Genomic DNA, 72,089 nt, shown 5'->3' on the forward strand with positions numbered 1-72,089 from the left:
TCAAGTTCTCTCAATCGTAGTATTCCATGTGATGTACACCTAATATGCCAAAAATGTGGCTGAACGATTTGAACTGAATAAAAATAGCAGACGAAAATTTGTTTACAAAATAAAAATACTTCGGTTGCCAATGAAAACCGGTAAAAAACAAGCAATATGTTTTCGGCTGTTATCATGGAAGGGACATGAACGTGAAGCTAACGTCTGTTTATAACTAAAACCGGGCACCTTATACGAGGTTTGCAAAATAACATGGCAGTCATTAGAAGTCACTTTATTTTATTGTTAGGACGTATTCAGCCGTTAAATGTATAATTTCCAATCGTTTTGCGATAGTATTTTCTAGATTGGAAGCAGCATTTACATTTTATTCAAAGTTCAAAGCTGCGTTGGGATTCCGTTGACAGTGGTAACAATGTCGGCGCCGGTGATCTCTTACCAGTGCGCAACGTAGCCAAAATAAAAGGCATGATCATTTGGGCACTGCTATTACAAGACTTTGGCTGTTGCCATGGTAGCGGTGGGTCAGGATTGTTTTTCCAATTAGTGATGGTACGACCTGCCTGTCAAGTATGAACCGTGACAAAATCAGCCAAGCCAAAAAAAAATCACAGAAGAGTTAAAAAGCCATTCCTGCTGAACAGTTACTCTAACTTCGGGGTCAACTTTCTCATTAATGAAAAAAGATATCAAAAATTCAAATAGTAACTTTTTGCCCACACTCCAGCCGAGTACAATGAGCTATGTCTGAGGTGTTGTATCACAGGGAGTTGGACAAACTTGTGTATTTTAATAAATTATTGAATAATAAAATGTTATATAACTTTTCTTTTATCCCCCTCCCCTTCCTGGTATCTATTTCAAGTATTATTGTCAGGTTCAAATCGTTCACCAGCATTTTTGGCATGTTAGATGTACATCACATAGAATACTAGGATTGGGAGAACTTAATGTTTGTTGACCACCTGGAATCTGAGTTTTATAAATCTTGAAGGGCTCTCGGAAGATCCACCCGCTGCCTGGACCCGCAGTAAAATCTCCGATTAATATGGAGCCGCAACCATCAACATCGATATACCATGAGGTTTCTGCTGGCGACGTTGCGGCGTTACTCAGTTCCAAATAAAGATTACCAACGCCAAATTAGCAAAATTTAACCGGTAACCAAGACTCAGTCTATCCACGACAAGCAAGCAACATCACAAACGAGGTTGTAGTGTGCAGCTCACGAGTCAGCGACGACCGATTTCAACGAAAGTCATTCCGTCAGTGGAGTACCGCAGTTGCACGGCATGTTTGCCAATGCACAGATCTGTGGAGGAACTTTTAACTTCAACATCAACCGTGTATCGTAGTCGCCCAGTTTAAGTTCTGGTTCTGTCGTGGTCCCAACTAAAGGGCGACAGTCGTCGTGTCGCGTCCTGTTCGATATGGGACTCACAGCGACGTATACAATGCGTGTAAAATACATTGTTTATTTACATGAAATTCGAACACGCGCTGTGCTACGACCACCGCGCTTAAACATCCACGAGTTATTTATTCGGACAATGACTTAAATTAGACGTCTGATTATTTTATTTTCACACGTACAGCGACACGCGTTCTACACTGACAAGCGTTGCTAGGTCGCAGCACTGTCTTGGAGCATATTAATGGGCAATTGGGTTCCCCTATCTAAATTTCTATCCCGGTTTGTTGCACGTTCTTTTTTTAATATGAAATAATCAAATATGGGACATGTGTATAATAACAGAACCCCACACCCTCCCCGTGGCTTCGCTCGTGAAAGTACGGCAGCAGGATACACCGCATCACTCGTGAAAATAACTTCCATACGCAATGAAAGCCACGGGGAGGGTATCTGTCATAATACTTCATTATCACTGAAAACATTTTTCCCCTGAAATAAATTCCAGTGAATATGCCATTTCCCTAATACTATATTGAGACACAGCGCAGTGAAAATTAGATTCACATGTAATGCTTGAAAACATGTCAGCAAAAATAAATTAAGTGAAATTCTACGTGACTTCATAATAGTTGGAAATGAACACATTACACCCGACCCTACCACTCCATATACAATGTAAACTACACCCCAAAACATCCTTTCACCCACAGTTACTACTGTGTTTCACCAGTGTATTCTATTTGACGTCAGGAGAAATTAAAATAAACAAATTAATTATAATTTCAGCCTCTAGTTTACCACTGATTAAATAAACTACCTCGTCTTTATGTCAACTTGCAGTTATTCGTTGCCTACATCAGTGACTTCAAAATATATGTTTCAATCCCAGGAATTTCACTCGCTGTTAATTGCATGGGAGTGGCAGTCTTTAATGAATTTCTATTGTCATGTCAATTTCTTGCGATTACTCGAACATTAAGCTGTAACCACATACCGCCTAGGTGCTGTAATTAAATCCTGGTGTAAGCACCATATGAACTATGAACAATGCATGTGAAGCCAGCTGTGGGGTATATTCAATCCTATAGATTTCTCATTGTTTGGTAACTATTTGCTGCAAATGCAACAAAAATCAATATAAAAAATATTACCCACACAGTATTCTACAGGTTACTTGTTTAACATAGTGCCTGACCCCAGCATAGATATATATATATATACAGCATAGATATACAGTATATCAACCTAATTTGTTTATATTGACTTCAATATTAACTTATTTGCATAATATTTCAAATCCTTTTTAGCTCGCTATATTTATGCGAGAATGACACATCGCAAATAGTGAAATTATACTGGTATCGTGGTGACCATGACCCCATGGATTATAAGAATCGAGTTTAGGCTCATTCTTAATAAATCTAGCTCAAAACTAAGAAACAAAATAAGTTCACAGTTTGTCAACAACCCCATCCTCCCAGAGTGCATTATGATCAACATAACATAAAATATATATGATTGACTCATTGGGTTGAGCATACAAGCGGAAAGCCTTCTGGCCCTAACCTGATCGCTGACCACAAATTTAACACTGCAAAGAAGAACAGCAAGTAGAACCAGACTGAAATCCAGAAGACGTACCTACACACCAATTAGAAGACCTTCAATTGAGGTCGTTTGTTCGGCATGTACGAATTGGTATGTAGAAATTGAAATGAAGACACTTAAGACAATATTAATACGCTGGAATGAATCTAATAATAATAATAATAATAATAAATGGTTTATTTCTTTAGTCTTAAACCACCTAAGGCTTGCTAATTGACCTTTCGAACTCCCGCCCCAAACTTATACATTCCCCATTTTAGAATGTATTGACCCAGAAAATATATGGTACTGTGTAAATAAATATGAAAGGTTTTGAGGGCATATTTCGTGCTACAAGATGGACACGTGGGAGCAGTGTGTCTTGCGACTCTATGCGTTTTGAGCTTACAAAATCTGTCCTATCTTCGAGGGCTGCATGACACAATTGCTGAAATAATCTTCTTATTTGCATGAACTAATATTTATGAGCAATAAAACTACTTTTTTCAGGCACCAATGTCAATGGTATATTGAGTAATGATTACATACGTAATATGTACATGCTTATAATATAATACACACATCAATCATACTCATATTGAGTATTGAAGTTCAATTCTGAGCAATTTAGGCTATCTATATTTATGTGTTTTGTTCACCATTCAAACTTAAATGAGACATGTTTCTGGTACATTTAATTCCATGTTCAACACATAAAGTAGTCTGATTGTGTTATAATGCACGTCGATTTTGACAACACAGATAGCATCCTGTTTACATATGCAGGTCTTGATTCCATTATAAAGTTCAAGGCAAAATCAGATTTTTACAAAAATCATAACATGTGTGGTATAACATTTTTAATCAGAATGAACAAAAATCTGATCTTAAATTATAGTGCAGGTGGATTTATTTCTCAATGCATGAAATATAAAAATGGATTTTTTCTGGATTTAGTATGTCCATGGAGATAAAAAGAGAAGGAGTCACAGCCAAAATAATCCTCCTAAACTTCTTTTGTTTTAGTCAAGTTTAATCCTATAATTCCCTTTGTCTTATCATCCTTTCACCCCAGGATCGTCGCCGACGCGTCATTTACTCTCAAGCGTTGCTGCGTACAGTACACACTCCAAGGTCTTGTTTTAGGGTGTCGCAGTAAATGTCAAAGGGCATAAAGCATGCGCAGATCTTTTATACGTAGAGGAATCGTGTTTGTGAGAACGGGAAAATTGGAATTTTTTAGTCCAAAATAAAGATCGTTTAATGTTCCTTGCAATGGTGCATGACATGGACCGCACCGCGTTGTACCAGTGACTGAATTTTGAGGTTCGAAATGACACTTTTTGAAGTTTATATCCCGTGTATATCCTACTTCCTATGACAGTGCGTCAATTTTCTTTATACACCATGTACAAGAAAATCGCTGCATTTTTTTGTTTTCGTGCAATCATTTCGTTCACAGCACATGCAAAAAATTCTTCGTCTGTAATATGCTCTTCGATTTCGTTTACGTCTTCTGAATTTAAGGATATAGCAGTTTCAGCATCGTAGTCAAACTCGTGGGCGTTATCGATCGTCGCCATATTTGTTTAAAAGAATTGTCACGAAAACCGCCGAGTGCTGCCGAAGACGTCCGTAGTATGCTAATACATGGTAATCCTCACTGCGCTAAGAGGAAACTGTCCTCCTTGATCCGTTCGGCAAATAAACTCCCTGATCTATGTACAAACAGCGGCGACCATCCTGGTACCTCTGATCTAAGCTTGGCTGTGACTCCTTCTCTTTTTACCTCCATGGTATGTCTCTCATGAAATAAAAGCATAACATGTTGTTGACGCATTGTGACTAAGCTTTTACAACCTAAGATTCACTGCGTGTTCACATTGCTGTGTTTTCAACCACATATATGCATTATGGCAGATTTCTTGCAAATCGGTTTCACATCTTATAAATAATTGTATTACTGGCCCTGCATTATTAGATCAGCAATCTGCATTACTGAGCCCAACAAACCGCATTAATATACCCAGGAATCTAGCAGTGCAATGTCGAACCCACTAATATCCACGATTTAGTCCTGCAGCCAGTTTCAACCATTCTTTTTAACATTACTCGGCCCACTTGCCCGCATCCACCGGTATACTTGCACCAGTAATTTGGTCTGCTGCTGGTGTGCAAAGAAAAGCTGCCACTTCTGCAATCTGAAATGAATTAAAATACAAACAAGGTTGAACAAATCTTACAATTAAACTAGTAAAAAAATTTTTTTTTTACTCAATGTGTGAATTATTAAAAAAACAACGCGATATTCTCGATGTTGATGTATTCATACATGTACATTAATTATGATAAAAATATGTCAGCAGTTGTAGTACAACGTGTAATAAATAACATACCTGCTCAACAGTTACAAACTGGCCGGATGGATTTCTTGTTTTCAAAAAAATTGCCTGCGAAAGAGAGAGCAGTTGGCAATATAAATATGTGCATATAATAATAACCCATGTACAGCTGTACACTGTAATTTGAAAAAAATAAACATGACACATTCTAGTTTGAAATAAATCATGTACAGTTCATACAAACTGGTTCCTGTCAGCTATATTGATCTGCTTCAATATAGAATATATTGTATTGTACAGTAGTTGTAGCAGCACACTCATGGTCAAATCCTACCTTACGCTAAACACCAAAACTTACGACCCCCTAACCTGGGTGAGTGTGTCACATACTCAATAGGAATCCCAATTTCACTGGCCAAGATTCATTCACTATAGCTGAATTTGCTTTGTTCCACCGGGCCTTATTTGCGCCAAAAAGTCACATTGAATTGTCATTTGCTAGGGAAGATCGCGTCACATAGTCCCAAAAATGCGAAGGTATTAGGACGAGCATTAGCACATTCATTGGGAGAGACAACATTGACATTCACTTCCCGGAACTGTCGCCTTATCTGTATATGTAATGCAACAACACAAGCATTTTAATCACATTTTAGTGATTATTTTTGAAAATCGCAAACCTAGTGATTACAAAATCATGGGGTGGCATACAATTCGCGTCATTCGTTGTGAGAAAAAAAGTTTCTGTCAAAACAATTGCGGTAATTCATGGATTTGAAAGTCAAATAGATGACTGGGCGGGCACCATAGAAGTTTCAGAGCAGGAAAAATACACTTCATCTTTTATCATGACAACTGTTTGAAAGGCTTTCACTACTTAATTTAGCTTTCAAAACTTAGTAATTGCAGCATTCCAACATTCCATATCCGGTCAATAGGAACAGTGACAGGTGAAAGAAAAACATGGCAGGATTTGTGCGAAATCATTGGGTGTAAGAAGGAAACCAAAAATCCTTTATTAAATATATTTTATATCTTTATCATTTATTGAACAATAACTTAATTAGTGTTGAGGTAATGCTAAATAATCACGTGGTAAAGCCTTTAAAGTGCGATAAATTACACGTTGTATAGCACGAATAGCGATGATTTTTGGGCTCTTCCACGCATAGGAAAAACTATTGTGGCGGACATTGTTATAGTGAGCCAGTAATATATCTTTTGCACACATATGTATGTGTAATTAATATGCTGTAAGTACAACGCGACCCTTTGTTAAAAGATTTGTACTTACTTCACTTTCCTCTAAAGATATCCCCTCTATTTCAGCTTTTATTTTCATATTCTTTGTAGTCACTGAAATTTCAAATTAAAAAAATATTTTACATGTCACATATTTCACTTACAAACTTATTCGATAATGACAGATAACCTCAAACCAAACTTGTTGGCTTGTAAAAATGTTTACAGCCTTAACTGGCCAAAAAAAACATTAGCAGTTAAAACGCTAACGAAATGATATAACATTGAACAATGTTTGTATTGTTTCATCTTTAGATAACTCTGCACTGCAATGCATCATAGGCAGACCAGATGAAACTTTAATGTTTCATTTTATTTTTGTGAACAACACATTGATTTGAGTGCTGTGATGTATAGTACTTCTGTGCACTATATTAGCTATTGTTTTGTGTTTATTTTGTCTAACATTTGGTTCTGTCTGTCCGGCCAACAAAGAAGGGCTGACCAGTTTATAATGTTCATTTGAAATGACCTCTGCTCTTACAGCACCAGCTACCATAGAATGGATCCAATCTTTTTAAGTTCAATTTATTGAATTTAACAAGACACCACATACATAATTCCACAATGTTGCTTCAATTCATTTGTTATTATTATTTTTAAATATTATGTAAATCAGCAAACCATGACTTTACGTTTACTATCTATTGATAGTACGCTTATTTACTAATTTATCATTACAATCAAGACGTGTCAATGATTTGGTCAAGAATTTCAATTTTTTTCAGTGTTAAACTTGTTTTTTGATACTTTGTCTTGCCTTCCCTGTGTGAGCTATAAATCCCTATGACTCTTTGTTCTGTTTTATGTTATTTATATATAATATTTGAATAGTAGTATTAATTGGTTTAGTACTATTGTTCGTTAGCCATTGCCAATCATTTACACTTCCCACCACATTCCCCAAGACACTGACACTGTCTGCATGAAGGCTTGAGCTGAAATGAAAGTGCAATGCACTTATAACAACAATTAGTTTTAATAATCATTGACTCGTACACAATGGATCTCGAAGGTTCCTTTAAGATTTACTCACAAGATGTTTTAACCAAGGCAGGACATATAGAGTTACAGGTTACACCAGTACCAAAACAATCATTTGCCACTGTCTACGGAGAAATGTGAAACTGTAGTTTAAAAAAAATAAATCAATTAATGTTGTTAATTCAGATGCACTAGGCAAAGTCACGGTAATATAACTGATAAAAAAGTAATAAGCAATGCAAGTATCAGTACTTTATGAATAACCGTGTCTTTTCCCAGATTATATTTAAAAATAAATCGACTACTGGGATTTAAAAGTCACCAAGCATTACAAATGCACAGTTCCCATTATATGTCAAATGACAAAGTCCATCATTAAATGTAGCAGAAGTAGTCTTCAGTCAGCTATTTTTGTTCGAATCTTAAAGAAATATGATGTGCACCAATTACATTACCCGAATAGTAACGACAATCGACATCCATGTGCAAGGTATCAATTGTGTCAAATTTGAATGCGAGCAGCCAAAGCCCAAAAATGGCCCTGAAAGTACGCACTAACACACAAACACATGGACGAACGGACGGATGAGTTCCAAATTAATAGTTTCTGTTTTGCCAATATTGTTCAAAACCGGGAATAATGATAAAAAAACGAAAACGACGCGAACAATATGAATTATTTTATGAATAAGTTTGCCACAAATATGGGGTGCACACCTCAGTAATAATTAACACAGTTTTCAGTTGTAGAAGAAAATAATCTTGCATAGGCATGAAAACATTACTTTGTATGTATGGTAATAATAATATGTACATCTCTATAGTTAGCATCTTATGCATTTTTGCCGGGGCGTATACTCACTTTTGTTAATCCGTCGAGACCGTGTTTTGAACAGTTATATGCTACAAAGGTCTTCATCACTTTCTTGCTAAATATAGATGATATATTTATAATACGACCCCACCCTGGTAAACAAACACCGAATACAATAACGTAGCAACACAGGAAAAAAAATTAAATTAGTCTGTAATTAAGAGATGTTTTAACAGTTACAAAACGTGTTACTGTATAAACCTACATATCATTTAAAAGTTTAGATATGGGCGAATACGGTACTGCATATGTCGTAGCATTGTTTGCCCGATGCATTACGTGACGGCCAGAAACGCATAGATTGGCAAAACCGAGTTGTATTATTATGATACAACGATACAATATAACATTACTATTTGAACGCCACCAAAAGCAACTTTTTTGCACTTTTTACAAATAGACATGAACATGTACTTTTTTTCTCATATTATCTTTCAAAAATCATTAACAAATATAATACCAAACCACATACGTTAACAAGTATAATAATAGACTATGTGATGAATGCACCTTTCTTTTTCATGGCACCAACAGTCAGACGTACCAAGTCAAACGGTGCTGTTAAATTGAGCTGGATTATTTCATCCCACTTATCAACTGGAAAGCTCTCTAGTGGAGCATGTACACCGCAGCCTGCAGTAAAATAGATTAATAGTGGTTATATTTCTCAAAATGATTATCACTCAATAGTTACTGAGAAAATGACACATACACTTCGGCTAACTCAAATATCCAATTATAGTTGTTTACTATTTTCATGGGTGAGTCAAAACGATAACACAAATACATAACAAACAAATTTGATGTAATTATCACTGTTGCTATGATTACCAATATATCAATATATGTGGAAAGAAAAAACAAACAGGAATTGTAATGCACATGGTATGAATGCAGCCTTTCAGGCGTATTCATATCATTGATTGGTTGAAGAGTGGAATTTGTTGCAACACCAACCTGCGTTGTTAACGAGAATATCAACTCCATCTGGATATAAAGCCTCGATTTTCTTTTCACACAGATTCTCAATTTCAGATCGCTGAAGTAAATCGGCAGTTAGATAATGACATTTCACGTGGAACTCTCTGGAAACGGAAACAAGATACATATTTATCTTCAATACATTAAATATGGTATCATTAATTAAAGCGGGGGATTCATCGCCTGCGCATGCGTCAGATTAGTAGCGCACTTTAGGAGCGCATGCATATATCTATGGTGAAAATGAGAGGTATTTCAATGTGGGGCCCAGGTGCGCTTCCCGTGAATACACGTGCGTCTGCACACCAAATGTTTTCACTTGCCTAAACCATACCTGTCCTTGGTCCTAACCTAATTAACGCCAAAACGTGAGTAATATTTTTACATCCCCTGAACTTGGTTATTTGAGGGGATAAATGTTTTGCCAATGTATTAAAAGGCATTTGCCATTGATTTAGGTGTAAAAAATGTATCTACAGATACTTGATACTTATTTATTAGTTTACAATATTGCAACATAGTTAATTGAAGGACCAAATGTATCCACATATATTTGAGTGTTATTATAAATGAATACCAGTATTGTGAGAGTTAGTTCTCATATTTACTCATTTCGTATTCAGTGATTAATTATGTGAACAAATATTTGATATATATTCTGGAGTAAATATAATGACTGCCTTCAGTTAGCATAATCAATCATTCAAGTCCCTGCCAATTACTTTCCCTATGGTTATAGTTAGATGTGTGTTAAACTGAACAAGAGTGAATCAGGCTACCCCCGGATTTTTTATTTTTTATTCAGTCCAGCGACAATTTTACCGTACTAAAATAACAAGTATTAAACAAGGTTCTCGTTGTCTGGGAAGGTAGCCGAGTAGTACAATTAATCGGTAGTAACACTTTTACTAGCTGTAATCAGTCGTTAAAATGTTGGCACTGCCAATTACTATCACTATTATCAGATGTTGACGTATATCTAACTATACAAGAGAGGGTAGAGTTTAATTCGCAAAGGCAGCGTGATGGGAATTACAACTAACAGACATCAATATTGAAACACAAGTGAATATTCAATGCAACATTAACATCAGAAGAACAACTTATATTAGATTGACAGGCAGATATTTGACACAATTTTGTTTTACCTCGAAAACAGTCCGGTACGTGGCGACGTTGGGCGCTGAATATGGCTGGTTTTCTTTTTTAAACTTAATTAAAATGCAATCCCTTATACAAATACAATTTAAAAATATTATTTATTAAAATAAAATGTAATCCTATTATTCATTTATTTAGTTAGTTTTGCATATGACTTATTATTATTTCTATACATGCTCTGTTTACTTTGTTATGCTTCGATATGTTTCAGATCATTTGATTCACGTGTTTCATGACAGCTCTCATTGGGCCTCTAACTACTTCAATGTCCCTGTGAGTTGAATGGGAAATTGATTTGGTTCCGGTGAGTGTTCTAGCGTGATTCGAACAATCGGCGTTTATAATCGGCGGTTTTTCTTTTCTCATATTTGCCACGCCGTAATATGCGACCGTTTCATTGTGATTTTGTGAGTCTTGAATGATGTCTTATTTGCGTGTAAAGCCATGACCTAGTTTCAACCATACATGTTCAACCATACAACGAAGTTGTTGGCGTTGACCCAATTGACTATATGATCGTTACGCTCAACATTCTAGGATTTATTACCGTTATTATCATTATATTGTCACGCGAGTTGTTCCTCCATATTGGTAATGTCTTAAATATCTTTAAATTACGAAATTACCATACCTTTGCAACAGTTCACTGAGAGGTTCAATGTCCGCCTCAGCTCGCCTCCCATGTAGAATAATATCATATCCCTTTCTAGCCAGAATCCTTGCAATCGTATAACCAATACTGTCGCAGGATGTGGATCCAGTGATCAAAGCAACTTTCCCGATGCCCCCTGCATCAGCCATTGTAACGGCTATGAACCTTGACCTGGAGCCACTAGACCGCTGAGGGCAGCATTCGGACTACCACTTTTTTATCTTTTCGGTTAGGTATCTGCTTCCTGTACATTCGTGTAGGATGTCAATAAAAGTCATGACCCCGTCAAGTTCATTGCCACAATCTAACACGGTGCTTGGTAGAGTGTAGTTTAGCAATTATATGCTTACATGACATATTTTTCAGGTTCTAATTCTAGTTCTAATTGAACATGGGAGGTTTAAATAAGTACATATATAAAACACAATTTGTACATTCTCATAATATGATACACACTATCTTAGTAACCGCCTACAATCGGTTACTATTGGTAACAGCTCATTCTCGTTTATGCAATTGCGATATGGGGTTCCACAGGGATCGATTTTTGGCCTAAGATTATTTTTAATTTACATAAACGAAATAAATAAATCTACAAATGCATTTGGTTTTCGGCTGTTTGCCTACGATACCAATTTATTTTAATTCATCACAAATAATGCTATTAACCTCTCCAACATTACCAATGACCTACAGAGAGTATGCGAATGGTGCGGTGCAAACAAGCCCACTATTATTATTCAAAAAAACAATTACAAGATACTAAAAACCTCACTGTAAACATTGAGTATCAACGGACGGACTTCTATTGAGAGCGTTTCGTCGTCTAAATATTTAGGGATATCAATTGATCAAAATATAAATTGGAAAATTCAAATTGAAAACATTGTAAAAATCATTGCCCCTAAAGCTGGAATAATTTCTCGCATACGCCATTATGTTCATAGACCCATACTTTGACTATTATACAATTCATTAATTTCACCCTATCTGACATATTGTCTAGAAATGAGGAAATGTACACATCACAAATCTGAGCCCGATTCTCACAAAAAATAAATTGCTCGATTAATAACTTTCTCAGATTTCCAAGCTCATACCGCACCTACAATGTCAATATTGTAATTTTAAAGTTTGTGAAATGAATCAGATATTTCACATAATGTTTCTAATGGTTTGCATTTGTAAATACTTTAAAATTCCTTCACCACGAATGCATGTATGACATCGTAGATATACGATATACATCCTTTAAACTGTTTTCAGTTTGATGGAAATATCAGGGGGGATCTTCTCCTCTGGGGTCCTCCACACGTGTAAGGGGGAAATCTCGTCTCGGCTCTATATCTCGTCCCCTTGAGGTACGGGATCGGGAAAGTCAATTAAGCTTTACAGTCAAATAAGACACACACAACGAAATACGTTTCAGCTCTCGTCTTAGTCGGTCATTCGAGCACTCTATAAGCCACAGCGCCCTGGGGAAAAGTCCCCAAGACTATCGCAAGGCTGACCCAAGACTCGCCCAAGACTGCGTCAAGACTCGCCCCATGACTCTCCAGGACTGGACTGCATCTGTCCTGGTGTACGCGCCAAGACCAACTAAAACAACTCTTTATTCATTTTCAAAACCTTAACCAATTACAAAGCAGTATTAAGACTCTAAGGCATGGCCTTCACACATTCAGCCAATCACACTCAGTACTGAACACGTCATATCTTTTGATTAATCGTTCACTACATTAGTAATTGCGAATACTAACTGTCAGAAATAGTAGTCCGAATAGCGACGGTTATCTCGTAATTAGTTCCAAATCACTGAACCAAGTTCCGTCCGGAACGTCGTATGGGCCTAAACGATGACAGACATAACACAGCCATTCGCTAATAATCAGCTAATTAAGTCAATTAACAGATAAGCAAAAACAATTTCATCATAGAAATAACAATTCCATACACCTTATGCAGAACTTAAACCAAAATTGGTTTATGGTCGTGGTGCAATGTGTTAACATAAAAGCTGAACAAACAAATGTTTGTCTGATGCATTTTATAATATGTATATGCCGCCACGTATAGTAGAATGAGTGTAATATAATGCGCGTCATTTTTCAAGTGTGTCAACACCAACTGTTAATGACTTTATTTTAATCAGTTCACTATATTCCCACGGACGACACTTTCGAGTCACCCTACTTACAAATGCAAATTCTGGTTGCATTGGCCTCGGTAAAATATTTTCAATCAGCATATATACATGGGGGTACATGTTGTTTGTATCTACACTAATGCATGCAGCCATGTGGCGTAATCCAATGTGTAGTATTCTCATGGTTTCTCATTCACTTAGAACGAATTACAACATTACGTGTCAGTACTATTGATTTTACTGTGTATGTTGTGTTGAACCACATATAAACATGTGTGTTGGAATAGTTTGGATCACATAGATGCATTATGACAAATTTCTTACAAATCACAGTTTATTTCAATTATCATTAGGCCCAGCACTCAGCATTATGATACCAAGCACTCCCCAATTTATTGGGCCAAACACTTAGCATTATTAGATACAGTATTTGGCTTAAATTGTCAGACTTTTCATCAATTAGCCCAATGGCCAGCATCTACCGGTATACTTGCACCAGTCATTTGGTCTGCTGCTGGTGTGCAGAGAAAAGCTGCAAGTTCTGCAATCTGGAATAAATAGAATTACAAGAATGTTGAACAAATCAACCACCGACATTTATATTGTAGACAAGTTCAAATGAAAAATTTGCACAAAACTTGTTACACTAATGACAACATGCGATCCATTTTAAAAAAAGAATGTGATATCCTCTTAGTTGCTATACAAGTAGATTAGGTAAAATTAATGCATTTGTGAGAAATGTTGCGATTAAAATATAGTAGGTACATACCTGTTCAACAGTGACATACTGACCAGAGGGATTTATTGCTTTTAAAAACTTTGCCTGCAACAATGACAATAAAAGAAGTTGGCATTATACATATATCAAAGCGAATATGGGAGATATAGACACAATTTGCTTGAAACATGATATGTTCATAGGACTATCGTCAGCTGTACTACTCTGTTGTAGTATGTCCATCACACAGGCACATTGCAACTGAAGACAACATTATACTTTTCATAAAGCACCTGCGTAGGATGGAAACATGTTCAAATTGTTTTAGTTCTTTTAATCTGTTTGGCTATTATTATAAGACTTGTAAACAATATAACCATATAATAGCAGAATGAAATATACCATGAAACCTCAAGAATGTCGACCACATTTAAAAATGGCATTGAAAACTCTCGGCTGGTCGAGTAAAAATCAGTGATTACAAAAACATTGGGCTGCACACAGTGTGCATCATTTGTTGTCAGAACAGCCCCTAGATTACGACCATTTCGGTCACCATGGTGATTATATTTAATGAATGCAAAACAGTATTTAGGTCGCGGTCGCTACACAATGTAATACTAAGTGACTGACTAATAAGTGTAATGTGACCTCCTATTGATACAAATTACAAAATTCAATTGCACTTACCCGAGTTTCCTCGAAAGACATTCCATTTAATTTAGCTCTTGTTTGCAATCCCTTATTACTCACTAAAAATTAAAAAAAAAATCATATATCACATATTCTTCCTGACGGATACTCCAAACTCCAACTTGGTTTAGTATGTCTATTAAATAAATGCTTTAATGTCTCATCTAGCAAAATTGAATTAATAGACTCGACTGCTGTTGAAAGTAATAGGCCAACCAATCAATCAATTTATCTTTATCAATATTCCGTTTTCAAAACAGTATACATTACAAACTATTTTCTCTTGAGATAAAAGAAGAAATGTAAACACTTTGAGCAACAGCTACAACAATAAATCATCATTAAAAATTATGTAGCTATTTGATTAATATATAATGTTAGTTATATTTCACTTATTTCGCTGATGAATAACAATTTCACTGCATACTGCCCTCCATTTATTTTGTTTTTAACTTGTCACTGAATGCAAATCCCAGGACAGCTTCTCCTTAACAAATCTTTTTTGAAGTGACATTTGGTATTTGCTAAACTTTTACAAGGTTGGTGTTGTTGGCTTGGTACATTTAGACGTGATTGCATTTAGCTTGACTGGTATCCTTTCTATTTTTGTAATTGATGTGGGTGTATTCATACATTCTTGACACTTGGGTGTCATTTCAATATGTACGTGTCTAGTAATCAAGCTCTCATATTTTTTTGATCAGAAGAACACAGTTAATGTGCTGCGTTTTCTTATACTAGGCAAGTCATAGATGGATTCATTTCTGTGTTAAATGCTTTGCTGCCACGGAGTAGTTCCCGTTAGTCTGTATTTTTTCCGACTTAATTTGGGTTATAGGAGTTAAAGAAGTTTTGTTTTAATTTATAAGCCACTCTCATATTGGGTTGATTGAAGCTGTATCAGCTGTTAATGTTGATATAGCATTGACCCACATTTGTAATACACGATACAGACAAACATTTCCTGATTATTCATTAAAGCAACGGAATGTGATATATAAATACTCACTAGATGTGTCAACCATGGCAGGACATATGGAGTTGCAGGTTACACCAGTACCAAAACAATCATTTGCAACTGTCTGTGATGAAATAAATCAGGTAAATCAGTTTAAAAGAAAATCAATAGTAATCAGGTGGTTAGTATGTATGTGATTTTACTTTGGTAATAAAACTGACGAAAAAAAAAACTGAACGAAGAGCAAAAAGACAGCTCCAGAGTATGCATAGCACCAACAATATATATATATATATATATATTATGTTACGAACAGTTGATAGACATGGCTATGAAAGAGAACATAGAGGTGCAGTAATTATTAGAAGATTTAAAGAAAATTAATCTAGCACATTCATGTAAACAAGCCAGGCAATGATAGTAACTTTTTCAATCATACAAAACAGGCTCACTACACAGGGACTTGTACATAAACCTGGGAGTATACTTACCTTTGTCAAACCATCAAGACCATGTTTTGAACAGTTATACGCTACACAGGTCTTCATCACTGTCTTACTGTATATTGAAGAAATATTTATAATACGACCCCACCCTGGTAAACAAATATTAAACAAAATAAACAATCGAACACGATGTGATTTCTTAATTATTATTTAATAAATTATTGTGTATTACATACAATTATAATTTATGATTTATTCGCTGAATGGTCAACATTTACAACAGTATGTTGATTCTGTATGAAAACGCATGCCCTACAATTATTTAATTGTTAGTTGACAGAATTCTAAAAAAATGTGTGTTAGAGGCTCAAAATAAAACCTGGGCGTAATAAATTGTTTTATTTTTAATGAAAATAATAGATAAACGGAGTCTACACCAATGCTCTACACACTAACATTTCACAAAAATAAAGTGAAGAAAATTTTATGTATTATAATTTAGGTCAAAATTAAAAAAGAATTTATAAAAAATTATAATTGATTATGTTATAAAATTACCTTTCTTTTTCATTGCACCCACCATCAACCGAACTAAATCAAAAGGCGCCGTTAGATTGAGTTGAATTATGGTATCCCACTTATCAACTGGATAATTCTCTAGTGAAGCATGTGTATTGCAGCCTACAAAGAAATAGATCAATAATAAATAATGTTTACTTTAATTACATTTTTGTCGGTGATTCTTAAGTCAATGGTTGCGTGAAAGTGATACAAATATCAAACAATTGAATTTAATGTAATTATTATCAATATCATGCGCATAATCAGTAAATGTAAAAAAGATAATATATAGCAATTATTACAAGGTGTATTCATATCATTGATTGGTTGAGATGTAAAATTTGTTACAAAACTAACCTGCGTTGTTAACGAGAACATCAACCCCATCTGGATATAAAGCCTCAATTTTCTTTTTACACAGATTCTCAATTTCAGATCGCTGAAGCAAATCAGCAGTTAGATAATGACATTTGACCTTGAACTCTCTAGACAAAAAAACAAGTTACATTTTGTTTATAATACTGCATATAATCTATAATGGCTGTACAAAGTGTGTTGCAGTTTGCTACATGCAGCCAATGTTTGCGTTTTTTCTGGACGGAATTTATCAAGAAGTAAGCTGCTTTTGTTTCAATTATTGATTGGTTGGAGTAGAGATATAAATATTAGTGATTCTATCGCAGTGATCAGTGACTTATTATTTTTGTCAGGGCACCAGTTGTCGGAAAATGTGTTATGTCTTTGACGGCATAGATATGAAGAACAGATGCCTAACCATATGTAGTCTTCACGACTTAAGTATTTTGCACATCCTACTGCCCTACAATTTCTGTTTGCACAAATATTGACATGTAACAGTATATAGATGCTTAGTTTTAACGATTAAATCAGTAGCTGCTGTGTGTTCTAACTAGACAAATCTCGTCTTAGACTCCCCTACTCCATGACCCAAATTTTTCCCTACATTTGTTGGTGCCGAGACCAGGATCTTGAACTGAAACAGAAAGTAAACCAAGACATCATCGATATGACAGAAAGTGACGGCCAAAAAGCAAGCAAGAAACGTAAGGGCAACAGAGGACAGATGACAAAACAGATTCACAAAGCCGAAGAACTCATGCAAAAAGACGAATTCCTGACATCCGATAAAGATTTGATGACTGCAACAATACAAGATATAAGGCAACGTCTGAAGATCATTCAAGAATGAGATGACAAAATACTGGATGAAGCCGGAAACGATGAAGTATACGCCAAAATATTCGAAGCAGCAGATGACTACGGAATCAACATAAACTAAACTTTGGTGCGTTTTCAAAGCTTTCTAAAAAAAATTAACAAACACTGGTAACAGACACACCCACATCACCTGATACTTCGATGACATCAAGAAGAACAAGAACGGTCAACCTACCCAAGTTACAGTTACCAACATTCTGAAATGGACCACGTTCATTGACGCCTTTAGGTCGTCCGTAGATAATGACTCTAGTCTGGAAAACATCAAAAAATTCCAGTACTTGATGACATAACTAAGCGGTGAAGCAGCAAGAACTGTCGAAGGTCTGCAGTTAACCAATGCAAACTACTCAGAAGACACTCTTAGAACAAAGGTATGGTCAACCACATAAGATTATTTCTAGCTACATGAAGGCATTATGATAATTCTTTATCAAGTATGACCAATTTTTACGACTATCTAGAAACCTATATTCGTGGATTGAGATCTCTTGGTAAAAAGGAGGATTCCCATGGCGATCTACTAGTTCCGATTGTTTTCGAGAAGTCGCCTGCAAATACAAGAACTCAGATTTCACGCGAACATGGTAATAAGGCCTGGTCGATAACAGAATTGAAGAAAGCCATACACAGGGAAATCCAAGCTAGACAAGCGGGTAATCCGATAGAACAATTCAATGAGCAACACGCCACTGAAAGATATTCACCCTCTACAACATCTTTTCATGTTGAATACAAGTCAAACAGATCTAACGATTTCAAGCCTAGACCCATCAAATGTGCATACTGCAAAGCCGCCTACTCAGCACATGCTTGTGAAATCATAATTGGACCTGATAAACGTATGGCTATAGTGAAAAAAGACAGATTGTGCTTTAACTGCTTAGGCCACCATAAAGTACATGAGTGCAAGTCTAAATATCGCTGTAAACTCTGTCACGGGAAACATCATTCTACGCTCTACTACAATGCTAAGAAGACACCCGTAAAATCACAAACTTCTGGTATTGAAGACACATACGTCAAACTGACACCAACTACCAGTCCTGTATTACTTAAAACTGTCTCTCCAGTTCAAGTAAGGGGACTTCTGTCAACTTCTAGCAAGTTGATTTCTTCAATAAATCCCCGTGACAATTGGTCAGAAATGATTTCATCATAAGTGTGCAACAGCTCCAATGAAAGGTGTCGCACCATTCATTGATCTAGTGCGTGCTTGACAAATATTAAAATTTGTAGGAAGGGGAGGATGATTTCCCTTCCATGGTAGACTAGCTACATATTTGCCATCCCTGGTGCGGGTCAAATTATTTTCTTTGAACTCTTCAAAATCAGTCTGACGGGAGTGTTCTTTATAAGAAATACTGATGGCTTGTATCCCAATATTGCGAGAAATTAAGTTCATCATTAGTACTGTCTACCATAACCTATAAATACATAGCGTTCATAACTGATTTATTCGCATGACAATTGTTTTTGTGTGAAATAAAATATAGTGTTCAATGAAATACTCGTACAGCTTCTTCACTTCTTTAGTAGTACATATAATAAAACAATCAATTTATCAAACAATCAATTTAGTCACAGAAGGTTGGATATTGTAAATTCCACTGGAGATGCAGAGTGCTAGCAAGGTACTGTAAATGTTGCTGAAGGTGGCGAGTACCAACAAGATACTGTAAATGCCAGTTGAGGTGCAGAGTGCCAGCAAGGTACCATACATTTTGCTGGAGGTGGAGAGTGCCAGCAAGATCCTTAAATGCCAGTTGAGGTGCAGAGTGCCTGCAAGATACTGTAAATGTCAGTTGAGGTGGCGAGTGCTAGCAAGGTATCATAAATGTTGTAGAAGGTCAAGAGTACCGGCAAGATCTATTAAATGACATGGGAGATGGAGAGTGCCAGCAAGATCCCTTAAATGACATGGGAGGTGGAGAGTGCCAGCAAGATACTGTGAATGTCAGTTGAGGTGTCGAGTGCCAGCAAGGTATCATAAATGTTGCAGAAGGTGGAGAGTACCAGCAAGACCCCTTAAATGACATGGGAGGTGGAGAGTGCCAGCAAAATACCTTAAATGTGCTGGAGGTGGCGAGAGCCAGCAAGGTGTCATAAATGTGCTAGCAAGATCCCTTAAATGGCATGGCAGGTGGCGAGTGTCAGCAAGGTACTGTAAATATTGCTGGAGGTGGATAGTGCCACCAGGATCCCTTATATGTCATGGGAGGTGGCAGGTGCCAGCAAGGTACCATAAATGTCGGTGGAGGTGGGCAGTGCCAGCGAGGTACTGTAAATGTCGGTAGTAGCGAGTACCAGCAAGTAGCAAGTTCTAGCAAGTTATCATAAATGTCGCTCGAAGTGGCAAGTGCCAGCAAGCTAGGCCATTTGAAGGGCATGGGGGTGAGTTCACGCAGTGTACTGTAAATGTCTGTAGAATTGGCGAGTGCTAGCAAGTTAATGTAAATGTCGGTGTAGGTGGCGAGTACCACCAAGATACTACAAAAGTCACATTCACAAAATATTGGAGGCAGTTTAAATCTAAATGATATTATTTTCATCTATATTATATTCATTTTTTTAGTTTTATTTGTTGCTAATACAAAATTATGAATATCCAACTATACAATCCCCTGAATCTGCGAAACATGTTATCAGGTTACACCAATTTTTGCTGAAAAGAGTGGAAATAAGTTGGCAACCCAACCATATATATACAAATCAAGATCCAACAAGTTACTTGTCACTATAGTCTTATATATAGGCTATGTGGAGTTCAAGGCCTTTAGTTCTTCAGGGGTCGGCTCGATCTTGAGGTCTTGTGGGTGAGTTGCAAGAACTGACTGAAGAGTGCTGGTTATGTACTAATTTATAGCAGATTTTATGGGTGGGGTTGAAGCCAAAATGAGGCTAAATCAATCAAAACATTTGGTGATTCGATTGGGTCGCGTATAAATAAAAACGCCTTGATTGGTAATGGGGTCACATGATCCGCCAAAATAGGCAATTGTGTAGGCAAATGGTAATTAATCAGGTAATTAATCAAGGCAGGAAGGTACAAACATTAAGTTCATTTTCACACTCCAGCGCCCTTTGTACCAGGCACAGAAAAAACACCATGACCTAGTTACCTGTGATATCTTTCCTGCGACAATATAAAAGAATGTCGGCAGAAACGAACAGGCACTCTCGGATCTTAACAGCTGGGCACAGATCTGGCGTGTTTTATTACACAGTGCGATGTCAGTTGATTGTCACAGTGTAGCCGAAGCTCAATATATCAGAATACCAAATTATCATACCTTTGCAACTGTTCCCTGAGCGGTTCTATTTCCGACTCTGCTCGCCTCCCTTGCAGAATAATATCGTATCCAGTCCTTGCCAGAGACTTGGCAATCGCATAACCAATACCGTCACAGGATGTGGATCCAGTGATCAAAGCAACTTTCCCGATGCCTCCTGCAACAGCCATTGTATCTATGATGTGACCTAGATTATGGATCTGGCCGCTGAGGGAAGCTTCATGAATGACCTTTTACTTTTAGTTGACCAAGGTCAAGTAATGTCATTGACAGAAAACCGGAAGTTACAGTGTCGCAAACCAGGACGGCTGACCCGAGTGTTCGCTAGAGTATCGACCATTCAGTTTCCTAGTTTTGCGCAGTGTCAGGTTTGGTAATGGTGAGAACGAAAGACAAACAGTAAACCGTGATTTGCGTCACAAATGAAGTTAAATATTAATTAAAATCAATTAAATTAGCTCGAAACCTATACAGGAATATCATTTAATTACAGTTTAATTAAAATAGTTCTATTTACAATATATTAATTTCAATGAAATTCAACTTAAGGTAACGAGACACGTAATTATTTACATAACTTTAATGTCAATTTATTTGTCTATTACGTACAATCTTTTTATTATCTCATGATAAAAAAACGTGTGAGTTGTTAATTTACATATGAGAGGACTGCAAATCGTAAGTAGCGAACCGCAAATGCACATCGCGGTTTCGTCGTGGCCTGAAGGAGCTTGCACTTCGACCCCGTCTGTTTACTTTTGAAAAGAACGACCCTATGAACATACCAAATAAATAAATATACCAGGTCATTGGCGTTGACGAGTATTTTCACGTATTTATAATAGCGATCGAACACATACCGGGTTTTGTAACGACATGAAAGTGGACTCGGACAACTCGAGATGTTTCCTTAGTACCACTCTGTTTGACATCAGACCTTTGCTGTTGGGCTGCATACCATTTCGATGTTCTCGTCCGCCAGCAAGATTCTAGTTTAAAGGGAGGTAGTCGTCGCGCGACGCATGCGCCAGATATGAATCTCATATAAACAAAGATGGCGATTTTGTGCACACCAACAAGTACAAACAGACAAGCTTTAATTTGGTATTTTTTTGGTGATTTTAAGGATTTTAAGTAAAGTTCGTACTTGTGATTGCATTATAAAATTGCACTGGATTGTGGGAATATCAATGTTTATCAACACAAATGTCGCACGTGCGCAGCGCGACGACTAACGTTTAATAATTTACTTGATTAACATAGTGCTCAGTCAAAAAAAATAACTATATTATACATTCATGGGTACTAAGATATTATGTGCTACTTTAGACATACCGCCACGGATATTCATCACATGTACACCCAATATTTTATACGAGAATCTCGTGGGGCACCAAAACTGGGTAGAGGGGTACCAAAGTCAGTTTTTAAACCAATGTTTATATATCAATAAAGACAAGATAACACTTTGTTACTTGATTTAAACCCAGTACGCATGCACAAGACCAGTTGATAGTTATTAATGTGGTTGCGCCTCTAATTTACTGTGTATATCTGCCTGGGCTACGTGTAAGGCCTCATGGGGAGTAATCGGAACAATTTAACGATATTTAAACGGAATTCGGGTGGGGATTCAGGTCTTGTATATAGATCAGTGTTTATTCAAAAAGGGTACCCTGTACAGCTCGAATATAACATATGTACACACTGAATTTATACCTATTTTAACGGAAAATAGGACCCCTATTACACCTACAATCTTGAAAAACGTAACCCATTTCAATGGCACGTCAAAAATAGATAATTTCTACACAGTGCCCCCTGGGACGAAAACGTGGTTGTGGTTGTGCTTGTTCGAATGATTTTTTTTTCGAACATAGAATACAGTTGACCCAGTCACAATTAAACTATGAATGAGTTGTAAGTTTTGTATAATACTTGACTGTATACACAGAATACATTCGGGTCCACCGCTTTTGCTATATTATCATTAGGGAAGTGATTGAAGCCCACACAAAAACAAATGCCGTCACCGCCATACCATGGGCTTTCTGTTACCTAAGACTATGTTTTTATCTAGTTTGGGTTTTGAACATTCATTCATTGTATTGATTTCATTTTTAAAAGTTCTACAGTCAAATAAATATGGTTGGACAGTTTTATTGATTAAAAATGTTTTTAACTATGCTTTGATGTTATGGCCTTCTAAAAACAATTTCGAAAGACAATATTTAACATTGTTAACGATGAAGACAACCCCAAATAGATGCCAAAGTGTTCAACATGAAAATACCTTCCTCTGACCTATTGTATAATAATTTATACGTACAATTTGAAAACAAACTACAATTTGTATAACAATTTTACATCAGAATGTTATATTATAAATTATCGGGATATCCAATAGCTACGATATGATAGTGTTGTATTTCAACCTTACATAACCGTTCGATTCTTTGTGTGCCAATGTACATACTATGGTACCCTGACCTGTGCTAATATTAATACTTATATTCTGAGAACCAATTTGTTACGAGAATATAGCAATTACCTTTATTTTGATGTATTACATGACCGAATAGGGGTATTGTTTGCCAATGTGCTGCCAGTCCTAGGTGTCTATTATTTTTTTTAGCAAGAACGCACATGGTGTAAGGCTTTCATATAGAGTTACCCCCGGGATACAGAGACACAACGTTGCTTGGTTGAATACTAGAATGGGAAGTGACTTTAATTACATTGATATTGTGAACAAATTCACAGGAAGTACATGGTTAGTACATTTATGACTATAACTATTGATATATCACATATCATGGTATTCAAGGCTTTGTGTGTATGATAATGTTTAGATAAGCAGAGTGCTTAACTACATTACACCCATTATTAAGCTTGTTAGACATTTTTGTTGTTAGTCAAAAAACTATAGACAATATAGACAAATACAATAAACCAAACATCAGAAAAGTGATTTAGTAGTTTAAGACTGAATGATCCAAACTGAAAACAAATCTTTTGTAAATCACATATTATGATGTCACTTAGACCAAGCTTAAATTACGCAATAACTGAATTACGAGAGCAATCTTGGCCATGTTTTTTTGTTGCAGAAAAAGTGATGTTTATGTGCATCTGAAAGTATGTCTCGTATCTCTTGGGACAAGTATTGCAAGCTTCACATTGTGCTGAGTCAGAAAGTAAATAAAAAAAAAACCGAGTGCTTATGTCATACATTGTTTTTGTGTCACAATGTATGTTTCAACTGAATGTATCCAAGCAATTTCTTGACCCCATCATCTCTTCAAATAACATCACTGCGACCAACTTCCGGCATCCAAGGGTATACTTGCACCAGTAATTTGGTCTGCTGCTGGTGTGCAAAGAAAAGCTGCCACATCTGCAACCTGAAATGAATTAAAATACAAGAAATAATGAACAAATCAACTACCGAAGACTATGTCTGTAAAATAGTATAATTAATTATTTTCCACAGAATATGTTAAATTAAAAAACCTCATACCTGTTCAACAGTGACATACTGACCAGATGGATTTCTTGCTTTTAAATATACTGCCTGCAAACATGTCAATAAAAAGGAGTGTGCAATATATATTTAAATGTGCATAACAATAATACTAGTTATATTCATCAAACCTTTCTGTAACATGAAAAACTGAGTAGACAGTTTGTCAGCTGTTGATGGTACACTTCAACCCATAACTCAATACTTTACACATACGCATTTTGTTATTCGTCATATCTATTTTTCAATCTGTAATTACACAGTATGCAGGTGCACAATGAATAAGTGTCACTACGTGCCGACCAAGAAAGCGGTGGAGGAAAGTATAAAGTTTATTGGTCGAAATGCTTTCGAGAGTTAAATACAATATGAACAACAATCGTATATTTCGTAAATAATGCAGCACACAACCCAGGAAAGTCAGAGGGCCTAGTCAATTCAAGAATGAATGGATGGATGGATGGATATATGGATGGAAGATTGGTGGCAATGGGTCTGGGAACTATAAGAATTCAATACACCAAGTAACTAGAAAGTCTGTAATTGCATTAACATGAGATGGTCATAGCAGTTATAATTAGCAGTGTTGCATGTTGCTGTACAAAAGGATATATAATATATGCTTCAATAAATATCTGAATTTTTACATTTAATTGGAGTACTTGTAAAAAAATGCTTACTAACACTTGTGTTTGACTACCAAATTAACCGGCTGGTCAACAACTATTCAAACTAGTAAAAACAATTAAACTTTGAGGGATGCAGAGAAGAAACAATCGTTGAATGACAATTACTAACGATATTTCATACCTCAAGTTGAAAATGTCACGTAAATTTCATCTGTGATCACTAAGAAATCCAAAACTCAATTTAGCCTGCAAACGGTGGTAATTGCAGCAAAATTAACACCAAAGACTCTGACTGCAAAATTGCCATTCTATTGTAAACTCTGTAATACTGAAGATGTATTTCGGCAGTACACTATTCTGATTGGTTAATTCGCATTCTTGACATATCTATTCAAATATGACGATGACCGATGTTTTAGAAATTCTCTCACGATAACATGAATTATACGTACATATATTTCACAGAAAACCAAACAATTAAGCTTGTATGTACCAAACGATGATTTAATAATAAGCAATGATGTTAGAAGCTCGAAAAGTGTTTTACATTTTGTGAAAGTCGATGGTCTACATGTATTAATTTTTACACCATCGATAGCACTGCATACCATCTCTCAACAGTGGCTGTGTTCTCATCAATTATGGCTTAAATTAGTGTCCAACTCTAGTGGAGACTAACATTTTTAAGTTGTTGTGGTACACATAAAACAGCATGAATATTGGCGAGTTTTGGTCATCTCGTGCACAGGTGAATTTAGAATATTAGGTTAGTAATAACCTTGTGCCCGCCCGTGCAATTAATATGCTGTAAATGCAATGCAAACTCAATCAATTGCAATTGAATTATACTTACTTCACTTTCTTCAAAGGACATTCCATCTAGCTCAGCTCTTGTTTGTATACTCGTTGTAATCACTAACAATCAGAAATAAATACATTATGTGTGATATATTTTTCACCGACATTCAAACTTATGTGGAATGCATTGTTCCATTCAATTAATTAGTGATGTAGTAACAATTAAAAAACCTAGTGAACAAACATGCAAACGGCATGAATCTGCTAGTAAATATTCCTTATGCTACAGTTTATATCGTCACTTCCAAGTCACTGGCACTATTTGTTAGTAAGTTATTGAATAATATTAGAATAATGAGTTATATAATTTGTTGCTATCCTTTGTCCAGATAATTTTACCGGGGCTACCGTGTGGTGCACTGCATGATGGGGTCCCACAAACATTTTTCAAATTCTTGACCAAGTCAGATTTGGAGCTACATGAGTACTGAGCTTTCATTGTGCACTGATAGACTATGCTAGACACTTAGAAATGTAAAGGATTTATGTTCTCAGGAAGATGTCATTCAACATTTAATGGCAGATAATGATATGTTGTTTGGTATAAAAATACATCAACACAACTAACATGGTCACATCAACATAACTAGAACCAACAGTTTACTTTCGAGTGACTTATATAATTAACTGAGAAATCTAATGCTTTCGGGAAGCCATTTCAGCAGAAAGGTGCCTTTGAGCTATTATTACTGTAATTGTAAAGCTTTCAGGGCCATTTTTACAGGTTTTGCATAAATCAAATGCATTGTTTGAGATAGGGAAGACATAAATAGTTAGAATCATTCATTACCTCAACGCAATTATGGTGGTAGGTGCGTTTGATAGATAGCGTGGATGTGACACATCATAAATTAAAGGCCAGTACATAAGGTGCCAATACACGTTTCATATTTGGAACTGAACTCATTGAAGCAAGATCTGACTAGTTTAGTTATCTGTCAGCCACATACCACATGAATGTACAAGCACTGGGATCATTTCATATGTGGTCTATAAATTAACCAACGCAAAAATAACTATAATGGCCAACTATAATTTGCATCTTCATAGTGAGAAGCATACTAGGCTGAGTGCCTGAAGGGGTTATGGGTCGAGCATTGACTATGGCACAAACTTCGACCATTAATGAAGAGAGTAAATCGTGCATTATGGTTTGCCAAGTTAGACGTACATGAAGTTAAGAACTTGTCTGACTGCACCGATCTGTCTCTTCCAAATGCCTCTGAAATGCGAGGCATGAGATAGGTTGAACACCCATTCACATTGACATTCTGTTAGAAACCTTTGCACTTGATTCTGGTCAAGTTCTTTGAGTGCTGCTTTTATTTTGTTCTTCACTCCAATGAAGTTGGTCCCTGATCCCGGCTCAGTCTCTTAACAGGGCCATGAATAACTATGGAGCGATGCAGTGCGTTGATGGAGGCAGATGTACCCATTGAGTCTATGATTTCAATGTGTATGGCAGTTGTATAGAGGCATACAAAAATCACATCCCATTGTTTGGCTCATGGTGAACCACCTCTAGTTCTCCTGTTCACTACACTCCGGGAGTCGAAGACATCTATCCTCACATTTGTGAATAGTGGGGTATTTTCAGCTCCATTGCATCAGACACTTTGCTCTAATTTTTCTGCATGTTGCACATTGATGTAGGATGGAGCTTACTAAGTCATGTAGGCTAAGAATCCAGAAACCTTTAGCTATGATTGTTGCATGTGTGAGTTGACGGCCTTGGTGTTCAGTCTCTTGATGAACATGTTCAGTGATAAGTCGAGAGTTGTGGCTGTTTTTGGCAGTAGTATTGGATGGCGGCCACAGAAATCAAGATCAGTTTCCCGAAGTCTGCCTCCAACTCGGATGAGTCCATCCTCATCCAGGAATGTCGATATAGTGGGCTCCCTATTTTGCTACTTTTACCACCATCATCTGCTGTGTCTAGAGTCATCAGTATCTTGAGTTTATCTGGGAATGGCTCTTATTGTACTGTACGGAAGATAATGATCTCTGCACATGTAGAGGTGACAATCTTAGTTGGAAGTTTACTATTGTAATTCTTGGTTATAAGGGTTGCTACTGCTCTCTAAAGAGCAGTCCAGGCTGAGAATCAGCAGAATAACTTAGACCCTAGGCCATTATCGTTAGGGTTGTGCTGTTTGACGGATGTGGTTAAGATGCGTGATTGTTTTCAAACTTCAGGGTCTTCTTTTATTGTAATGGGCACTTTCTATTTCGTGTCCAGACGTGGAGTCAGATTCTCAGAGGAAGGGTGGACATGTAAGCCATACAGTAAACATAAGCTGCTGTGCTGAAACAGATCTTATTGCGAGATCAGCAGGATTTTGTGCTGTCACTGCATCAGGTTGAGTTTTTAAACTAACATCTATGTAGATTTCATTGTGTGTGAAATTTTTCACAGCTTCATCATAGACGGATTGGTTTTCTGTAGTAATATTCTGTCTTAGGCCTAACCAGAAGAAGCGAAGATAATCAGTGTTCCTTATTGACATGAAAGCTGTGAAACATCGGTTCAACATCACCTATTGTACCTACTGGCTTGCGACAGAATCACAGTATGACACCAAGGAGGCTATTCATCTGACCAGGTCTCTGAAGTAGTGCATCAGTCGGAGAGACAATGTTAAATCTAGCGCTTGAGTCGAATATTTCTGACATTGAGATTTCCTAGGATGGTAAACGCCAAAATGTGACAAGTATCAAGAATTTTTGGCATCCAATTCTGACACTGGGACTGGACTAGCGTGTTTACGATTGATTACTTTTCCCATGAACTGTAGGTACTGTCTGGAGATTGCAATTGATTGCACGTTCAGGGTGACTTAGTCTCTAATATGCCTGTGGTGATCACATTTGAGTGTTCTGTCTGCTGTGTGCGCGTCAAGGTAGTTCACTGTTGCTGTTGTATGGTGTACCAAAGCTCTGATCACGCACCTTACAGTTTTCATACACAGTTCACCAGATACCAACCACCCTAGGTCGGTGTGTTGAGCCCATGGTGGGTTGGTCGGCCAATTTTCTGGTCTTTCTGACTTTCAGTGGTTGTGGACAGTTCTTGTCAACGAGGAGATGTATATCAATGTGTTCTCTAAATTCAGGAATTGTATAGGTTTCAGATGATCAAATTTATTACATATTTCTGGTAAAGGTATCTCGTTTTTCAAGCAGGACTGGAAGTATGAATTTCTTCTTGCCATCGATGGATCATGTGTGGTCAACATGTCTTCCAGTTCTGCGTTCGCCCTTGGCGCTGCACATTGACAGTTCATACTCAAGTGTTGCAAATTGGATCCTGTATCTTTAACATATTAAACAGACAGGTGCCCCCATTCATGCGTTGGGCTGATCATCGTGTACGATATACGATTCTATGATGTTTGTTTGTTTGTTTGTTTTGATTAATTTTGCCATCGGTGGTATACCAAACCAGTCTACCATGCAAGTACTAACCACGCCCGATGCAGCTTAACTTCAGTGATTGGACGAGAACTAGTGTATACTGCAATAATATGGCAGTAGGCTGAATATTCGTTGGTAATTGGATGCCATTTAATGCATCGGCTCGGCAAAACATACCGGGAAAAGGTAGTATCCCTCTATTCCCAAGTTTGTAGTTTGTTTGTACCATAAGACTATTGAAACTTTTTGGGCTAATAACCAGAGGCCAGACGACCAGGCCTCCCTTGTTCGATAATACCGTGTTTGATTCCGCCTGATGCATTTCCCCATGCTTGGCTGGTTGTAAATTTTTCAATTCTATTTGGTCGAAAACTTTGATTTTGTCTGAGGGTTATCAGGCATGCAGATCAAGTTCACGCTGGGTATCTCGAGGTCAAATTATCAGATCAAAGGTAGCAGCAGGTTATATAACCATTCATTTGAATAACAATGAATATTAATAGTAATTACTAACAAATAGTGTAAGTGGCAGGCAGTGACTAAGAGGCTACCAGCTATTTGAACCGAACCCCTCTAGTCTATATCGTTCATGTATATATATGCACTCACTGGCTGTTCTAACCAAGGCAGGACATATAGAATTACAGGTTACACCAGTACCAAAACAATCATTTGCCACTGTCTGCGATAAAATGTATTTGTACAGGTTGAAATTGTAGTTTAAAAAGAAAGAGAGTTAATAATGTTAGTTCTGATGAATATGATGTACCACGATACCGTATTATAACTGATGGAAAAGTGAAAAACAATGCAGGTACCACTAATCGTCGTTTAGCATTTAAAATCACTGAAAAACAAAATACAAATCCATAATGCACACGACACAAACAATAGAGATTATCATACGAATAGGTTTTTATGCATGGACCATAAATAAAGTAATGATTTGCACAACTTTATGTTGTAAAAAGAAATATATTTTTTCCTACTAGTCTGACAGTATTATTTACTCCTTCGTTGATGATCTTTATGTGGTCAGAATTAAAATCTGGTCTGCACATATACCTGTGGGCATACTTACTTTTGTCAACCCATCAAGACCATGTTTTGAACAGATATATGCTACATCAGTGTTTCGCACTTTTTTACTGTATACAGATGATATATTTATAATACGACCCCATCCTGGTGAACAACAATTGCACAAATTAATCATTTAAGGTAGAGATGCAGTTTACCTGACAGGTATTTTAATTAGTTAATTAGGAAACCAAGATGACCTCCCTTGTCCACAAAACTATATATTTTCGGAAAGCTTATTGTATGAATTTTAAAATTTTGTTAGTATTCTTTTAAAGGACACTGTAGTTTCAAATATGCACAGAAATGTGCTTTTTGGTCAAAAGTGATTTAAAAAAATAGCTTCTAAACAATGCTTCTGTTTTCTGTCAAAATTGGTTTATGGGTAAATATATTTACTATGAAGAAAGTGCCGTCTTGAAAACTGTCTACCAGTTGTCAATTTTGCAGGGCGGCAGCTCAAATTTCACTACTTCAAGTTTATGCATAATTAACACCAAGACTAGTTATCTGTACGATTGGTGTAACACTGTTCAACCAAAAAAACAATGCCCCGACGACGTTTTGAAGATAAACACATTGTCAATCATTTGTGAAAATTTCAAAACAAAAGGTCAAAGCGTCTAGGAGCTATTTTTTTAAAGTTCTGGAATGTGCACTAAAAAGAAGCTGAAATAATTGCTAACTTGCATAACAATTCACTTAGTAAGACGTTTGCTAATGCTCATAATTAACATGGCTGTAACAATTCCAAATTTAAATGTATTATCGTTTTGTTAAAAGTTAAATATAGTGCATAAAATGGAGATCCCGTCATTTCTTTTTTTCACCATGTTTCTTTTTTATTATTTATGTATAGTCTTGCTAAATCTTGCTAAGCATTCAAAATAGGGAATGTTTGCATCTGTTATCTATATTTTAAAATCGTTTTTTTAGTATGTTCCACTATTAACAATTCGACAAAATTTTAACAGTCTATAGCCAAGACTGTTTGGATAATAAAAAGCAAAACACAAATTCACTTCCAAGTGCCCACGAACCTGCACCTTAATTAAACAATGACAGCGTGATTTCGCAAATACACATATTTTTAGAAAAAAACAACTGCCAATCAAACATTTACAAGTATACAGTTTGGGTCAAAGTTCACAAATTATTAAATTATAATAGACTATACACCTTTCTTTTTCATGGCTCCAACAGTCAGACGTATGAAGTCAAACGGTGCTGTTAAATTCACTTTGATTATTTCATCCCACCCATCAACTGGAAAACTTTCTAGTGGAGCACGTACATTACGACCTGAATGAAATAATAGAACAATAATACTTATGATATTCAAAATAATTGTTACTGAATAGTTACTAAGACACGTGTAAAGACGTCTGGGCTTTGATCATAATATTTTTTTTTAACAATAATAACTATTTTCCGGATATACGCAGAAGGTAGAAACAAATATCAAACAATTTAATTTAATGTAATTAAATTAATATTAATATTATGAAATTAATTACAAAACTAACCTGCGTTATTAACAAGTACATCAACTCCATTTGGATATAAAGCCGCAATTTTATTGTGACAGAGAATTTCAATTTCAGATCGCTGAAGTAAATCGGCAGTTAGATAATGACATTTCACCTTGAATTCCCTGCAAATAGAAAAGATATTTCCAAAACGACTATTACGGTATCGCAGTACAAAAAGACCTATAATCCCATTGCATTTATAGTTTTGGGGAAGATACTAACCACGAAGTGACTACACTATATTTGCTCTTTCAAGAGAACTTAGGTAAATGACATAGTTGCATCTGTGGTCAAGTAAGTTGTTTTTTTAATTTTCCAGAATACGATATATACAATTCTTGGCTCATATGCTTTTAATACATGTATGTGATTAAATGGATATGACTGAATTTCTTTGCAGATTCGACGACTTGAGGGCTTCAAGAGATACGTAAAATTGGCACTGCTACAGAATGTCCTGACTGCCCCTGACTAAATATGTTTTCTAAAATTTGTCTCTATCATACATATCCTTCGTTACTCCAAGGATATGACCATTGAAATCTCGGAGGAGGGTTAAGGCAGTAAGATCATAAAGTGTTACGAAATCACGTAACATCGTTCCCAATAATGTGGGAGCCAGGTTCAGAGTAATCATGTTCCGGAAACTTGTAAATTCGTTAACTGTGTAGTCAATGGGACAGTGGAGTGTGAATTGGTTGGTATACGCGTACAATGTAGTCGCCTGTGGTGGTCAATGTAACAACACTAAAGTATGAACAATGCGTGTGCATTTTGTGCTATACACGCACAATTTAGTCATATGTGGTCTCTTTGGTGGTTTGTGGTGATATACACATACAATGTAGCCACCTCGATATCTCAGGGTGGTTTGTGGTAGTCAATGTAACAACACTAAACTATGAACAAGGTGTGTACATTGGGTGCTGTACACACACAATATAGTCTCTTGTGGTGGTCAATGTAACAATATTGAATTATGAACAATATGTGTACATTGGGTCCTGTACACACACAATGTAGTCGCCTGTAGTCTCCTAAGGTGGTCTGTAAAGATCAATGTACGTTATTATATTCAATTGTATCCAGTTTGTGCACATTTCGTGTTGTGTATGCTCGTGGAGTCGTCTGTGGTGTCTGATCTACGTTTTTATATTTTGCCAGCACGATTTCGATTTTCGATCTGCTATTTAAAAATTGCGATTTATCAAAATCTTCAAAACAAGAAACCTTAATTGCGTAGCTTAAAAAAATAATATTGGAGTTAATTTGATCGGCATATTCTTTAAACTACCGCATATCACTTACCATAATTTTAAAGGCAAGACCCGTCAAATTACATTTAAGTGAATTTAAGCGACTATTACTTCGAGGACGTACTAGTGAAGCGATGGTCAAATACATGAACCACGACAGGTGAAGATAGGCATCCCTGGTTAGACGGCCGATATCTTCATTCCTATTTCTCTAAACACTTCATGAGGTAAATTCAATATACGCACATTGTTCATAATTCAGTGTTGATACATTGTCCATCACAGATTATGCACATGCATACCATCCCTTAAAGATACATTTGGTATGGTTCAATACACACCGCTCCGAGATACTACAGGTGACTGTATTGTACGTGTATATACAATATGTCTAACTGACTACACAGTTGACAAGTAGGTGCTGCAATTCAGTTGTCAATATAATGAGTTTATGTCGATGCTTCCAAGGCTTTCGATATAGAAAAAGTTGGACGTTATTCAAAATACCTGTGCATCGGACCCCCCCCCCCATTCGTTACCCGACTGTTAGGTAACTGGTATCAATACCAACATTACTGTGTTAAATGGGGAAACGGCCTGTTTAAGTTCTTTGAGGTTACTAATGGAGTTCGTCAATTGATGGTATTATGTCTCCGGCTCTGTTCAATCTTTATGTAGATGACTTAGGTTGTGAATTAAAGGCTTGTATGTGGTTGTCAGGTTGGTACCATACCTGTTAATCATTTAAGCTATGCAGACGACATGTACCTTATTGCCTGTCACTGGCACGGGCCGGAAACAATTTGGCAATGTTTGGTCTAGCTATCGTTCCCACATTACAGTTCATGTACAAGACGTATGGTAGTATATATTTTATTATATTCGTCACCATCGGAAATATATCTTACAATAATCGCCTACAGCGTCAAGTGGGAATAATTATAATAGTTATATTAATTATGCACGGATTATAAATTTAAAGAAAGCATACAGTACTGTTAATATTTAAATCAGTTTGTATGTAAACAAAATAAACTTTAAATAATGTACAAGTGTCCCAACTATCTTGATTTCAAGAATGACAGTGACTAAGCACGGATTGAGGATACGACGACATTCAAACTTAGTTGATTCCGGTACATGATATAACAGGCTAAAATCCATCAATATCGTCAGATTCCGGTAGATACTGTTGAAACAACGTTCGTCAGATGTCTAGTTCGAATAGGCTCGAATTTGGTAGTACGGTTCTAAGCTTGGCTCGTCTCTCAGTTTGCACACGGACGACTGAAAGCCCGTCCTGCTAGTGCGGCGTCCTGAGTCACAGTGACGTGTCCTCCGACCACACCACGCAAACACAACAAAGGAATTTTGAATAAATTAAATATAACATACACCTGTTTCTGCATTCACAACATGCACCTGTATACCAATCTAATTTCAAGACGGATTCTCGCGTGACATTGCCCCCTCTATCAAAGATCTACGCAAACTTTTAAGTACATGTGAGCTATATGCTAACGGTCACGATATTATTTATAACACGAAGGAAACAAAATGTATGTATTTTCCTAGCCGTCATAAACTGAGTAATATACCACCAGTTTATTTATGTACTCAAGAATTAGAATTTGTTGAGTTACTTAATTATTTGGGTCACAAAATTACTCTTGATTTTAAAGACGACATTGACATTGATCACCAGAGACGTTTGTTTTGCGTTCGTGCCAATCTGTTGCTGTGAAAATTTGTGAACTGTAGCACTGAAGTTAAGCAATTGTTATTTAAAACTTATTGTTCAAGTTGTTATTGCTGTCAGTTATGGTGTTCGTTTCGAAAGGTTACACTTACTGCAATGAGGGTTTCATGTAACAATGCTTTTAGGTATTGTTTGGATACCCATATGATTGCAGTACTTGTGTTAGTACAGTCTCTTTCTAAGGTCTATGGTACAGTGTGCGTTGTTAATCGAATACACACATTTCCTTGTCTCAATAGAAAGCTAGTATCGGTATTTACTCAACGAGTTTATATCTCTACTAATGACATTATCTCTGTAATATATAATAATGACATACGTTGGAAGCCACAGTTAGTGCAGTACTGGAATAACTTTTTTTTATTATTTTGTAGCAAAACACTTTAATAATGACTTTAATTTATTATAACTCTATTTCTGTTTCTCTTATTGTTTGTAAGTTATTTTATATGGACTCTGTTTGAAATAAAATAAATAATAATAATGAAATATGAAACTTATAAATATTGTAGAAATATACTGGCCCCCAAACTGCTAGTTTCTGGTTCGGAAGGCGTTCTACGCGTGATTTTATTGCGTTTAAGGACGTTCTATTTCAAGCTAGTTGAAACCTGAAATTACGCGGGAAATTACTTTTATTATCGTTATTACGTGTTAGTTTATGCTGTTCCAAAGATTGAAATTTTTCATTATCTATCTAGAAAATACGAGTCAGAATAAAGGTATTTTCTGATACGTTTTATATTGTGAGGCATCGTGTGGTGATTTTGTACATAAGTAGACATCAAAAGTAACGAATGCAAAAAATGTAACCGGTCAACCGTGGCTATATTCCAGTCTAACCAGTTGTTGAAACTTAGTACCCTGTCGTTATAATTCAAAGGTGTTACCCTCTTTCAAAATCGCTATTTTAGTATTTAAAAGTGCGCTGTCCATCCGTATTCTCGTTTTAGATTATGTGTTTGTGCTGAAAGTGACCGTTGGTGTTTATTTTTTTGTTTCCACGGCCGCACAGAAGCATTGACTGGTAAAATTGTCATTTGCGCTTGTCTTTGATCAGGATCCCTAGCGCGCCAATGAAATGAGACATCCCAAAATGAAAATAGGATTTTTCGCCGCTCATTTCAAAACCCTATTGTTGAAAAATAAATGTCGCCACCAGAGACATAACTTCGAAAATCACAGCTAAAATCTAAAATCGTGACCTCGATGTGGTTCGTAACCAGTCTTGTGATTGGTTGTTGACAAATGCTGAACAGGCCACGCCTCCCACTGTGCCGTGCGTTCGGGCAAACCGTTAGGAATTCCCAAATGGAGTAAATTTGTGTAGTTTTCTTGATTTATTCTGCAGATATCAGTAAAATGTACGTAAGGCTTTGGCGAAATTTGAAGAAGAAGAAGCAATCTGATTAAAATCTGATGTAGTGTACGGGCTTTAATTATTTTAGCTATAAACTTATTTTAATTTTATTTTTTATTACTTTTGTTATTAATGCCCTTTTATTTTATTATTTTACTTTGATTTTGATTTTTTTTTAATTCCGCCCTACCTACATCTGATCCGACGCCTATGTAAGTCCCGTTCAAATCTCGCGTAAGTAACAGCCAATCACAGCCCCCCTTTTATACAGGCTGTCGGTTGCTTACTTTTCAGTGTATACGGACAATCTTTCTGTACATTATATTTTGCCCACTTGAATAAACCATTAATAGAAAATTGCTAGTATATTTTTATTTTCAAAAGAAATTCCACAGCATTTTACAATTTTTGTCATTACATTGAATATTTTTTTCACTTCCAACAAATGTGTACACTTCCAGATACATCTTTGCCAGCCAAGGTTCGTTCATTCAGTCATCGCTTCAATTTTACATCACTGAGCATAATTATCTAGAATGGAAGCAAAGAAATAAGTAAATGGTAATGATTAGAACACTGTAAACAGCTATAGAAAACAATGCAAACTGATTTTAAATTGTATAACGGTCACCGGCCCACGGCATCGATGCAGAAATTCCTGATCAATTGCGATGTGTTCCAAATAAAAAAATATTTTATTCCAGTTCAAATCAGCTCAATTACTTTAATAAAGAGTTATTATATAATGTACAAAATGTTGATACAATTTGATGAATATTTACAGCTACGGCTTCAATACCGTAGACGATTTTGGCCCGATCGTCAACAAAACATCACCCGTCTCCAGGGCAGGCGACTGGAAAAAAGACACTGGTGTTCGGTCGAACCGGTGGAAACAAAATCGTCACTCCCAGAATAACTATGCAAAATAACGATCTAAAGTCGAACCATTCGAGCCACAATATTAACATAAAAATGACTTTCGTTGCATTTGACAATGATAAACTTACCGAAAAGCCGTGTCATTCTCGGTCGCTAACGTCGGTATAATCCACCATTTTATTTGAGTCTGTTTGCAACCTGACTCTGCCCGGTGACGTCATCATGTGCGCTATAGAAGGAGGTCTGTGATTCGTTGACTAAAATCGTCGATAGTGGGTCTCGTTGAAATCTCGTTACATAGGCATCGGGGCAGATGCAGGTAGGGCGGAATTAAAAAAAAAATCACAAAATCAAAATCAAAGTAAAATAATAAAATAAAAGGGCATTAATAACAAAAGTAATAAAAAATAAAATTAAAATAAGTTTATAGCCAAAATAATTAAAGCCCGTACACTACATCAGATTTTAATCAGATTGTTGAAGGAGCAACTAATATTTTTCAACCTGGTATTTTTTTTAGATTTTAATTTTCATTCTTTTCGTCTGTTTTTTCGAGTTTAAAAAATGTGAGCTGGCTGGAGCCTTCATCCCTTGTCTATTTCTTACACTAGATACCAGCCGATCCTCCCCCCCCCGCTCATATTGAGTGCGTACAGTTGATCATAGTTCCTGGGTTCCCTGTGGCTTGACCCGACTGACTATATGATCTTTCTGTTCAACTGTTTAAGCGCGGTGGTCGTCGCGTAGCCCGTGTTCGAATTTGATGTAAATAAACAATGTATTTTACACGCGTTGTATACGTCGCTATGAGTCCCATATCGAACAGGACGCGGCACGACGACCGCCAGCCTTTAAGCTAGGATTTATTACCGTTATTATTATTATATTGTCACGTGATTTGTTCCACCTTATGTGTAATGTCTTAAGTATCTTTATTGTAATTTGTATATACCAATTCGTATATACCGAACAAATGACCCCGATTGAAGTTCATGTATTTCGTGACGTCGCCAGTTCGTGTGTCACGGTAGATACGGCTTCTGGAATTGTGCCCTGGTCGTTAAAGTGGAACCTGTGTTCAATATATCAGATAGCTGTGGTTCCAAAGCTCTGCTTGTGTCGATCTGACGATATATTGAACGTATGGTATTGCCGACACAGTAGAGCTAATGCCATACGACGTTTGATATACCATCAGATCGACACAGGCAGAGCTATGGTCCCACAGCTATATATCAGACTACTGAATTACTATACCTTTGCAATTGTTCTTTGAGAGGTTCAACGTCCACCTCAGACCGCCTTCCATGCAGAATAATATCAAATCCATTTTTTGCTAGGGACTTGGCAATCGCATAACCAATACCGTCACAGGACGTGGATCCGGTGATCAAAGCGACTTTTCCAACACCAGCTGCAACAGCCATCGTATCTGCGATGAACTTTGCCCTAACACTCTACCGCTGAGGGCAGCATTAAAATTTAAGTATACTAGGGAAGCTAGATATTGGAATAATGATGAATTAAATAGTATACGTGTCAAATATACATAAACATAGATAATATGTGTTTTTATAGTTATTTTCTTTATCGGTTTTCCACGTATCGGATAAATAGAGAAAGTCGTACGTATGGCATAAGGAATATTTAACAGCGCCATCACCAACTAATGACGATTGCGCTTTATCTCAACGACGTGCGCGATTGCGTTTCGCTATGAAGAAGATATTGCGCTTAAGGTAGAAGCCTAGTCATAGTTTTTGACAAAATTAGCCATAAATAGCATGATAATGTTCATTATGTACAATCATGAAGCTCTATGAAGTCCTATGGTACAATGAAATAGCATTATTTTGTGTTTTACAGTTAAGCTTTTTGAGAAATGTGTCCTAATATTTGTTGAAAATTGGTAATTTTAGAACAATTCCATAGAACACAATGTTAAAAAAAAAATGCATTTTTTGACACTTTTTAAAACCCAGATTTTTTTTAATATTCCAGAACAACAAAAAGTACTCAATCATTAATAATATATGATTTTTTCAGCCTATGTCGTCCAACTGTCTAGATTTTGAGATATTGCATAATATCTCTGCCATAGGAACCTGTGGTAAAAGTGTTATAATAGTGTCAAAATGGCAACTTTCCACTAACATACAACCATCAATTTCTCCCAACTTTTTTTAGGTCAATATTCTTATATTGCCTTGGAGTTCAGTTTATCGCAAAATGAATAAATTCTGGGTATTTTAATTTATGAGTAGGCTTCTACCTTAAAACAAAATAGACGCGGAATGACATGACTTCATTTTCGGACAAGCCGCGTACCAGACTTGTAAAAGCCATGTAATAATTATATATAACCTCAGGGTATTTCCTCTTTGGTTGACGTTAGCAGGCACGTGTGATTACCGCCAGTTTGTTTATCTATCCGAGCCACATGTGACTGATACAATCCGTAGTTATGGGACCGTGAACAACCATGGCAACATCGTACAATTTCCGACAGCGCGTACAGTCAATAAAGTTCGGCAGTATGTTACGTAACTCTGTGGTGATATGGGTTTTTGATCTGCCCTGTCTTACGCCACATTGTGGTGATATTCAAGTTTCCGACAAACAATAAATATATTAATATTGCCAATTTTCCTGTTTTGTAGAACAGTTTGTTTCATGGAAAGGTTGACATGGGCTAAACAAATCGTTAGGAAGGAAGTGAGATACATTGCCACAGCTTCAAATAATCCAATAGTTATGCGCTGAATCAAATTATCTTATAAGCGAACTAATATCGTTTTCAGGTGGAATATTGTATAAGGGGAATTTATAAAAATGACAAACACTGCGCGGTTTTCTATTTCAACGTCAGCACCAGCCTGATCAGAAATAATTGCAGTGTTCTTAAACAGTTCGGATCAACTAGTTACAAGACAATATATTTTTTTGTATAATTATGTAGTCTCCAGGCCTAACATTATCATGTTGTATATATGACATGTCTGTTGTAAGTTACCGGCAATGAAAATATGATTTCGAAACGCAATACTAATAATAATAAATTACCGACACGAATTTTGTGTTTGTACGGATATGTTACAAAATAAACGAAATGGCATTCTCTTCCATCTGAGGAGCATTTAGTTAAATGAAATCACCAATTTTGGTATTAGCATGAGCGGAAAAACACAGTTTTGACCTTTTTCATAACGTCTATTTGCGGAAAAGTGAAATTATAATTTATTCTACAGATGTGCGTTTACAGTTTGACTGCAAGCTAAATGACCGAACATAATCATTTAGGGATTTCTTCATTTAGTGATAGTATAGTAATCATTAACAATGAGAAAAACAATTCTTGAGTGCCAATTATCATCAAGGTAAAATTATTACTGGCAGGCAGGCTTGTATTTCGAAATCCCCCCAGAATCACGATTTTCTTTTTCAAATCTGACCAATAACAATGCATTGACGAACGTACTATAAGTATATACCATGGTATATGTTAGTAATTTAAATATATTCTGTTCTGTGCAACATCGTTGTATCCCATCATATCCGGCTTACTGAAACGGCAACGGTTGACTGATACATCATGAATAACAGCAACAGCACGACCGAGAACAGCGACATTACAGCTGCAAACGAAGCCCCCAAATGGGTGACTCAATTTACCGGTTATATAGAGCTGATTTTCACAGTAGTGGCCTTATTTGGAAACATTGTATTTGTTGTTGCTGTACTCATCAGGAAGCGGCTGCGCACCACTGCAAACTTGTTCTTGGTCAATCTCGCCTTCACAGATATTATAGCAGCGCTGCTCGTCTCGACCTTCGCCGCTGCAGCCCATCTTCGCCGTGGATGGTTCTGGGGACATACATACTGCATTGTACACTCTGTGATACAACCATTCTTACTAAGTATTTCACTTTACGTTAGTGCCTGTATCGCCTTCAATCGATACGTGTACATCGTACATAGAGAAAAATATCAAAAAATCAACAACAAATTCAGCGTTGTTATTTTCCTACTCTTTTCCTGGCTGTTTCCCATAATCGTCAGAGGCCAGCAGTTTCTCAAGTCACCGTTTTTCTACTCATCGTCAGTATATAGATGTCGTTACAGCACTACCCAGGTAATCACGGCGCTGATAATTTACGTCCCGTGCGCTATTGTTGTCATTTGCTACACGCGCATTTTCATCTATGTCCGTAAAAGCAGATTACGAGTCCAGGCTCACCAGCAAAGTCTGCCAAACACAGCTACAAACAATACACCGAAAGGTCCCAGCAAACAAGAACTTCGCATGATCGCCGTCTTTTCCAGCGTGTTTATTCTGATTCTGATGGGGTACCTGCCATTCATCATTCTTGTGAGTGTATATCAGGCAAAAGGACAGAGACCTCCTGTTGGCATAACCATTTTACTTTACCCATGTTTACATCTTGCAGGAGTTCTAAACCCAATCATTTACGGACTGAGCAACAGACATTTCCGTGCGGCTTACAAAGATATTTTCACAAAATTTTCAAATTCAAACTCTGTCATCGTTGATGTGAATATATAACTCGGGTTAGATAGACATACACATTAATGTTTAATCAACTTTTATGGACGGCATCTTATGTATACTGTGTTTCCATCAATGTTGTGTGTTTAACCGTTATTGTTGAATATTGAATCCGAACTGTTATATTTACGAACAATTATACGTGAATGTGCGCTATACATTTACATTTTGGAATGTAATCGTTTGATACATAATATTTTTGTTTTTGAAAATAATGTTTCATTGATACATGTATAGTGTATATTACTTTTGATTCGTTAACATATTGTATTTTGAGAACATTTAATATCACTTTATTGAGAGCATATTTAGATGTATTCTAACTTGTTTCTGTGGGGAGATTGATGGACCATTTAACATTAATGTTATTTCTACATTAATTGTGTGTAAATTTATGTTTATAGTTTATATTTATAAAATGAAGCTGTTTAATTCAGTATCCACAAGCCGGCCGTGTTTTCTTCTTGATAATGTGTGATAGGGATATCTGTGCTATTTGGTGTGCTCGTAGTGGGGAATACCAATCAATAATGTATTAAGTACATCAATATAACTCACTGGTGGATGCGATGTTTAGTGAAAAAAAGGTTTCAGGACTTTATGTGTTTGTGTTCAACTGTATATGTCTACTGGGCCTGGTGCATGTGGTCCTGGCCCCGGAGTATGCTAGTCACTGTGCGAAAAAAATGAATTGACAAAGCATCATGTTGTATGTCAAAGTGAACTAAAACGTCCGTCAGTTTACCAGATGTACACGGAGTTCACCCAAGTCGCTAATTGTAAATCATCATATCAAGTATACGCACAATTGGTACAAAGTGTTGCAAAGTCTTCAGGTTCATGAAGTAATTTTTAAACTTGATGTAGTCAGTTTCCAAGGATGAACTTCAGCACCAATATAACGAAAATGACCTTAGTGTATTGTACCCTTATTTAACCTTATTGAACATACAATTTGTTAAGGAGCCAAAAACTGAGAATATTTATTTTATTTTAGACCACACTTCACATAATCTTTTTGTCAGTTCCTAATCATACTCGAAACTATTTGCACTAATGTTCCACTCACTCTACTGGTTTATTTTGATACAAAATTCATAAAACGAACGGAATTACAATCTCCCAATCGCATTTTTATTGAAAACGTAGTAGTTTTGAGAAGCAACAAATAATATCGCATACTAGTATTTGAATTTCCTAATAATTTATACCGAGGTGTAAAAATTTACGCTCACGCCTCACAGCTCCATATTACACAGAATTCACTATGATTCTCATCATTGACAATTCATTTTGCTAAAACTGACATTTTAGACCATATTTAAAACGGGGGAGGTGGGTGTGCTGTCAGTATTAGTTTTACAAAGTTCGTTTAATTTGCAAATGGCTCCAGAAATGTCCAATTTACCACAAAGCCTGGCGAAAGCAATTTATAATAAAGGCACTAAAATGTTGTCAACCCTAATACTAGTCTTCATAACGTGGCAGCTAATCTGCATATTTCATTCATTCAAAGACAAAAGAAGGTTTTGAGTTCTGAACTAAGTTTAGTTTATGTTTACTTAAAATACTACTTTACTAGCAATACCTAAAACTATTCAGCAATTCGAAGAAAATATATTTTACATAATTTACGATTACAATCAATGTGATAATAATAATAATAATAATAATAATAATAATAATAATAATAACAACACACACATAGCAGTCCGTCATCTGCCGAATTTATATGCTTCTCACAAAGTGAGATTTATGGTAAGAGTCGCATTAGGCTGATAGATGATGAACTCCGCTAAAAATACATGTTTTAGCTGTTGCCATGGCAACGATGAGCTATGGTTTTTAGCAGATTTTACCACCTAACATGAGTTAAGGTGTGACGATGCCTGTCAAGTTTATACAAAATCGACAGATACGTGAAAGCGCTAAACACACACTTAAACACACAGACAGTACAAGGGCAATCCTAGCGGATCGGATCACTAACAAACCGCAGTTCAATAATCAGTAGCAAGGAAATAAAGTGTTTTTATGTTATTATTTCTTGTTTATGGCTTATCAAATTGTAATTCTTTCGATTCCTGCAATCAGGCTATGACTAATGGTATACTCAACCGACCATGTATAATTTTTCAAAAATTTGATTAAGTAGAATGTTTCAAATTGGCCAAGGCCAAAGCATATGTAACTTTGTCGAAGCACAATGTTTTCAGAAACGAAGAGAAGTGGCCGTGAAAATAAGTTGTATTTATACATATATATGTCTGAACAAGATATGTTGCTAAATGCATATAGTCATATAATTTTAGACGACAAATATCACAAATACTACAAATATAAATTGTTGGAAAAATACACGGCATTTTCGATAAACGTTGTAAACGAACATATAAACAGACAGGGTCCATATATAATCAGGTATAATTAATAATAGTAAGCGGTATCTTGTTGTCTTCGCAGGATGGCGAGATTCTTAGTTAAGTTGGAAAATTACACCGGAAATTACAAAATTCCCTAACGGAATACCCCCAACACAATTTAAACTGTTATAATGATTGTTGAACACTCAATATATTCACTAATAATAATTCGACTTTTACAGGAAACAAAAAATGTCATGCCATTAAAACGTCTATATTAATTTAACATGTCACATTACCCAGCAATCATAGATAGATGCCTCTATTCAACTAAACATATTTGTTAACAGTTATCACATGGCCATGGTGTCGCAGCGTATTATTCATAATTATAACGTTTACATGAATGATCAATCATATTCATGATTCATAATTAACAGATAGAGAAAGAGTCGTGATGCTGCACTGGGTAACACGATTTGCTTTAATATATATTAAGAACATTTACTAATATTTATGTCATGAAAAAATAAAATATCTTGTAGACAATTTATTAAATACTAACAATACATTAGTAATTTTATATGTTCTTAATTGCTAGTAATTAACGATTTTCTATTTAAAAGAATGTACTCATGGAAGCGTGTTTTTTTTTGCTTTAATTATAAGTTGTCATGGTTAATAAATGTTAACAGTACTGTATCCGTAACACAGTCCCCCATGTAATTTATATTAGTCTGGTTCTGTATTTATGCCATGTGCCACACATCAAATTTATATGGATAAGTTTCATCACCAACCCCTGCAGTTCTATGTCAATTTTATATGAATTTGTCTTAAGAGCGTCATCTGAACTATTTGTTCACTTCATCGTTTCAAGTTCTTCTTTTTATTATTTCTATTTATGCTGATTTCCACATATCCAGAAAGAAACCATTGAATTTCTCATTTTGATAGTGATCAATATCAACATGTACAAGCACGCTGTGAAGAACATATCTACGTAAAACCACGACACTCGCCTTGGTAGCGAAAAATAAATGACATTATTATACACCTGTCACCGAACGCCATAAGTTACAGCGTGCCGTAATTTAAGGAAATACGAATTACAAATATGCAATGATAATATATAATCATAAAAACAAACTGCCATCATAGTTTGACCGGACTCCACACAAAGAAGTTCGTTGATTCTGTTCTAACCCTTTGGGATTTCGGCATTCCCATGATGAATTCTTGGAAGGAAGATATGTATATTAATAAGGTTATTACGAGGATACCTCAAAGTACGAACGAAGACAGTACAGCGGAAGTGTCGACCGATGTGACGGCGTACCGTCTAATATAAATTATTTGATATATTGTTAATCCTGAAGAATAAGATATATATGGATGATAGGGTAACTTGTATAATACACACGTTTACGTAGGCGTCATGTGGGTGACAGGAATGGACAAAAGGACAAATGTTTTGCACACGCTGTACATATGAGAGGTAAGGAAGGTGGCACCGGTAATCTAATCTGTCGCTGTCAATTTCATAACAATTAACATGTACGCTTACTCTTGCAGCATCCAATGATACTGCGATGTACTAGAAATATCAAAGGTCGAGACATTTAGTACACAAGTAGATCAAATAAGCGTTATGAAAATGTCACGACATCGTCATTGAGTGAGGTTGCTCTTAGTGACCTATTTGACCATATTATCTAGTTATGCTACACAGTGGAAATGAAGGTCACGGAAACATGACATTTAGGCTATAAAAAGTCCTGCAATAGGGTATTCTGAGTGTTCGAGAATCACGATCCGATCACAGTAAAGCTACATTCACTGGTTATGTTGCCACGAATAGTAATAAATAAATAAATTATTGAAAGTCAAGTCAAAGTTCCAATACCAGCTGTATCACTGCTGAATAAATATCCTTTATTTTTTGGTTGCCACAAACAGATGTTTCTGAATATACATCAAAATTGAAAAAAAAAATCCTAATACGCAAGCTTCTTTTGTATGAATCTACACATGTCAATGCAAGGGACAATTCAAGTCAATTCCATTCAACACTCAATCGGCAATAAATAATGCAACATTTTCAACTAAGTCATCATTACGTATTATTTATACTCACATTGACCAGTGATGACAATGTGAATTTTCACTCCCGGTCTTTCGCGCACTTTCATACACAAAACCGACTAATCATTTCGTCTAAGTATACAACGCTATGATACACTTTCTCAGAACCTTTGAGACGCGTGCAGAAAAATTGTTTAAAAAAGATACTCCTTAGTAGTTTAAAAAAAATCTTCAAAACTCATAATCCTTGCTGAGCAAAGTTGTCAACAAATATATCCCATTTAGACATTTTTGCCAAACTAGGCCACTAAACACAGGGCAAATAAAGAATACTATTATAGACGAATGTAATATTATAGCTTGCGTATATTTCTTTCAAAACTTACATAATCATGATACAAATATTCTCATTCTGTTTTCATAACAAGTTTGCTCTAAATATCAACGTGCGATTTGGTTTGCAATCCAATTCGTTTTGAATCACAAGTGTCATTGTTGAAGAAACTACAATTTTAGCTGATGTTAAATTGTTGAGTTCGTAAGCTGCCTGCTTTTTATAGTATATAATGGCAGCTTCTCAATAAAACGTGTCACAGTGTAAGACCAGCTTATTCATATTGAGGGGAACACCCATATACCTCACACCGAATATTTCTTTCGCTGTTAGAATTGGGTAAACAAGACATTAGATTTGTAGTACTCGAAATAAAATAAGCACACACAAAATATCAAGTTAAAGCTTCTGGCTTTAATACTTCTCAAAATACAGAAAATAATAAAATGAATAGAGGATTTCCTAGGGAAGTGTGCATCGGTAATAACCCACAATTCCAGGATGTAATAATATGCCAATGTTAGTATAACATACCATTTACTATTATTCGTGTTTACTACAGATAATATTTCCGCGAATTTAACATTTTTATTTTTAGCTGTTTACAAAAATGACTAATTTTCCTTTTCGTGACATTTTACCATTTATTATAACAAATGAAAAAACCTTCTGGTCATATCTCAAATTGTGTTCAGTTACTTGCAATGTAAATATCATATATGTTCTTGGCTGTCATGGATCATAACGAAATTCTGACGATTTAATATTTTTGTACGAAATTATGCTTAAGGATGTAGTAGAGGTTATTGCTATTGCAATTGCATAGCACATTTGTGAAGTAACATATTCTTTGAATCCCATAAAGTTATATATTTTTAGAAAGCTTATTTTTCAAAAAAATATGAAATAAATATTCCAACAAAAAAATGGCACCGTGTAATCACGTGATCACTGTGCAAATAGAGAGGTGTTATTTTCGAAGAAACCGAAATAAGGCCACAGAAATGATGTTCGCGGAATTCAGAGATACTATAGAAGGTTTGAATTTAATTTCCCAGTTCGTCTACTGTTGCGTGACCTAGATTTGTACCTCATAACGCTTTTTTAAAAACATCGTCAACGTTGTTTTGAAATATGGTACCTGTTTCAGAGATCACATAGGGGAGAGTTTTCTAAAGTCAAAGTGGTAAACAAACTATCTTTGCCAGATTTCATTAGCAGCTATCAGAGAATACCTATGCCAAAAATCACCATCGTGGAGCAGTTGGGAGTCGAGATCAACTCTCTAGACTATCCCCAAATACCGATGTTTACTTAAGCGTGAACAATCACAAAAAATAAAAAATATAAAACACACTGTATCTCAAATTTATTCAAAATGTATTACCCTCCTAAACCATCTCTACAATTGTTTTTTCTAGTTAAATGCATGCTTCATATATTGGTCTTTTATATGCGTATTCATTCCTATTGTTTCACTCATGCTTGACCACGAAGGCAACGTTTTGATTATATTTACCATAGTTCAACTAACGTTCCCTTTTGGGTGTTGATCTTTAGTGGATAGTTATTTTCCGGCGCAGCGGAAAAGCAGTTATTTTTGCAATATCAGTCCTGTTTTGGGTTCGAAATTGAACACGCACACAATTGCCCTCGAGGGTAATACACTTCTCATTTAAACTAAATTTCTTTGAATGTACCTTAACGATGTTTGATGAGTAAAGCTCGTGTCACAAGAATAACGAGTTGCTTTTCCGACAGGTGACAGTGGTGCTTGTTATAATAAAACACAAATGCAAATCTAACGTCGCTGATCAGAAAAAGAAAACAGCACTTTTACTGGAGTATTGAAATGGATTAGCTTCAGGATGAGACGCTTGGATAATTCATCTTTTTTATTCATACAATAGACTTGATTTTTGCCTGAACACAGCATTTTAAGGAACAAATTATGAAAAAGTAATTACCATGAAAACGTTTAGTGTCTGATTTTGTACTAATTAATAATTTTACGAAGATAAAAACGGGGTCGCAACAATCACTGACAATTGGATACACATGTTCCGTTTAAGATATCATGAATTACAGACAAAGTTCTGGGGCTTCAAAGATATTTTAAATTTTTGTTGAGTGCTTAAGATAAACAATACAATTTTCTGATTGCATAACCCGCTCGAGCCAGAATGTGTACGAAATCTCGCAAGATTCGATTTTGTTTCTCTTCGGCAATGTATATACCAAGATACGTTGTGGACAATTTGCTTAAAGTTTATTGTTTTTATCGTATATTTAGACTACAAAATATACAAAATATACAGCTCACTCTCGAAAAGGCCCAGTTACATGATCAATCCCATTTGGCACGGTTCGATTCCAAGGAAGGAACGTTTGTTCATTACCTTTAATGTGATTGTATACCCAAACGACTTTAGTAACACTGCAGATTTCGGTGTGTTCAATTACATGACGTGCTGAAATCGGTATATGACCAGAAAGAAATCTACGATCCCACGAGTCATTCAAAAAATATAAACTTTATTACGCTGTAATGTCTTGGTACCCAATACTCTGTGATGCCTATTGCAAGTTGAATTCCACACTTATAGACCATTTTGTCAGGTCAATAGTTTTGTAGATTTAATTGTGTGGAGAATGTATTCTGATATAGACCTCGTATACACACATTTCATTGACTATAGGCTAAAGAACAATATTTGTTGTGATAATATGTTAATTATCTAGTTTGCATATCACTTTTGGGTGAAAATAAAGTTTCCCGCCTACTATAGTAATAGCATTTTGACCCGGTTTGCGCCAGCACCAGCTTATTTGTCTCTGGCCACATTTTGTTAGGAGTACAACAAATTATACAGACTTCCTTAATTCTATTGACTAGTACGATGCTAAATACGTTGGTGTTGGCTTGCGCATGCCCCAAAATGTCAACCTGATTTTCCCAATATTGTTACATGAAATGTGTCCCGTGAACGTTATCCACATTACCAGTATCATATGACAACAACACAGAAGAAACCAGCTCAAAGTATACTCGTATTTCGCGGTTTTTCCATGAAACTGAATGAACTTGAAATTTGACTTAATTATATGCACCAAAAGTTGCCACACATATGTTATGTTGTGCAACAGAAACAATCAAAAGCTAGGCAACAGGCAACCTAAGTATGGTGGACGTTATCCCACAAAGTTCAATAGAGAATATGACCTTGAAAAATAAACCATTTACAAGAAAACGTAAATCAAATATGGTGTTTAACTGAATACTGGCTAATTTGATGACCTCACAAATAATAAAAATGAATTACTTGACCAAACAAACCTATTATTACATGTATTACACATGATAATATTGCATGTGTCAAAAAATATTGAAATTACGGTTTTTGCTCATTAAATATTCAAAATGGCCACCGTTATCATACAAAATATGAGGAAAATGAACACTGAATCCCAGTTTAATCATTGTTACGACTTGATTTTTATTGAGCAGACCCCAATGGTTAAAAAAATGTTGTATGGTAGAGTTGTGGGAGGGGGTGCACGATAGCCCATCCTGTCCAATGACCTTTCGAACGTTCACTGCTTTCCCTCTATAAGCAGGAAGTGCATTAACTTATGATGAATTTACGTGTACAACTAATCCCATTGTTGCTTCACCATTTTTCATCTATTTTTTCACTCTGCAAGTTACAAATCTGTTTACTTGTCTTTGATCTCAGCAATAAATATTTTGTACATGATATTTACAACTATTTGGATCTTATGTCCCATAATTATCAAACCCGTTTAGCATGTAGCTTGAACTACTATACTTCAAAACTGAATCTTAAACTCAACCAACACAGTCTTAAATACTCTGCAACAAAACATTGGAACTCTTTGCCTGATGCATTTAAAACCATCACTAAGAGACATATATTTAAAGCAAAGTTAAAAAACTATCTCTTAAAAATTTGATTTGTAATATTTTTTCTCTTTCTTTCTTTATTTGGAGATTTGTGTGATTAAACTATGAAATTATATATACAGGGGTTACGGACTCGACTAGTTCTGATGAACTATATCTGTAATTCCAACCAAAAAAAGAAAAATTATCTAAGTAGAATTCGTTATTTATTTATTTATTTATATGTATTTACTACCTGTGCAATTTCTACCTTTACCGGGTTTTTTTTTGGTGAAATAAATTTCATTCATTTCAAAGTGTCTTCATTTTAAATAATGTTGCGTACGAAATCGATTCATTTTCCGGCGTTTTTAGTAACGAAAATTCAAGGAATGTGTCAATCTAGGAGTGTACGTAGAGTTTGGTATGCAGTGAGTTATGTATTCTACAATCATATACCCATGTCAGTGACATTATTATCGAGAATCTAAGCATATCTAACTGTGTTCAAATACTGGAAAAATCAGTTAAATCAGTCTGATGCGGTCGAACGTTTTAAGAAAACAAGCACAGTATTAAGGAAGTGGCTCTATGATAACACACCATTCCAAAAAGTTACCTACTCAACCTCGTTGGTTTAATGCAGAATAGCCCCATCAAAAGAATAGGCAGTATAGTTTTTTGAAACGTTATTGTTAGGAGACCAGACTAAACAAATTTTAGAATGTTTTCCGATCTCTTAATTTACCCCCACCTTTAACACTGTGAATGAATATCGTACAGGTGAATAGAATAAAAAGTGAAACACAAACTCAATCAAGTGTGTCAAATTCAACAACGCATTTATATCGGGAAAGGAAATGCTAGTCTATTCTGCGTCATGTACCATCAAATAAATTCACTCAGCTAAGTGTGACTTTTCAATAATGGCAGAATAGAATAGTATAGACTTCCGCCCTAGGCCGGTGCTCAACTGTCATATAAACATCTCACAGGATGTGCCATCTAGAGAATGCATTGCATATACTAAAACAAAATTTTGAGTTTATATTTTTCATTTTGTCACTTCTGTGTGCTTCGTAATAGACAGGTGACGTTCCAAGCTTTCAATATGTTATAGATGTTTCCATTAAAACTCCACCATTAAATGCCCAACTTGCCGTAAAACCTGATGATAAATCCTACACTGGTTCAGTGTATTACAAATGGGCGATGTGTATTTCTGTGCCAGACTCTATTTTTAAAATTAGGAAAATGCCGTAACGTCTGTGACTGTACAAATTTGTTCGCAGTTGTAGACGCAGTATTCGCAGCCCAAATTAGCGTTGAACTTATTGCATTTTTACAGATGTACGATCCAGTTGTGAGCAAATATAACTGTTTTAATTTAATTAACAACAGGAAGTAGTATGAACCAAGATTTATTTCAGATTATGTCCGTTATTCTATGTGAAATCACCCCACTTTTCGAACGCGAACCACTATCGCCATACTGCTTTTGGTGCTAAAGGTCATGCCACAAGATCGACATATTGTATAGCCGTTTTTCTATTTATAAAGAAGGGATTTCATCATGATGCTGTCCGTGAGTTGTGTATTGTTCCACGACAGTCTCGACTTTTGTTTTGTAATGTGTCTTACAAACGTAATTGCATATCAATCGCCTTCGACAACAAAATTAGTCTGTCTACAGATTTGTGAATTAAGTATATAGTAGTTGCCTTGAATGCCACCTTAAGAGCGTGCCAATGGGTATCTCGCCCTCTGGTAACTAACACCATTTATTACATGGCTTCATATGATCAGCTAACAAATACAAGTGGGCACAGAACAAAGGAAACACAAGAATACCTCACTATTGTTTCCAACCCCAAGCTGTGAACTACTTATCATAACAATAGACTCTCATTAGGATAAACAATACATCTTTTAAGTCCATGACATCATCTGTTGTCTTGAATAATTTTGCATGAAATTATAGACACTACAATGGGACCAGATGACTGTGACCAGATTATATTGTCCATTTCTGATAATGAAGCAATGAGCCAACTATTACCTCTGCGCATGTGTGAACAGTGAACACAGCCAATGTTGTGCTCCTGAGATTTCCACGGGGAAAACTGCCTCAAATTTGTTATACTATATTCACTAAGAATGAAGTGCGCGACTATAATACAAAACGGGGAGTGCATTTGTGTCTAGGTGATTTGCAATTGTGTGAGAAATGCAAAAAGAAACGTTTCCCGCACAATGGTCACTCGGCAATGACTAGACTGGCGCAGTCGGGGCGATTAATTTGTTTTTGTAGTTTAAATAAAATTAAAAAAAAATCGCGAAATGGAGGTGTTAGCGCGAAATCACCCCGACTGGTTTATTCTGCAGAAAATTCATTGCTATTAAATATTCATGATGCACATATTATAATGAGGTGGGCGCGGAAATACGTGCATAATGAGGTCAACATGGTAAAGGTCACACTGCAGACACAACTTGGCGGCTCGTTGAAATTCGAGTTTGTCGTAGTCGTCGTTTCTAATGTGTAAAAAATGTGTAAATGTGTAAAAAAGTAACTCGTACTAGTCGTGGAATTAAAACATAATTACCCGTTGAAAAATCGACGGGTTCCTGCAGTGTCGATAGAGGGCCATGCAGAGTAAACCAGTCCGGGAGATTTCGCAGTTACAAGGGATTTTGCGCTAACATCTTCATTTCGCAATTTATTTAATTTTATTTAAACTACAAAAACAAATTAATCGCCCCGACTGCGCCAGTCTAGGCAATGACAGGCACGGTGGTTAATACCTATTCAAATCATGTTTTCAAGGTCATCGCCCGGATTGACTTTTCTCACCTAGGCGAAGTCTTATTTTATTACATCAAACATTTTTTATTATCACTTACACTTGACAACTTTTTTTCTCAGCAAATTATGCAATTTATTTCATGGTATGTCAATTACCAGCTGCTCGATGAGATTAATTCACCTGTGCATTCATTAGCTTGATCAATCACATTTTTATTTAAACATGTTAATTAAACTCGAATACACTATTTGTCTTCAAAATATGTTTTTATAATTATATTATTGTTTTACTAACTGAAAACCAAGTAAATGAACTTATTTTGCTCGTCTTGGTGAAATAACACACTTATACCACATGGTGCATTTGCGCCAGTGCTATTGGATGGTCGATATGCTAAGTTGTCATTAAAATGTCATCTCTGGTGCGAAGTGTGTGTACTCTAAAATGTTTCGAATTCGTCCTGTCCTGTCCCGTGGTAAGTAATTTTATGTGAACATTTGTAGTGTGAAGCACGTGAAGATAAATTTGGATGCTTATGTCGTGATTGTTTTCTATTTGTCTTAATTAAGTTCGGTCACTGATACGACTTGAAAGTTGAATTCCCTTGAATAGGTGGTTTATATCATTCATCACTTTTCCATAATCTGTCACCATTTAAGTTCATACGAGGTCCTGGACGGAACTTGAGCCAGTGACTGGAACTAATTACGATATAAACTTTACTAACAGACCGTTAATTCTGACAGTTTGGTATGTGTAGTTTCTTAATATAGCAGATTAATCAATAGATATGACGTGTTAAATACCTCGTGTGATTGGCTACACATGAGTAGAATGTTTGGAGGCTACGCCCCTGTAATTGGCTAAGGTTTGGAGAAGTAAATAAAGCTGGTCTTGGTCTGTCTTGGCGAGCTGAACCTGAGGCAGTCAGTCTTGCGGGAGTCCTGATGGAGTTTTGGCGGAGTTGCCGGCGAGGCGACTCAGACCAGAAGTTGACATGAATTCTAGATCTGTGTGTGTCTTTGTTGCGAATGTAGCGGTCCCTGGTACCTGGCGTGAAGTTTAATAACAATAATTAAGCCATCACACTTAGATCGGAAGGTTAGCAACACATAGTTAACAACTCGATCTCAGCATTGGGGAATACAGACAAAACGATAAATACAAAACTGGATCAGAGAGACATGTTTCGAATTTTTTGACTTTGTTTCTTATTTGGCACAGTCACGTTTGACTTTGGTCAACAATCATTCTGTACAAAAAACGAAACATCTTGCAACAGTTCAACGTGAACCATAAACGAATCATAGAATAATATTTCGTAAAATAAATCCAAATATTGTCTAGTATTGTTGTTATTAGTCTTGATTTCTTTAAGATCTGATAGTGTAGTGCCAGGTTATATATTATCTTAGAGGCTACATATATAATATACATATTCATTACAACCAAAGAATAGACAGCAGGTTGTGTTCAGGGATCCGGGAACTTCGTATCGCTTGGCGAGGTACCAGATTCGACCCAAATGAATACACATAAGTTTATTACAGATAGTCCAGCTTTATTCACACAATCAGTCAGACGAGGCAAGCCTCGCTGCACTGTTCTCTCGTTCTCTATCCCTCTTACACAAGTTTACACACTCTATATTAAAAGTAAAATATCTAAGGCGTGGCAGAGTAACCATGCGACCAGCCAATCGCTGCAGTCGTTGGCACGATCACGTGATTACCAGGGATGTGTCTCAAGGTTAAAGCCTTGCAAAGTTGCCACTACTGAATAAAATATGTAAACAATCTATTTATAAATTTCCTGTAATATATGTTTATAGTCTCAATCCCAAACATGCAAGATATTGATCCTAAACAATAGTCTAACTACGTGTGAACCAAATGTGCGAACGTGAAGTCGCTATCATAGCATAACAATGAATTTAGTTTTCTACCTAACCAGCCAATAAAAACAATGAATCGTTCATAAATAAGACTATGTATTTTACATTGCTTCAATACCTTCAAGTAACGGGAATTGTGGGATATTATAGAATCTACTATTTGCTGGTAATAATTGTTATACATGTCTTATGTATGTCTTTTGTTTCATTCATATTGTATTCTCTGGCAAGAATTTATATGTAGTTTTGTATTATCAATGCAAATGATTTTCCATTAAATCTTGTCGATTACTCATGTGTATCACACAAGCTATTTTAATTTTGTATTGTATTTTTTTTTATCGTTCTACGTATTTGTTTTACGAATGATCACAATATCAGTACATTAGAGTGTTTACAAAAACTTGCCATGAGACTTACTCTTGTAGCTTCAATGGTTACCTGTTAAGTTAACTGCGTTTAAATAATGTAAACCATATCTACAAGGCAACCCATAACTTAAACGGTGGTAGTCGTCGCGCCACGCATGCGCAATATATATGGATCTCATATAAACAAAGATGGCGACTTTGACTAATGCACAGATCAACGAGTACAAACTGAGACGTTGCCAAGCTTTAATTAGGTATTTCTTAGATGATTGGAAGGTATTGAAGGAGTCACCGGCGATAATTATTGCAAGTCGCGCCCAGGTCAAACCTCATACTTGTGATTTCCATTAGAAGAGCACATTTGAATTGTGGGGAAATCAATGTTTATCAACACAAATGTCGCACATGCGCAGCGCGATGACTGCCGTCCTTTAACATCAGAGTACAAGTATTTTAAAACAGTTGAAGTTGTTGAAGAGTACAATTTTCTACCAAGTCATCGTCTGTTTTTAAAAAGACGTGCAAAAACATTTGTTATTACGAGTTTGTCAGAAAATGATTAAAAAATATTATAATGAAACAAATCTTTTATTTTTCAGTCATATGTCTATTTTGTTCTTTTATTGTCTTGTAATACTTTTCTTACACATGACCTTTATGAACTGGGGTATTTTTATCTATAAACATTAAATCAAATCAAGTTAAATCACTAAATTTACTTTGGCGAACAAAGTCAAATATGGCGTGAAAAACTACCAACTACAGGTCAAAGATTGAAAACAAGGTTAATATCGATAAATTTTGTGTGTTGCTATGTGTTGTTGATTTTTTGCCCTGGAGTCAAAAAGTAGTAGAAATCAGCAAATAAGCCCAGGGTCAAACACTCAGCTCAGTTGCGATTCCACAGGAACAAATCAATATGGATCACATATGCGTCATCTACAGAGAGTAACAAAATAAAAATTGGGTTTCAATGGGAGGCTTCATTCATATAACAATGACACAAGTTTTCATTGTGATGAATCTTGGTATGTCAAATCTAACATGCATGTCTAACATGTTAAATTGGGAATGTCTACACAGATTTAATAAAGTTGTGATAATATGTCATGTATAAGAATAACGATAATGACAATGATACGTTGTACCACTCTACTAAAAACAATGACGCAATATTGTAATTGTGACAGACGAAAAATTAGTTCAACTTAATAAACATCCATGGTGTAAACTAGGTAAAACCTGTCATTCATGAAAAGTAGCAAACTGATCTTAAATTGGAAATTACAACGAGTGAATTATACTTTCCTTTTCCTCCTCTGAATATAGATTATTGAATGGAGCTCAATGGGAATAACTTTTCAAAATTATCCCAGTTCCGAATTAAGCAACCCCAGTTACCAGAAAAAAAAACTGGTCTCTGACGTTTGCAATTTCCCAGTTCTAAGTTTGCCACCATGGTGTCTAAGAAAGTTTATAGTGACACGAGACAGGTGGGAGTAAGGTAACTATGACTTTACTATGTAAAATTTCAAATTATCTCTTGGGAAGAATTACTTGCTTTGCCAGCATATTTTCCTTCTTGGCAAAAGTTAATTAGTAGGACCCCGCTATTCTTAATAAATAGACGGGGTATAACAAATCCCAAGCTGACCAATAGCAATTCGCCATATACAACACGTGACCAGCAATTTTTCATCCAATGCTCGTATCATTGTTTACGTGTACCATCATGCTATTCTTCGTACTTTGCCGTTTTTAGAACACAGTACAAACCATCTTAAATTATTTTTTTAAATATAATTCACTAATCTGGGCTCAATATCTACTTGTAAAATCCGGAAACTCCAAATAATATCGTTGCTGTGCGGTCACTATGTCACTAACTAGATAGTTGTCGTCCTGTACATATTTCAACTTAGTTCAATGACGGGGAGAAATAATCTTACCGACAATGAAAAAAAAACAAACAATATAACGCCAGCAATTCAGAAAAATATTTGTACTCCAACGTACATGATATGTATGATAACCAGTATGTACATGAACAATTTAGTGTATTACTGTATTTCATAACACATTTTTCAGAAGCAGAACATAAAAATTATGTGCCATTTACACTAAAATAATGCGGATATGTTATAGTATGTAGTATGTAGTATTCGACCGCTCTCCATGAATACAAAAAAATAATGTTCTGGTACGGGAAATCTAGTACGCGGTGCGTCTGAAAATGGAATGCGCTGTATCATTATGGGGTGAGACCGGTGCCAGAATTATTTGCATTTGCATTTTCTTTGCATTAGGTTGGCATTGTCTTGACATTTTTATATTGTCTTTGCATTGGGTTGGCATTGGCTTGACTTTTTTATATTGTCTTTGCATTAGGTTGGCATTGACTTGACATGTTTATATTGTCTTTGCATTAGGTTGGCATTGACTTGACATGTTTATATTGTCTTTGCATTAGGTTGGCATTGACTTGACATGTTTATATTGTCAATATTGCACAAATTTGTCAAAACAAAATTTCATTCGCGGGAGCTAGGACCCATTGGTTCCCGTTTTCTGGCGCTTTGAGGTGCTTATTTCATTTCCAATTGAGTTTCTTCATTTGATACTCTATATTGAATCATAGATGAAATTACTTACAATGTATACACTACTTATTTTGATAGATAGGTTCTTTCTGTACAGTTTCATATACATTTGTCACAATATCATTCAAGTTGATCGTCGCATAGGCATTTTCCTCAGTAACATTATTCTTGTCGACAGCCATAGAGTGTGTTTTCTTGTAATTTCTAAAAGTAATAATTCACAGAGAACACTGAGGGAATTACAGTACACAACTGAAAAATAAAATATATCTGTGATATATTTATAGGACGATGTATTTCCATTATATAATATACATTTTACACGATAGTATTGTAGCCCACACACGATATTGTTGCCATACAATACAAGAAACAAATAAAACTACTTGCAGATATTTGAGGCAACCAACTATCATACCCACGCCGAAACCAATAGCCAAACACACTGCACCAACACAGGCTAGGATGCCTGTAAATAAGAGTGATATTGTCAGACAAAAAAATAGGGTAACACTATTTGCAATCATACAAAATTATCGTAGCTTTTGTATCGAGAAAAAAAAATATAACCTATTGATACAGTGTCACGACTTTCTTCTAATTGTGGTATAGTATGTGGAGAAAAATATTCACTGTGGTTCATCGTTGAAGATTCTATTTCTATGTGAAAAAATGCATAAAACAATCAGCAAGGTGTATATACATATAAGAGACAGTGGGAAGTATTGTTGTGAATACACTGATGATAATATCGACTGAGCTTCAAATTGAATGTACGAGTTATAACAAGGTGTATGTGCAACCTATAGCCTCAATATATAATACATCATTGTAACTTACTATTGCATATAACGTTATTGTGGTTCCATAGACCACTTTTCTCACATAATGTAACCATCGATGTGACCGGTTCATATTCATCGGTACAAGTGTATCTGCACTCACTACCATAATTCACACCATCCGAGCATGATGGCCATTCAGTATTTGATCCAGGTGGCGGTATATCACAAGTGGTAACTGGAAATAGTGATCAAACAATATTTTTGGTAACATGCGTTTATTCGCGCTGAACATGAATTTAGCTTTCTGATTGTATGGTGCAATTTCTCTTTATAAGATTATAGTTTTTAATAATAGAAACTTTTTCGACACGAGGTACAAAATGCATTGTTACATTACGTTAGAACTGGGGGTTGTAATTATATGGTTTGAATATCTATTGATAATAAATAAATAATTAATTCGACTGCGATTAACAGGCTTGGGATATTACCAATAAATTGATTATTCTCTGAATGCATTTATCTCGTCAGTTAAATGGCCACACTCTTCACATTTGTGTAAACAAACACTATTTAGAGAAAACTTACTATTGCACTGAATGCTAGTGTGATTCCATTGACCACTTCTATCACATAAAATAACCATTGATGTGGCAGGTTCATATCCATCGATACACGTGTATCTGCACTCACTACCATAATACACACCATCCGAGCATGATGGCCATTCAGTATTCAACCCAGGTGGCGGCATATCACAAGTAGTAACTGAAAATAACAATAAAAAATATTTGACATGAGTGTATTCCTAGTTTTTGATGTTATGCAGTTATGTCTGGCATGTATGTCACATATGCATAAAAATACTATGCATCCAGAGATAGGGATATTACCAAGAAATTGATTATTCTCTGAATGCATTTATCTCGTCAGTTAAAGGGCCACACTCTTCACATTTGTGTAAACAAACACTATTTAGAGAAAACTTACTATTGCACTGAATGCTAGTGTTATTCCATTGACCACTTCTATAACATAAAATAACCATTGATGTGGCAGGTTCATATCCATCGATACACGTGTATCTGCACACACTACCATAATACACACCATCCGAGCATGATGGCCATTCAGTATTCAACCCAGGTGGCGGTATATTGCAAGTAGTAACTGAAAATAACAATAACAAATATTTGACATGCGTGTATTCCTAGTATTTGATGTTATGCAGTTATGTTTGGCATGTATGTCACATATGCATAAAAATACCATGCATCCAGAGATAGGATTTACATCAAATGTAAATAGGTGTTGAATTAATGATATCGTTAAAATAGAATAAAATAAATCATAACAAATCACTTTTCAGTTTATGCAAATCACATCGACCTTCTACTCTAATGGCGTATGCATGTAGGAAAAACTATGCAGAAAAGCCTTGCAGGCTGACGTTTTCGTACGGATAGGTTCGGCAAATTTGATTACTAAAATAATCGTCAATACAGTTAATATCAACAATCAACAATATTGTCAATACAGATGCAAAAAAAACACACATTGATAATGCATAGTCCCTGTTCAGTATTAGCTGTAGTTGATCTAAATGTTCAGTACAAGTGACATGTAGAAATGAAAGATCAATGTTTTTGTAACACTAACACACATTATAGATTGTGTTACTGTTACCTACATGGAAACTTTGAAATGAATTGGACTATATCTTACAGAGGAAGCCAGCCAGTCGGGTATTGTTAGTTGTTCAAGTATCTCTAAAAGAAATATGGTTTGCACCGTAACCAAATATATAAGGTCATCATACAAAGTTTGATTAAAAATGTCCTATTCAACTTTGAACTGAATCAGGCCATATCGCCCTGTTAAGCTCAAAGAAACAGTTCCCGACATGTTACATAATGATATTTTACGTTTTTTTGACAAAATTGCCACCATTTCGACAAATTTTATCAAACCTCAAGACAAAACATGATGTTGTGTTACCTTGCAGCATGTGCACCTATGTACACACTTTCAAGTGAATCAGGTCATATCTTTCAGAGGAATCGGCACAATAACGGAAAAAAACAAAACGGCCACCAGTCGGTCCAAATTTTGAAAAAAAAATATGATGTGCACGAGTGACCAAGTATACATAATCATCATACAAAGTTTGAGTGAAATCACTCTGTTCAGCTCCGAGAAACAGTTCCGGACACGTTCCAGACTGTGATTTTAAGATATTAAACAAAATGGCTGACATTTCGACAAATTTTATCAAATCTCAAAACAAACATGGTGTTGTGTTATCTTAAAGTATAGTACCTATGTACAGACTTTGAACTGAATCAGACCATATCTTAAGGAGGAATCAGCATGAAAACGGACAAGCCAATAAGCCAATATGCATGGTCACCATACAAAGTTTGATTGTTCAGCTCCGAGAAACAGTTTTGGACACGTTTAAATATCAGAATTTAGCAAATTTGACGGACAAAATGGCTGCCAGTCAGCCATATTTAATCGAATCATAACGAAAATTGGCGTGCTGTCTCTCGACCACGGTGTGGAAAATTACTAACCTAGCTTATAGACATGTCTTATATTCTAGTATGCCAAGCCGGTCACGTGAATGAAATAAATCATAATATATCCATCAGTCAATGCAAATCACACCGACATCTGTTCAGTATGAACCAACAGTCACGCTTACTGGCTGCCAAATTTGGACATCGAAATGGAAAGGATCAGCAAACTCATTCACTATCACAATCAGAGTAGTGTTATCAACCCAGATGCAGAAAACCACAACGCATTTCACTTGTGCTACGCGAACAGCTGACACAACAACACAAATGAAGCGTAGAATTTCAATACGTAAACGAACGCACAAGCAGCCGGATCGTCAATTAGGTCGGCAGATGACTATTTGACGTCCAAAATTCATGTCAATAAACACGTTGTTCAACATCTACTTTTCAGCACTGTTGTCCGGTACTGTTGTTGCACGTCTCGCTACACCACACAATTTTAACAAGTAAACTCCCGAATTTAAGATTACAAAACAAAAAGGACTAGTCGGTGAGCAAATGAGTAATTGATGGAATGTCATTTTTAAACGTTTATTAATATTCAATTATACCCAAACGGAGTATAGTGTTATTAATTAGTTCCCGGAAATAGCTAAGCCAATAATAATTATGATTTACAGGTTAAAACAACATGCAACTAGGCATACGTGATAAATATTTGGGCTTATTAGAACATTAGTGTACAAAACAATTATTGCAACATTGTATACAATTTTATTGTCTGTGAACTGACGAGTATAATGTTGGATACGAGCATTGGATTGGATATATTAAATTTGGTAATTGGTTTAACTGTCTTGTGGGGACCGACTGAACGTTATCAGTGGACTCATTTTTTTGTAATTGCCAGAAAGAATATTCGGAATATTTATCGTATGGTGATTGAGTTAATTCCAGGAGAAATGTTGTATTAACAGAATATCATATGTAAATATTCAGAAATTAAATATTGGACTCACTGTAATTCTCGCAAACATAACCCCATGGCCGAAGTGTACATGGTAGGTCATTCCACCCATGGATGTTTCTGTAAGTGAAGTATAACTAGATTTTAACAACTTGTAGTGATTAATTTCCTCACACAATGACATCGGTGATTATAAATATAAAATAAATGGTGAAAGATGTAAAGGCAATATATTCATTAAAACAGTGTTTTATCATCATTGTGATAACATATTTGATACTGACTGCCCACACGTGGGCAATTAACTGAAAATACGTCATAATAAGTAACTTATACCGTATCTCCACACAGTCTTCATTCCTTCGGTAATCATCAGGTTGCCCAGGAGACCAATCAGCATACGTCACCTGCCCTCCGTTCACGTACACAAACGAATTTTCGTTGTATATATCATTAGCACCAATCCAAACAGACTCTGTGATAAATAAAATTAATATTCATAAGTTAGTAAGCATATGAAGCACATACTTCACAAACAGTTGAGATATGGTCAATTAAATAAAGGCAATATATACTATATATGTGTCTGTTTTCACATCTTGTCAGTTAGTACTAGATTATTGGATCCGATATCTTATTAATAATTTTATTGAAATGCCAAAACATAGATAATGAATATATGAACAACCACCATGTAAACAATACGCATAATTATAACTTGATTATATTGTTGAGACATTAAAGATGAGCTTGAAGATATCGACTTCTTCAGTTTAACTGAAGTATTCGATGGTTTAGATAGTTGATATGAATATAGTTGTAAATTACGATCTAAGAGTCGCGTATTTAGTTCTAAGATTACCTGCTTCTGGGGGCAGCATTGCCACTACATACGAGTTATCTTCATCAGATCTGATTTCTGCTAAATGAGCGTTGATAGACTCACAAGCTTCACGTGCTTCGTACCAGGTAAGTTGACCTTGTACAACCTCATATGCAGGCCTGCCTGGAGAATGTAGTCAGATAAAGTGTCACATAGGGTAATACTTGCGCAAACAGATTCGACACAATCTTGGATTTATTATTCTATCTACTCTTGAATATTTACATTTGTTAAGGCATAACGCACAACGATCACGTTGTACATCCGTTTTTTATGTCTGTCAGATTGAATGTTTAACGTGTATATTTGTATTTTCTTGATCATTTTTAACGAATATGTCGCTAAAAGTACACGTCAGTAAACTGTCATACTAATTATTTTAAGAAGAATAAATACGATGTTTATATATGAAACAAAATCTTGTTTAATATATTATTCACTATAATCATTGCTTTATACAATGTTTGACCTTGGCCAGGCTCAATAAACAGACTAATCAGTCCAAAAAGGGGTCAACATTTACTATAATAAAGTTAACATTTTGTAAAAGTCTATAGTGCACGATGTTTGCTGCTTCAGTTTCCAATGTCAACATTACATCACACTTCTCATAATTCGTTTGTATTTTTATATTTTATAATTCCTCCAATATCATTCTCACATTTATGATTTGGGTATGTAATAACATTGTAACAGCAATGCAGAAGCCATTCAACCTGGCCACTCAGACTGTACTAAAAAAATCGCAATACAACAACACATTTTCGGGGCAGAAGCCATTTAAACTGTGCTAGTCATAACAATACCTTGATACAATAATTAGATGTATTACACTTTGTTGTATGCATCAAGAAAAATGTTACATTTTCGACCGGTTTACAAATTAGACGCAAAAAAATGTGGGAAACAATAGGCAAGAATCAATCTTTAGAATAATATTAACTTTGTCCAAGCGCGGATGCAGATATAACGTTCACAGGCAGAAGGGTTAAGAAGAATATTTAACGAAAATGAGCAAATCGAATTGGCTATGAGGCACATTAATATATAATTATATTTTAGAAACTGGTTAGGCTACATATTGTTCAGTACTGATTGCTACACGCGTACCAAGTTTTAAATATCAGATTCAGCAGGCTAAAAAACATTATGCTTTCGTAATTCAGATTTAGGCAAATTTGGAATTTACCAAAGCACACAACAGTAACTCCTGTTTAACCTATATGTTGTATCCTTGCGAGCAAGCAGTGAAAAATAAAGTATCTCCAGGCTTATTGAGTGACAGACGTTTCCTTCGATAACGAGGCTTTAAAATAGACAGAATCATTAAGTGGTGCGGTGTCGGTCGTAAACACAAGTTTCGAAAAATCAATATTTATTCACTTGCTTAAACGTCGGCGAACAAAACCATTTTTATTATGTTTATAAGATGATTAGTGAATCGTCTATGCATACCATGTGTTCAGTTAATTCTCATAATCTAGTACATGAGAAAACATGTGGTAAAACGTGTAGACATTAACCATGCTCGCCAGCCATGGTAATACAGAACAAACACAACCTTAATTGGCTATTGACCTGGCCCCCAAGATTTACAACGTGAAAATCTACTAGAGATTTTATGTTGCATAGTTAAGTATTATTGTTCAACTCTTAAAATAGGAATTCGTACATACTTGTTGTTGCTAGATAATGGTATGTCGTACTTGTCTAAATAGAGAAGAAACACCCCGAGCATACATTGCAAAATATGACATTTGGCATGTAGTAATTTGTTACCGCTTTTTATATACTGTTTATATAATCAGAATACCAATACAAACTACGCAGACAAGCCGTGCAGGCTGACGTTTTCGTACATGAAAATGTACGGAAAGGTTCGGCAAATTTGATTACTAAAATAATCGGAAGAATATTGTCAATGCAGATGCGAAACAACAACAATAAACAAACACACAATGACATTTCACGTGGGTTTGCGCAGCTGTCAGGATCGCGTCAACGATAAGCGCAAAAAAACAAGAATAGAGCTTACAATTTGAATACGAAAAAAAGGCGCAACGAGCAGGTCGGCAGATGACTTTGACGTTACAAAGGTTTTAACTAGGTAATTCCGTTGGTGATCAGGGGCGGACTGATGATGTGTGCCTTCTAAAAAGTCAATAACGGCCGTCCGATCTACGGCCATCGGGCCTCAGTACTAATCATTCTACTTCAAAATAGCCAACATTCAGAATGAATAATGGCGTAAAAGTTCAGGGCCGCTTTTTGTTCTCAGTCCGTCCCTGTTGGTGATTGGAAGGTATCAAAGCAGTCACCGCGCCCAACGTTGGATTATAGGAAAAGTTTAACAACATGAAAAACGCTGTACATGCGCAATACGACAATCACCACTGCACCACTGCAGGCTTCCGTCTCTCGATCACGTGGTTGCAAATTATTCACCCAAGCTTATAGACATTCCTCATGTTCTAGTATGCCAAGCCGGTCACGTGAAATGAAATAAATCATAATATATCCATCAGTCAATGCAAATCACATCGACATGTGCTCAGTGCGAACCAATCAGTCACGCCTTTCACTTGTGCTACGCGAACAACTGACACAACAACACAAATGAAGCGTAGAATTTGAATACGTAAACAAACGCACAAGCAGCCAATTGGGTCGGAAGATTCATGTCAATAAACACGTCCTTGATCAATATCTACTTTTCAGTACTGTTGTCCAGTACTGTTTTCCTGGGTTGTTGTACGTCTTGCTGCACCACATGATTTTGACAAGGAAACTCCCGAATTCATGATTACAAAACAAAAAGGACTAGTCAGTGGGCAAATGAGTCATGCAATTGGTGGAATTTAACTTTTAAACGTTTATTAATATTCAATTATACCCAAACGGAGTATAGTGCTATTATTTAGTTTCCGAAAATAGCTAAGCCAATAATAATTATGATTTACAGGTTAAAACAACATGCAACTAGGCATACGTGATAAATATTTGGGCTTATTCGAACATTAGTGTACAAAACAATTATTGCAACATCGTATAAAATTGTATTGTCTGTGAACTGACGAGTATAATGTTGGATACGAGCATTGGATTGGATATATTAAATTTGGTAATTGGTTTAACTGGCTTGTGGGGACCGACTGAACGTTATCAGGGCACTCCATTGCCAGAAAGAATATTCGGAAGATTTGTCGTATGGTGATTGAGTTAATCTCAGGAGAAATGTTGTATTAACAGAATATCATATGTAAATATTCAGAAATTAAATATTGGACTCACTGTAATTCTCGCAAACGTAACCCCATGGCCGAAGTGTACATGGTAGGTCATTCCACCCATAGATGTTTCTGTAAATGGAGTATAACTAGACTTTGACAACTTGTAGTGATCAATTCCCTCACACAATGACATCGGAGATTATAAACATAAAATAAATGGTGAAAGATGTTTAGGCAATATATTCATTAAAACAATGTTTTATCAACATTATGATAACATATATTTGATATTAACTGTCCACATGTAGGCAATTAACAGAAAATATGTCATAATAAGTAACTTATACCGTATCTCCACACAGTCTTCATTCCTTCGGTAATCATCAGGTTGCCCAGGAGACCAATCAGCATACGTCACCTGCCCTCCGTTCACATACACAAACGTATTTTCGTTGTATATATCATTAGCACCAATCCAAACAGACTCTGTGATAAATAACATTGAGGTCCATTAATATTCATAATTGTAGTATTTTGTATATTACATTTCACACCACGGTAAGTAAGTGTGCATATGAAGCACATACTTCACAAACAGCTGATATATGGTCAATTAAATAAAGGCAATATATACTATATATTTGAAGGACATGTGTGTCTATTTTCACGTCTTGTCAGTTAGTACCAGATTCTTCAAAAATTTTAATACAAACTAGATCATGTTACGTTATAAATTAATTAACTTTTATATTGAAATTTTAGTGTTGGCATTATCTATAAGCCTGATATTTTTTAAATTAATATTGCCTTGCAAATACTATTTCCCGCTTTTGGTAAAATATGGACCAATTGGTACCACAGCGTGTATACATCACTTTCTTATTTTTCTTCTACATTAAGTAAAATTATTAAATAACTTTTACCCCAGTCATTTTTTCTATAATCACTCATCCGAACCAACAGGTATGTTTGGTTATATCAACTATATATCAACTACCTGATCTTAAAGTCTCGGTCTTTTTGTAATAATCTGCAAGTATCAGAAACGACTAATCACAGTTGAGCTGACTTGTCGCATGCCAAGTTTAATATCAGATGTTGTTGATACATATCCAAATGTTTTAAATATCACTCATTAACTTTGGATATATTTAATGCACCCTATTATTATAACGACAAGGGAGAGGGAGAATTCAGTTCAGCATGTCTTGTATTTGTTATTCATTTCCACATTGAGTATTTACAGTTTATAGAACTCTCGTTCTGGCAAGGTCGAGCGTCCTTATTAACGGCCAAGTGTCTTTAAACCGTATTCGACCAAGTTAATAACTTTAATTTTGGTGTTTAATACCATCTTCATTACTATAAATAAGTGAGAAAATGTTTCTTACAGGTTTAAACATTGTTATTGAATGTCATGTCATTCCCCGATTATAAGCTTCGTAGTGGTATTGGCGAAGATATTGAGAATGCTAAAACACAATATCTGGTTCCACATTTTGCTAATTCAAGTACATACGTATTTTTTCTCATTTAGATTCACAGTCCGTAATACTATTCTATTAGATGATATTCCACAAAAGCCATAAACAGTTGATACTGTAGCATGTGACTCCATAAAATAAAAAAACAGTCTATCGCAGTTTACATACGTCATGATCGGTTTTGAAGTACTGTTACGATTTTAATAAAGTTATTGTTGGACCCGATATCTAATTAATAATTTTATTGAAATACCAAAACATAGACAACGAATACGTAAACAATATGCATGATTATAACTTCATTATATTGTTGAGACATTAAAGATGAGCTTGAAGATATCGACTTTTACAGTTAAACTGACGGTGAAGTATTCGATGGTTTCGTAATTTACAACTATATTCATATCAACTAAGAGTCGAGTATATAGTTGTGAGATTACCTGCTTCTGGGGGCAGCATTGCCACTACATATGAGTTATCTTCATCAGATCTGATTTCTGCTAAATGAGCGTTGATAGACTCACAAGCTTCACGTGCTTCGTACCAGGTAAGTTGGCCTTGTACAACCTCAAATGCAGGCCTGTCTGGAGAATGTAGTCAGATAAAGTGTCACATAGGGTAATACTTGTGCAAACAGATTCGATACAGTCTTGGATTTTTTTATTCAATCTACTCTTAAATATTTACATTTCTTAACGCATATACGGTCTCTGCCTTTTCTGATTATTCAACCTCTACTTGTGCATCAGTTTTTTTTTATCTCAGTCAGATTCACTTTTTAACGTGCATATTTGTATTTCTTTGATCCTTTTTAACCAACGTGTCACTGAACCCCCAAATAGTTCGCTAAAAGAACACGTCAGGTGAAATATCAGTAAACTCTCAGACTATGTATTGTAAGTAGAAAATGCTTCATTTTTCTCTGTCCTGCATGCACTCATATATTTTAGTTTTGACCTGTATATTTGGATACATGAAATAAATACGATGTTTATATATAAAACGTGTTCACTAACAAAATCTTGTTGAATATATTAGTCACTATAATTATTGCTTTATACAATGTTGACCTTGGCCAGGTCAACATTTGTTATACCGAATAAAGTGAACATTTGATGTAGTGCAAATGTTTGCTGCCCCAGTTGCCAATGTCACTTCTCATAATTATCATAATATTATTCTCACATTTATGATTTTGAGAAGTAACTACAAGCAACGTGCGATCATCCAACAATGCAGAAGCCATTCACTCTGGCCACTCAGTCTGTACTAAAACAACGCAATACAACAACTCATTTTCGGGGCATGAGCCATTTAACCTGGCCTAGTCATACAATTTCCTTGATAGAATAGTTGGATGTGCTAGACTTTGTTTTGTGCATCAAGAAAAATGTTACATGTGAGAAACTTAATGGGAAAGAATCAATCTCTAGATTAATAGTAACGTTTGACCAAGCGCGGACGCAGATATAACGTTCACAGACAGTGGGGTTAAGAAGAGTATTCAACGGAATTGAGCATATCTGATTGGCTATGAGGCACATTAATATATAATTATATTTTAGAAACAAACTGTGGTTAGGCTACATATTGTTCAGTACTGATTACTACACACTTAGCAAGTACTAAGTACTAATATTCAGCAGGCTAAAAACAAATCATGCTTTCGTAATTTAGATTTGTCAAATTTGGAAAATACCAAACCAAATAACAGCAACTCCGGTATAGCTTATACGTTGTATTCATGCGAGCAGGAAGTGAAAAATGAAGTATCTCTAGACTTGTTGACAGACGTTTCGGTCGATAACGAGGCTTTCGGTCAGACAGAATTATTAAGTGCTGCGGTGTCAGTCGTAAACACAAGTTCCGAAAAATCAAGATTTATTCAGTTGCTTGAATGTCGGTGAACAAAAACATTTTTTTATGTTTATAAGATGGTTAGTGAATCGTCTATGCATACCATGTGTTCAGTTAATTCTTATAATCTAGTACATGAAATAACAGGTGGTAAGACGTGTAGAACGTAAACATCCTCGCCAGCCATGGTAATACAGAACAAACACAACCTTAATTGGCTATCGACTCGCCCCCCCCCAAATATACAACGTGAAAATCTACTAGAGATTTTATGTTGCGTAGTTAAGTATTATTGTTCAACTCTTAAAATAGGAATTCGTACATACTTGTTGCTAGATAATGGTATGTCGTACTTGTCTAAATAGAGAAACACCCCGAGCATACATTACAAAATATAACATTTGGCATGCATTAATTTGTTAACACTTTGATACAATTGTAGGGCTAGCAATTAGCATAACAGAAATTGAGATCAATATTTAAAAAATAAATTATTTACTGGTATATAAAATACATACTACATACGATGTCAATTAACAATATCAAATGTTGTTGTTGTTTCTCAAATATTTCCGATGGTGACACTATTCAGAAGGATTTTAAATCAGTTAAACTCACCATGATTGTTAACATATTCAGAGCTGCATATCGATGCCATAATAACTGCAACCCAACATGTAATGATCACAATCATCGTTTCAAACGTTTCGGCTTTGTAGATATAAATGTATCAGAATCCGTCTTGTTTTGGAAGTGTGTGTACTCGGATTTCACCACGGATTAACAATAGAATACGTGTCACGTGCTAATACTTTGACCTCTTCTATATCCCTAAAAAGTACTGACATGTACCAACTAGTTTGAGGTGTTAAATAAAATCGAGTTGGGTCAACGGTATAACGAGAACAAACATAAAACCGTAACTATTTCACGTCGGCAATGATTGAGTCAGCTACACACAAACAACTCAATGGTTTCCGAGGTAATATTTTCTAGATTAGTTAGACACACAAACATATTATTTCGTTTTTTTTTACAAAATATGCGTAAACATGAACTTAGTCATATGATGAACGAATATTTTAAGTCGTCCCGTTTTCGTGGTAGACTTAATGAGTCTACTATGTTGGTTTAGTTACTAGTCTATGGTTGACAATGTACAGAATACAAGTCGCTGATTTTTTTTACTAATTTTCAGTATTAATTCCAAAGAAATATAGACGATGTTTCTTTTGAAAATGCGCGTGAAAACGTATATGCCACAGTAGTTCAGAGTGTGTTTTTGCTTTCTCCAGACGTCTATAATTACACAAATGGAATATATTATATGTATTCATTATAGAATATGCTATATATATTTATATATATATATAAACTATACCCCCTATTTTTGTGTAATTTTCTACATTTATTTTGATAGTTTTGAACCAAATGGATATCATTCTCAAGGGTAGATGTTGGGAAAAATATGCTGTGGGTTATATTTTATGAAAAGTGACCTAAATTGACTTCGGTTCTAGGTGGGTTAAATTGTAATACAATATATTTCGACCAAGCTGCCCCACTCACGTAGCTGTGACATTGTAACAAACCTACTTTAGAAACATTGAAGTTTAGTGGCTATCGAAGTCGATACAAATAATGTTTAAGATAAAACTCTGTCCACAAATAATAACATTTTACATATATAATTTAGTTTATCAACTCGCACATACGCACATACAAATTATCAGACTTCTAACGAAAAAAAAGAGATTAGATAAACCTGAAAATGGTTGTTAAGTTT

The 72,089-nt window shown here is 35.7% G+C and overlaps 3 protein-coding genes and 1 long non-coding RNA gene across 4 annotated transcripts; all 4 read right to left on the reverse strand.

Annotated features, from left to right (window-relative positions):
* Window positions 1-3,178: 3,178 nt before the first annotated feature.
* On the reverse strand, window positions 3,179-11,450 carry LOC102804929 (uncharacterized). The gene is made up of 8 exons (XM_078008704.2): window positions 11,277-11,450; window positions 9,461-9,588; window positions 9,014-9,136; window positions 8,492-8,595; window positions 7,682-7,754; window positions 6,638-6,699; window positions 5,398-5,451; window positions 3,179-5,202 (listed from the first exon to the last, which is right to left on the reverse strand). Exons 1-8 carry the CDS (start codon window positions 11,444-11,446, stop codon window positions 5,110-5,112), a joined length of 807 nt encoding a protein of 268 aa, XP_077864830.2. The 5' UTR covers window positions 11,447-11,450; the 3' UTR covers window positions 3,179-5,109.
* Window positions 11,451-13,759: 2,309 nt separating this feature from the next.
* LOC102805046 (uncharacterized) lies at window positions 13,760-21,559 on the reverse strand. The gene is made up of 8 exons (XM_006815710.3): window positions 21,355-21,559; window positions 17,180-17,307; window positions 16,820-16,942; window positions 16,307-16,410; window positions 15,867-15,939; window positions 14,855-14,916; window positions 14,216-14,269; window positions 13,760-13,991 (listed from the first exon to the last, which is right to left on the reverse strand). The coding sequence occupies exons 1-8, from the start codon at window positions 21,522-21,524 to the stop codon at window positions 13,899-13,901; spliced, it is 807 nt and encodes a 268-aa protein (XP_006815773.1). The 5' UTR covers window positions 21,525-21,559; the 3' UTR covers window positions 13,760-13,898.
* Window positions 21,560-23,880: 2,321 nt separating this feature from the next.
* LOC100369414 (uncharacterized) lies at window positions 23,881-39,090 on the reverse strand. Its single transcript, XM_002734109.3, has 8 exons — window positions 38,905-39,090; window positions 32,385-32,512; window positions 32,038-32,160; window positions 30,860-30,963; window positions 30,388-30,460; window positions 26,360-26,421; window positions 24,875-24,928; window positions 23,881-24,758 (listed from the first exon to the last, which is right to left on the reverse strand). Exons 1-8 carry the CDS (start codon window positions 39,072-39,074, stop codon window positions 24,666-24,668), a joined length of 807 nt encoding a protein of 268 aa, XP_002734155.3. The 5' UTR covers window positions 39,075-39,090; the 3' UTR covers window positions 23,881-24,665.
* LOC146750448 (uncharacterized) lies at window positions 37,123-38,843 on the reverse strand. The gene is made up of 2 exons (XR_014931036.1): window positions 37,776-38,843; window positions 37,123-37,296 (listed from the first exon to the last, which is right to left on the reverse strand). It is a non-coding gene; the product is annotated as an uncharacterized LOC146750448 (long non-coding RNA).
* Window positions 39,091-72,089: the final 32,999 nt, after the last annotated feature.

Source organism: Saccoglossus kowalevskii, chromosome 1 (genome assembly GCF_978046115.1).
Source record: "Saccoglossus kowalevskii chromosome 1, keSacKowa6.1, whole genome shotgun sequence".
In the NCBI taxonomy this organism is placed as follows: Eukaryota; Metazoa; Hemichordata; class Enteropneusta; family Harrimaniidae; genus Saccoglossus; species Saccoglossus kowalevskii.

Bases quoted from the DNA above. Each gene is read 5' to 3' on its own strand.
- LOC102805046 (XM_006815710.3), bottom strand. From the start codon at position 21,524: ATGGCTGTTGCAGGAGGCATCGGGAAAGTTGCTTTGATCACTGGATCC. The intron at 15,940-16,306 runs GTAAGTATACTC...ATTTCATCACAG, and splicing joins GTCTTGATGGTTTGACAAAG to ACAGTTGCAAATGATTGTTT. The intron at 13,992-14,215 runs GTATGTACCTAC...TATTTATTCCAG, and splicing joins AGTATGTCACTGTTGAACAG to ATTGCAGAACTTGCAGCTTT.
- LOC100369414 (XM_002734109.3), bottom strand. From the start codon at position 39,074: ATGGCTGTTGCAGCTGGTGTTGGAAAAGTCGCTTTGATCACCGGATCC. The intron at 30,461-30,859 runs GTAAGTATGCCC...ATTTTATCGCAG, and splicing joins GTCTTGATGGGTTGACAAAA to ACAGTGGCAAATGATTGTTT. The intron at 24,929-26,359 runs GTAAGTATAATT...ACATGTTTGCAG, and splicing joins TGTCCTTTGAAGAAAGTGAA to GCAGTATATTTAAAAGCAAG.
- LOC102804929 (XM_078008704.2), bottom strand. From the start codon at position 11,446: ATGGCTGATGCAGGGGGCATCGGGAAAGTTGCTTTGATCACTGGATCC. The intron at 5,452-6,637 runs GTAAGTACAAAT...TCTCTTTCGCAG, and splicing joins TATCTTTAGAGGAAAGTGAA to GCAATTTTTTTGAAAACAAG. The intron at 5,203-5,397 runs GTATGTTATTTA...AATTCATTTCAG, and splicing joins AGTTTGTAACTGTTGAGCAG to ATTGCAGAAGTGGCAGCTTT.